Genomic DNA, 72,089 nt, shown 5'->3' on the forward strand with positions numbered 1-72,089 from the left:
GTGCTGCAATAAACATGGGTTTGCATTTATCTGTTTGTGTGAAGTCTCTTCTTTCTCTAGGATATATTCCAAGGAGTGGGATTGCTGGATTGTATGGTAGTTCTATTTCTAGCTTTTTAAGGAAGTGCCAAATAGATTTCCAAAATGGTTGTACCATTTTACGTTCCCACCAGCAGTGTACAAGTGTTCCGGTCTCTCCACAACCTCTCCAACATTTATTATTTTGCGTTTTTTGGATTCATGCTAGCCTTGTTGGGGTGAGATGGTATCTCATTGCAGTTTTGACTTGCATTTCTCTAATGGCTTGTGATTGTGAGCATTTCCTCATGTATCCGTAAACTGCCTGAATGTCTTCTTTGGTGAAGTGCCTATTCATATCCTTTGTCCTTTTTTTTAATTGGGTTGTCTTTTTGATGTTGAGGTTTTGCAGTGTCTTGTAGATTTTAGAGATTAGACGCTGTTCAGATTTGTCATAGCCAAAATTTTCTCCCCAGTCTGTAGGTTGTCTTTTTACTCTTTTTGTGAAGTCTTTTGATGAGCATAAGCGTTTGATTTTTAGGAGCTCCCAGCTATCTAGTTTCTCTTCTGGTGTTTGTGCATTGTTAGTAATGTTTTGTATAGTGTTTATGCTATGTATTAGGGCTCCTAGTGTTGTCCCTGTTTTCTTTCCATGATCTTTGTCATTGCAGATTTTATATTTAGGCCTTTGATCCACTTTGAGTCAGTTTTTGTGCACGGTGTGAGGTATGGGTCTTGTTTCATTTTTTTGCAGATGGATATCTAGTTTTGCCAGAATTTGTTAAAGAGATTGTTTTTCCCCCAATTAATGGACCTTGGGCCTTTGTTGAATATCAGCTGCTCATAAGTGGGTGAATTTATGTTTGGATTCTCAATTCTGTTCCATCATTCTATGTATCTGTTGTTCTACCAGTACCAGGCTATTTTCACTACCACGGTAGTATAATAGGTTCTAAAATTAGGTAGTGTGAGGCTTCCCACTTTGTTTTTTTTTCTTCAGTAACGCTTTACTTATCTGCGGCCTCTTCCCTTTTCATATGAAGATGGTGATTTGTTTCTCCATCTCATTAAAAAATGCCATTGGAATTTGTGTCGGGATTGCACTGTATCTATTGATCACTTTGGATAGAATAGACATTTTCACAATGTTGAGTCCTCCTATCCATGAGCAAGGCATGTTTTTCCACTTATTCAGGTCTCTTTTGGTTTCTTGCAGTAGTGTCCTGTAGTTTTGTTTGTATAGGTATTTTAAGTCTCTGGTTAGATTTATTCCTAAGTATGTTATCTTTTAGAGGGCTACAGTAAATGCTATGGGTTTGATGATTTCCTCTTTGACATTCTATTTGTTGATGTAGAGAAATCCAACTGGTTTTTGTATGTTTATCTTGTATCCTAATACTTTGCTGAACTCTTCTATTAGTTCCAGTAGTTGTCTTATAGATTCTTTAGAGTTTTCTGTGTATGCTTCCATATCTCTATTTGCAAATGGAAAATGCTATAATACCATTTGCAAATAGAGATACTTTTACTTCTTCTTTACATATTTGGATGCCCTTTATTTCTTTTTCTAGCCTAATTGTTCTGGTTGTCAGTTTTTTATAGATGGTCAAAACTGAAGAATGTCCCATGTGTTGTTCCTTGTTTACCCTAAGGTATTATGTTTACACAATCCAAAGAATCATATTATTTAAGAGCTGGAAGAGTCTTTAGAGATCATTTTTTGGTGCAGTAGAAATAACTCTGTCCCTGGAGTCAGGAGATAAGGATTCAAGTCCTGAATTTTCAGCAGACTAACCATTTGTCCCCTAGTATCTGTCCTACTCACCTCATTGAGTGGTTAAGCCTTTGTCAGGATGACTCAGATTCCTCAGGAGCATGCCTGAGGTTCAATAGGTGATTATTGCTTTAATCAACTGTTGTTTCTGTTTTGTTTAATAATTTTAGACTTTTGTCTTAATAATAAGGGTGAGGTTGTCAGTGTAAGAAGTGAGGAGGTATGTCCAGAAAAGCCAATGGGTTTGAGGGCGAAAGATGTAGAGAGCTACAGAGGCTGTGTAATTTAACCACTTCCCTCAGTCACCTCAAGAAAGCTTCAATGAACCTGCAAAACACTGCAGTAACTTTGGAACTTGACTCATGTACTTTCAGATGATGTGGGAGGCTGGCCTGCAGGACTGTCTCTGCTGAATCCAAGGCTGTTCCCCAAAATTTAATAACATGTGGATAACTTAAATGGCAAATTAAATAATACTTGTGAAAGCACCTCGGCAATGCAACAGGGTAATCAGATGTAAGTTGCTGTTCTTTACTTTAACACTTCGATTTTGCACATGAAAAACTTTCTGAAACTCAAAGGTTATGTGATTTGCATAAGGATATTTAACCTACTTTATAGAGATTTGGTGAGAACTCTGTAAGGTCCCTAGTTGGCATGAACAGTTTGCTCTTGACTACTGATTTAGGAAATAATATTGGAGTCATTATTCCCTGGCCTTGAGCATAGAGAATGTGACCCAGCTGGAGCTGGGCTCACATGGACACACAAAGACACAACTGGGCCCTGAGGTACAAAGACAATAGATAGGATAATCTTGGAAAATATCTTTTAGGGAACATTTCACATAAAAAGAAACACAAAAGACTTTCCATTCTTATATTTTTTCTATTAGCATTTAGTGAATAGAAAATCTGTTGAACCAATGAAGACCCTCCTGACTGTCGTTACTGAAACCTGTACCAATGATTGTTGTTGTTGTTGTTAGGTGCCCTAGAGTCGGTTCTGACTCATAGCGATCCCATGTACCACAGAACGAAACTCTGCCCGTCCTGCACCATCCTTAAAATCGTTGTTATGCTTAAGCCCATTGTTGCAGCCACTGTGTCAATCCATCTCGTCAGGGGTCTTCTTCTCTTCCGCTGACCGCTGTCCTTCTCCAGGGACTGATCCCTTCTGACAACATGTACAAAGATTTTAAGACACAGTCTCACTGTCCTCGCTCCTAAGGAACATTCTGGTTGTACTTGTTCCAAGGCAGATTGGTTCGTTCTTTTGGCAGTCCATGGTGTATTCAATATTCTTCATCAACACTGCAATTCAAAGGCATCAATTTTTTTTCGGTCTTCCTTATTCATTGTCCAGCTTTCACATGCATATGGTGCAATTGAAAATACCATGGCTTGGGTCAGGCACACCTTAGTCTTGCTTTTCAAGTGTTGCTTTTCAACACTTTAAAGAGGTCTTTCGCAGCAGATTTGCCCAACGCAATGAGTCTCTTGATTTCTTGACTGCTGCTTCCATGGCTGTTGATTGTGGATCCAAGTAAAATGAAATCCTTGACAACTTCAATCTTTTCTCCATTTATCATGATGTGGCTTATTGGTCCAGTTGTGAGGATTTTTGTTTTCTTTATGTTGAGGTGTAATCCATATTCAAGGCTGTGGTCTTTGATCTTCTTTAGTAGTGCTTCAAGTCCTCTTCACTTTCAGCAAGCAAGGTTGTGTCATCTACGTAATGTTAATGAGTCTTCCTCCAATCCTGATGCCCTGATCTTCTTCGTGTAGTCCAGCTTCTCAGATTATTTGCTCAGCATACAGATTGAATAGGTATGGTGAAACTATAGAACCCTGATGTACAGCTTTCCTGACTTTAAACCACTCAGTTACCCCCTGTTCTGTCCAAAAAACTGCCTCTTGATCTATGTACAGATTCCTCATGAGCACTATTTAGTGTTCTGGAATTCCCATTCTTCGCAATGTTACCTATAATTTGTTATGATCCACACAGTCAAATGTCTTTTCATAGTCCGTAAAACACAGGTAAACATCCTTCTGGTATTCTCTGCTTTCAGCCAGGATCCATTTGACGTGAGCAATGATTTCCCTGGTTCTACATCCTCGTCTGAATCCAGCCTGAATTTCTGGCAGTCCTCTGTTGATACACTGCTGCAGCAGCTTTTGAATGATCTTCAGCGAAATTTTACTTGCATATGATATTGTTCGATAATTCCCACTTTCAGTTGGATCACCTTTCTTGGGAACAGACATAAATGTGGATCTCTTCCAGTCGATTGGCCATGTAGCCATCTTCCATATTTCTTGGTATAGACGAGTGAGCACTTTCAGTGCTGCATCTATCTGTATGTTGAAACATCTCCATTGATATTCCGTTAATTCCTGGAGCCTTGTTTTTCATCAATGCCTTCAGAGCAGCTTGGACTTCTTCCTTCAATACCATCAGTTCCATCATATGCTACCTCTTGGAATGGTTGAACGTCAACTAATTCTTTTTGGTATAATGACTCTGTGTATTTCTTCCACCTTCTTTTGATGCTTCCTGCGTCGTTAAATATTTTCCCCGTAGAATCCTTTGCTATTGCAACTTGAGGCTTGAATTTTTTCTTCAGTTCTTTCAGCTTGAGAAATGCTGAGCATGTTCTTCCCTTTTGGTTTTCTATCTCCAGCTCTTTGCACATGTCATATAACACTTTACTTTGTCTTCTCGAGCCACCCTTTGAAATCTTCTGTTCAGTTCTTTTAGTTAATCATTTCTTCCTTTTGCTTTAGCTGCTTGACGTTCGAGAGCAACTTTCAGAGTCTCCTCTGACGTCCATCTTGGTCTTTTCTTTCTTTCCTGTCTTTTCAGTGACCTCTTGCTTTCTTCATGTATGATGTCCTTCCACAATTTGTCTGGTCTTCAGTCATTAGTGTTCAATGTGTCAAATCTATTTTTAAGCTGGTCTCTAAATTCAGGTGGGGTATACTCAAGGTTGTATTTTGGCTCTCGTGGACTTGCTCTGATTTTCTTCAATTTCAACTTGAACTTGCATATGAGCAATTGATGGTCTGTTCCACAGTCGGTCCCTGGCCTTGTTCTGGCTGATGATAATGTTTGTTAAGAAAGATGATTCGAAACATAGGATCACAGTTTCTAGCCAGTCTGTGAAAACGTGAAGCTTTCAATCGTTTTGCCCATTTTGTAGTGTTAATATATACGGAAGACTCTGTAATGTTCTTTGGACTTGGGCAGACGTGGCTGTGGCAGCATGCTTGTCCGTTTTCCTATTGTTGGCTATTCTGTAATATTCCCTGGACTCAAACAGACATGGCTCTGCAGAATATCTTTCAGGGAACTTTTCACATAAGCTAGAACACAAAAGACTTTCCACTCTTATCTTTTTCTATTAACATTTAGTGAATAGAAATTTGTTGGACCAGTGAAGACCCTCTTGACTGTCCATATTGAAACCTGTACCAATGATTATTGAGAGGGACAATTCAAAATATAAGATCACAGTTTCTAGCAATCTATGAAAGAGTGAAGCTTTCAGTGGTTTTGCCCCATTCGTAATGTTAATATATACTGATGACTCTGTAACATTCCTTGGATTGGGGGAGACATGGCTGTGGCAGCATGCTTGTCCGTTTTCCCATTCTTGCTTATTCTGTAATATTTCCTTGTACTCGGGCAGACGTGGCTCTAGCAACATACTTGTCTGCTTCCCACTTTTGTCTTTTTGAGTATATGCTGAATAAAACTTTCTTTTTGCTTTTACTAAACTTTGTGATTTTTTTTTTACCTTACAACACTGCTAACCTAAAGGTTGGCAGTTTGAACCCACCAACCCAGCAGCGCTGTGGAAGAGAGGCCTGGCAATTTGCTTTTGTAACAGTTATAGCCAAGAAAACTCTATGGAACAATTCTACTCTGTAACACATGGGTCGCCATGAGTCAGAATTGACTTGATGGCAACAGGTTTGTTTGTTTTGGTAAACAAGATATAAGGCACTTGGTTTAGGACCTGATACACATTAAGCACTCAATAAATTATACCAATTATTATTATCATCAATAGGTTGCTGCTGCTGTTGATAACGATGGTGATGGTTGGAGATCTGTGGAGGAGACTATTTCCTGACTCCTAGTCGAAGCTCTTTCAGTTACACTTTGCTTCTTTTGCAATTCTATCCAATTTTTATTTTTAAAGCAGTTGTTGATTTTATTATATTGTCGGTCATGAAAATATAAATTTGGTGGAATAGATTAGTGAAAATACAGGTCTGAAGGAAATTTATGTAATTTTAATAGGTTAAAATAATTGACACTCTCCATTTAACTAAAGTGCTTTATTATCTCAATAAAAGGAAGACTAGAATTTACAAATTAGATACTTCATTTAAATACCCATCAAACTCTGTTACTTTTAATGTTTAAACTAGTCCAGGCCCTAAATTAGTCATTTAGTCAGGATTTGTCCAGGTGGTATTCATGTTCATTCACTATTCACTCAGAAAACCTTTACTGAGTGCCTTTTATGGAAAGCCACAGTTTTACCTAACACTTTAATCGAGCACTTCTTTTGTTTAAAACTGTGTCATGAGGGGATGGGGAAGGTAAAACTCCTGGAAGAGGAAATACTCTGCTATTTACAAAATATATGTATGAAAGGACAGAAAACAATGACAAAAGATCTTATTAACAAGGGTAAATGAGTGATATTGGAGGGAGCCAGTGTATACAGGATTGTCTGGAGTTAATCCTCAAAATCTCCCTGGAGAAGGAAGAAATTATACGGTGACATCCTGAAGGCGATAAGAGGCGTGAAACAGGGAGGAAAGGATGTCCACTATTGTAGAACATGGTGGACTGGTGGCTGCTAGGCTACTTGTTTTCTTTGTTGCCTGCATTTCAGGGATTTTTCCTTAGACTTGTGGCCTCAGAAACTATCGTGCCCAGCTTTGCACATCTCCTGCCTCTACCCTAATTTCTTATGCTTCGGTGAAGAAATTGCCAAGGGTCTACTAAACAGAAGCTCCCTGCCTTCAGCTTTGGCTAGTTTTTACACTCACTAGTCATCAAGCATCCAAGACCTTAAGGAAAAATTGCTTACTAAGATAGTTCCCTTGGAGCTGGGCTCTGACCTCTCCTGTGCCCTCCTTCACGAGTCATGCAAATCCTAACTGCTGAGCTGGTTGGCTACACAGGGTGAAAAGATTCACACACAATCTGTATTCAAGTAGGCCATATAAAATAATGGTAGTTTTCCAGATAATAATTGTTATTAATATAAGGGAGTTGTAATGACACATGTCCCCGAGTGGTGCAAATGGTTAAGAGCTTGACTACTAGCCAAAAATTTGGCAGTTCAAGCTCACCCAGAGGTGCCTCAGAAGGCAGGCCTGGTGATCTACTTCTGAAAGGTCGCAAGCTTGAAAACTCTCTGGAGCAGTTTTACTCTGCACACACGGAGTAGCCATGAGTCAGAATCGACTTGCCAACAACTAATAAAAACAACAAAAACATAGTGACGTGCTGTGTTGTTGTATTAGATAAAAGGATGTGAAATCCCTGCTGAATTTCAAAATAAGGACCTTCTACATTTTTTCCATCTTTCTTTAGTGGTTTTCCTTAGTTCCCTTTCCCCCAGACTTACTATTCTTTTTTTTTTTTATACTTGATCCAAGCCTGTTTTTAGCTATGTAAATTTACATACTTCCTAAAATATTCTTATCTTCCATAATTTTCATCTGTGTCCTACTTTTTCTCAGCTACGACAATTATGTCAACTATGTTACTAAACTTTTTAACCATGGGTCGCCAGTTATCTCTTTTGGTAAATCCAGTGACAGTTTTTTAGTGCTCCTGCTATATGACATCTCTGCAATATTGGCATTAGTGCACCGTTACTTCTTGAATTTATTTTCCATTGGGTTGCATGAGAGAATTACTTCTCCCCTTACTTCTTTCTTTCTTCTCCTCTCCTCTCATCTTTTCTTTTCTCTTTGTTCTTTAATTTTTGTGTCAGACTGTTATCGACTCAGCATCATTCCCATCCCCATTCTCTTCCAAACTAGGGTAGGAGCTGAAAAGCTAAATTTTCCAAAACTCCCTTTCCAGTGGGGTGCTGGGTTAGGTTCTTCCAAAGAGAAGTGCTTCACAAAATTTGGAAGGTAGGAGAGAAGGGAGTCCACTTTAGTCTGGTGGCCCCTGTAGGCAGATATCTGGACATCAGAAGACACGAGACTTAAAGCAGTGTCTAGAGGAACTACTGCAAATTGCCTGTTTTGATGCCGTGATCAGGTGAGAGTGTCATGGTTTCTATGCAACCAAATTTGCTAAAGGCCGCATGTGGTTTTTCCTTCACCTTGGTACCTTAGCTCTTCAAATGTTTGTATAAATTCTTAATTATCTGTATTATATTGCATCCAGTTTGAAATAAGTCAGGCAGGCTAACTCTTATAATGAACAACCCCAAATCTTAGACCTTAACACAGTAAGTTTATTATTTTTTTTTATTGTGTTTCAGTCTAATGGAGGTAATGGTGGTAGGAGTGGAGAGTAGGGGGCTCTGCTTCAAAGTGTCATTCAGAGACTTGAGTTGATGGAGACTGCCTTCTTGTGGAGGTAGCCTTGGACTTTGGTATCCAGTCAGGAGACAAAGGGAGAGGGTCATACAAGATGGTTTCATGCATCAGGCCTAGAGTGGCACACATCACTTCCTTACATACTGCACTAGTCAGTCACAAGAGCCAATCTAATTGCAAGAGGGGCTTGAAAATTCAGAGTAGCCATTTACCATAGTTGCTTTTCCTTGGTTCAACCCTTAGAAGTTGGTGTTTCCCTGATTTCCAAAATCAGCTCTCTCTCTTTTTCTTACTCTGCCCATTCAACCCAAAGAGTTCTTATTTGCTTTCATTGCTTCAATTTCTATCTCTGATTCTATTTCCCCTCTACTTGAAATGCCTTTTCACCTTTTGTCCTTCTGGCGAATGCTCTTCAAGGCACATATGGTACCTCTTCTCTGAAATTGTCCCTGAGAAACTCTTGGTGCCTCCTAGCTCTTTTTTACAGGGCACTATAAAAAAAAAAATTTTTTTTTTTTTTTATAATAGCACTGGAAACCCTGGTGGCGTAGTGGTTAAGTGCTATGGCTGCTAACCAAAGGGTTGGCAATTTGAATCCACCAGCGCTCCTTGGAAACTCTGTGGGGCAGTTCTACCTGTCCTAAAGAGTCGCTGTGAGTCAGAATCGATTCTACGGCAGTGGGCTTTTTTTTTTTTTTTTTGGTTTATGTTAGCACTAAACTCATTATAGTAATATAATTATTTGTTTTATTTCCCCCCACTTGACTATAAGCTTTTAGAGGGCAAGGAAAACTAATGATGTATTTTTGAGTCCCCTGCACTGATTTCTCAAACTGTAGTAGGCGCTCATTAAATATTATTGAAATAATATATTTGGGTACCTAAATATTGACAAATTTAGGTAACTGCACCAACAATCCTAGGCATTATGTCAAACATATTACAATCCTTATTAATATACATTAAAATAAAACCTTCATGATGAGGTAATGGCATGCCCATGTTGTTATTTGTTGTTACCGAGTCGGCTCCAACTCATGGTGACCTTATGTATAACAGAACAAAACGTTGTCCAGGGCCAGGATTTAACACATATTTGCAAAATGAATTGATGTAAAAGAATTAACACTTTAAATAGGGAATTTGTATACACATGCTGATATAACTTCTCCATGATTTTTTCAACAGCTTGCAAGATTCTTGTAGGTATTTTTTGGGTAGTTGGCTTTCCTTACAATAGGTCATTGCCAAGGTATACATTCAAAGTAGGTCCTCCTGGATTATAGATTTCCTGCCGTACTCATCTCCTCTAACTTGGATTCTATCTCTTTACACTCTGTTCTTCTTTCTTCTCTTCCTTCCATCTCTCTAGCCATTCCTCTCCACTAATTTATCACCACCTTTATTGAATTTGCAAGGTTGTGAAAGCAAGAACAGAGAAAGAAATGGGAAATCCATGGAGGAGCAGACATTTACCTCCATAAATTTCAATTCTTGAGGTCTCCTTTCTACCCTAGGCAGTGATTTTAACAGATTTTTACAAGTATTGGGTTTATTTAGGCCAGACATCACCAAAAACTATAATTGTGACATAAACAATGCCATGCCTATAATTTGTCTAGGGGCTAATATCTTTTCTCTAAATTAGTGCTAGATCAATACCCTGGTAAGTTGTCAGGGGTATTGCACTGAAGGCATGTTTTGTAAACAAATAAACTAACATTTTATCCAGCTCATTAGACATTCTGCTTGACCCTGGGGGAGGGAGTATACAAAGAGACAAAAGCAAGTTCTTTGTCCTCAAATAATTTACAATTCCTATACAAATTTGAGATGTTGGTAATTTATGCTTATGGAAGAATCCATAGAATGTACTGTACAAAATTCTTTAAAACTCATCTTTATAGTCTATTTCAAATCAAATGCTTTCTTGTCCATCTTCATTACTTCTATGATTTTAATTGCATTCATCATCATATTTTTTATTCCTATGCTTATATTTGCACTAGTAGTTCACTCATTCTGCAGATGTTTAATGGGCATCTACAATGAGTGTGTCTGTTTTGGAGACACAGCACATGACAAAGGCTCTTCCTTTAAAGAACTTGCATTCTATTGGAAGAGAGACAATAAGACAAACAAGAATAATGTAGTCTAGTAAGTGCTATTAAGAAAAAAACAAAGCAAGTTAAGATGATAGAAAGTCCAGGGAGTGCTATTTTAGTGAGAATTGTCAGGGAGGTTCTCCCTGAGGAGGTGACATTTGGGTAGAGACATGATTGAAGTGGAAGCCATGAAGAGAACCAATAAACAGCATTCTGGGCAGAAGGAACAGCATATGCAAAGGGCCTGGGGCAGAAAAAAAACTTGACATATTTGTGGAACACATAGAAGACCCATGTGGCTAGAGCTGAGCTAACATATACTAACTTACATGTGCATAACTTTTTAGTTCATATAATCTTTTCACATCCATTATTTTATTTGCACCCACAACAGAGAATAATTATTAGTATTTGTGATTGTTAATGCTATGCGTCAACTTGGCTAGGCTGTGATTCTCAGTGGTTTGGCAGACACTATGTAATGACCTTTCATTTTGTAATCTGATGTGAGCAGCCAACCAGTTGGAAGAGGAGTTTCCTTGGGAGTGTGGCCTATATCCATGATGTAAACGGATATTCTGGCAAAGCTCTCTGTCTCTCTTGATCTTGCATTCATCTGGTTTCGTCTGACCTCTGGTTTTTAGGATGTGAGAAGGCTTCAGCCTGCTGCCTGACTTGCAGATTTTGGATTCTTCAGCTCTGCAACCCCATGAGCCAACAGCTTACTGCCTGACTTGCAGAGTTTGGGTTCGTCAGCCCCTGCAACCACTTGAATCAGGGAGAAGCTAGCCACCTGCTGCGTGACCCATAGATTTGGGACTTGATAGTTTCCACAGTTGTGTGAACTATTTCCTTGAAATAAACCTCTCTTTGTATTTATATATACGCTTCACTGGTTTTGCTCCTCTAGAGAACCCAGCCTAAGACATCATTTCTACTTTACAGATCAGGAAACTGAAGCTCAAAGAGGTTAAAAGAGATAGAGCTTGACTTTAAATCCTTGCCTTCACATTCCAAATCAAGTACTCTTCTCACACTTCAGATAATGCTACTGTGAATGCTTGTTTGGTTTTGGACTGATCTTAGGATACTGGAAATTCTGTAAAATCCCTTACAGGGAAAACAGGGTACAGAGGAATCGGTTGCTATCATGAGCTGTCATGCTTGAATCATGAGGTGGGATTTGGGGGCAGAGTATGGGTCTCTGCCTCCTTACTAGAGTTTCTTTGGGCAGTGGGAAATCTCTAGGGCATCATCCTGTCAAAGGAAGAAGTCTCCAGTGAGTTAAGACAAGTTTGTTTTTGTGTGACTTTAGGTTTTTTCTGACTCATAGTGACCCTATATGACAGGGTAAAACTGTCCCAAAGAGTTTCCTAGGCTCTAACCTTTATGGAAACAGATCACCAAGTCTTTTCTCCCATGGAGCCACTGGTGGGTTCAAACTGCTGATCTTTTGGTTAGCAGCTGAATACTTAACCACTGCATCACTAAGGCTCCTTTAGGACACATTTCCAAAGTATATTCAGGGAGCCGATCTCTAGTACTTGTATTGGTATTTTGTGTGCTTCTGGCCTGGAAAAGAAGCTCATGAAGATATCTTGATGAAGTTCCAGGCAGACCTTGATGCTCACACGATAGTCAGAAAACTTCAGGGCAAGGTGAGACTTTAGAAACCATCAGGATTCACACCCATCTCATTGCTTCTTTGTTAATTAATAAAGCCAAAATTTGGGTGATATGATTACATATCTAGATAGTGGCAGAGCTGGGATAATTGCATTCATTCCTTCATAAAGCATTTATTGAGCACTTACTATCTGCCACACACTGTGATGGTTGCTGGGGATGAACATAGACCCTCCATTCAGGAAGGTTGGACTCCAGAGGAAAACCAAACATATAAACATGTAATTATCACACAATAAAAGTGTCATGGTGGAGGCATCTAGAGAACACTACAGAAGAATAATGTGGAAGAAATTTTGCTCTCCATTCTGTGCTGCCTTATTGAAAAACAGTCTATTTCTGAGGGAGAAAGTACTTGATAGAAAATCCCTCTATTGGCCTTTCTCCTGAGGCTTATTAAGAGTTGAGTAATTTCTGGGAGTTCTTTGAATAGACATCGTTATGTCACAGTGTTCTACCATTAGTGAAATAGTACATTCATGGTGTAAGGACTTAATGTGATAAAATTCAGAAATGACCAAACAATAGTTAAGATTTTTCACTTTTAGTAATATTTAGGAATAACTTAGACATAAATCTGTGCAGAGTGTTTGGGAAACCAAGGTTGGACAGATGACTTTGAGATGTCTATTATAGTGGTGGAAACCCTGGTGGCGTAGTGGTTGAGTGCTATGGCTGCTAACCAAAGGGACAGCAGTTCGAATCTGCCAGGCGCTCCTTGGAAACTCTATGGGGCAGTTCTACTCTGTCCTATAGGGTTGCTATGAGTCAGAATCGAATCGACGGCACTGGGTTTGTTTTTTTTTGTTGTTTTATTACAGTGGCAGTTCAAAGGTAGAATTTTCCCCTCCCATGCGGGAGACCCAGGTTCAGTTCCTGGCCAATGCTCCTCACGCACAGCCGCCACTTGTCTGTCATTGGAGGCTTACATGTAGTTATGATGCTGGACAGGCTTCAGTGACTCTTCCAGACTCTTACGGATTGAACTGCGTCCCCCCAAAATATGTGTTAGAATTCTAACCTGGGGATGTAATCCCATTTGAGAATAGGGTTTTCTTTGTTATGTTTGTGAGACCATATCATGTCTGGTGTGTCCTAAACCTACTCACTTTTGAGATATAAAAAGAATAGATTAGAAACAGAGAAGCAAGTACAAACTGAGGGGAAGATAAATGCCGTATAGAGATCACCAAGGAATCAAGGAATGGCAGGTCTACAGAAACTGAAAGAGATCTTCCCCCAGAGATGACAGACAGCCTTCCCCTAGAGCTGGTGCCCTGAATTCAGACCTCTAACCTCATAAACTGTGAGAAAATAAGTTTCTATTTTTTTAAATCACCCACTTGTGGTATTTTTGTTACAGCAGCAACAGACACAGACTGATACAGACTAAGATGGACTAAGAAAAAAAGGACTGGTGATCTGCTTCTGAAAATCAGCCAGTGAAACCTCTATGGGTCACAATGGTCCAATCTGAAACTGATCACAAGGATGGCAAATAACTGGGAGGTGTTTTGTTCCACCGTGCATGAGGTCGCCACGAGTCAGGGACCGACTTGATGGCAACTAGCAACAGGATTCTAGCTATGTGATTTCATCATTGTCTGTGGTAAACTGTTACCTGGGAGACAATGTGTAAACTGTGTTTTATAAAATCACACTGTTGAGAATCTATCAGGTATGAGCAGTGTTTATTAAATATAATTTCTCTCTGGTTTTATATAATTATTTCTGAATAACTGCCTCTGGTATAAGAACCACAAACAAAATACCTCAGAGAATAGGTACTCTCTCACTGTTTGTGGTCTAAAGGCAGACACATGCCTCGGAAGCTCCTTGAAGGCCTGTCTTCCTGCTATATATCTTCTCAGCTCCAGCTTCATTCTCTCATTTTTCACTTTCTCTTTACTCTCCCAGCTTGACCCTCTCAGTGGTCATCTGGATGACTCCCTGGACTCTTCTGCACTAAGATGTGGGTTCTATGGTCCAGAACTCCCAAACCTGAATCTGCCTCTGCAGTGAATGGCAGGCAGTCCAGCCATCGGGTCAGACAGTTTCAAATCTTTTCAGAACATCAAATTCTCTTCTGAGGAGCCCACAGAACAAAGGGGAAAGGGTAAGGTAACTGTTATTATAAGACCATCTGAAGACTGTGGATATAGAATGGACACAACCATTGCCAATAAGGTCTCACAAAAACTGGGTGGACTTTCCTCATTGGCCTCAACTGGCTACTATTTTGAAATTGAAGGTTGTTTCCAAGCTGAGAGATGTCTCAGGTGACTACATATATACCTTTTAATAACACCTAAAAGGAGTCATTTATAAATCTATTCACTGTCACATTAAACACATTCTGGAGTAAAAAATTGTGGATTTTGTGCTATCTTCTCTAACAGTAAAAAAAACTATTTATGGGATAAAATAATTTCTTACATCCAATTAGAGACTATTTCCTTCAAAAAAATTTATTTTCTATAACTGCAAATAATGTTGAATTTCAGGCAAAGAAACAAAGGAAGGCTACCTCCTAGTCAGCTCTTGCATTTGTGGAGAATAAAGCTATTCTGCTTACTGCAGAGCTTTGTGAAACATTCATAATTCATATCAGGGGCCATCGAAAGCATTTCCCAGAATTGTCACAAAATTCTGTCAGCTCCTGTAGTGATGAAAAAGTACAGTCTTGTGAATATGATTAAGGTGTATTGGAATCTAAGAAAACCATCAGTAGCCACACCAGCTCTCTTCATGCTCTTGGAATATAGTCTCTAGAAAAAAGTCGGTCTGACAGATGATTTCATGGCATTTTACTCAGCGTGGGATGTATTTTAGAAGTAGTGTATCAAAACTTGACCTTTGCTTCGTTTTTTTCTTTATTGTTGATTTAGAAGATTAGAGGCATTCCAAAATCTTTTTCTAAATGCCTTCCCATATATGCAGCAAAAAGGGTTCAGAAAGGATTTGACACACGTTGTAGAAGCATAAATCAGCCAAGGGGAGGGCATTTGCGAATCGCTCTCCCCTTTATAATTTCATCTCATTAGGCAAGAAGGGATGGGTGGGTGGACCAGCAGTTACAGATCAGGAATTGCATTTTCTGCCTAGAGCAGTGAGGATCTTGTGGTATGAAATCTCCTCCTGAGAAAACTATCGCAGGTTTTTATTGTGCATAAAAATTCTTCTCTGGTAGATTTTTGTAGTTTAAAGAAAATGTATAAACCAAAATTAGAAACTGCTTAGCTTTTTATTTTATTGACTTCTTAGGTTTCGTGTAAAACAAAAAAGAAAAAAAAAAGGAATCATCCCGCGATACATTTTTATTTCTTTGGTGGGTTAAGATGAACATATGGTTTGAAGTAGGTTTATAAAATATACTCATTTAGTTACCGATGTCCAGTGTATTTGAGAGGCCAAGGAGTAAGACATGTAGTCTAGGAGCTGAGAACTAATGAGTAACATTTGTGGTCACATTTTCATAACACTGTTGTGAATAAAGCCTGTTTTCTAAAAGACATCTTGTGTTCTATCTCCAGGGTCTTCTGATAATTGTAGAGTATGTAATAATTATAAGTATTTTCAGTCATTTCATATGTCATGTTTTTTCATCATTATTGCAGCCCTGTGGAGACATCAATAAACAAGCATTTATTCAGTGCCTTCTTTGAATAATTAATTTTTGAGGAATTACTAATATTCCAGACACTATTCTAGACCTGAGAGTCTAGCTATTAAATGCTTGTATTTGCCTCTCCCCACACTCTGGAAGCACAATCATTTTATTCTGCCTCCTGGCTTCCAAGATCCATTACAGTGTCTCTTTTTCAAGCCCAGACTCTATACTCAATAATTACTGTTCTTTTGGCAATGTTATAAATATACAATTATTAATAAACCAAAAACCAAACCAGTTGCCATCGAGTCAATCCTGACTCAAGGCAATTCCATGTGTGTCAGAACAGAACTGTGATCCATAGGGTTTTAATGGCTGTGATCTTGTGGTAGTAGATTGCCAGGCCTTTCTTCTGAGATGCCTCTGGGTATATTCAAGCCACCAAACTTTTGGTTAGTAGCCAAACACTTAACCATTTGTTCAACCCACAGACTGCAATTATTAATAATCCATACTAATCACTAAAAATTAGCCCTCCAACCAATGTTATGAAGTCATAGCATCCTTAAGTAAATGTTTCCAAGGGGAGTGTTTAATGACATCAATAGGAAGTGCCATGCTACTACATAAAGGGGACAGCCACTTTTAATTTATACCCAAGTGAGATAGTGACTTTTGGTACTCGCTGGAACAAATTACACTTCTCTTTCTTTCCAGGCTGAGAGAGAATACCTAAGCAAACCAAAAAGGTTATTTCCAGGGTTAACAAATGAGACAGTCAACCAATATTTTTCAGAGTATATTAGAAGGAGGAGTATCCATGGAATCAAAGTAATAATAACTATATATTTGACCAAATTCATAAGCAGAAATTAAAGACTGAGGATCAGATGCAAGAATGAAACTATCCTTATACAAAATGTAACAGAAAGAAGATAACATGAGAGTAATTCTAGGTGACCAATGACTTTTTAGATACAACATTAAAAGTACAATCTGTAAAAGAAAGAAATAATTGATAAGTAGAACTTTATTAAAATTAGAAACTTCTGCTCTGTGAAAGATGTTAATAAAAGAATGAAAGAACAAGCCACAGACTGGATGAAAATATTTGCAAAACACTTATCTAATAAAGGACTTGTGTCAAAATATACAAAGAAGTAAAACTCAATAATAAGAAAACAAACAACCCAATTATAAAATGGGCAAAAGATATGAACAGACACCTCATGAAAGAAGATATGCATATGGCAAATAAGCATATGCAAAGATGCTCAATATTATATGTCATCAACCAAAAAAAGAAAGAAAGAAAAAACCCAAATCTATTGCCGTTGAGTCAATTCTGACTCATAGTGACCCTATAGGACAGAGTAGAACTGCTGCATGGGGTTTCCAAGGAGTGGCTGGTAGATTTGAACTGCTGACCTTTGGTTAGCAGCCAAGCTAAACGCAAATTAAAACAACGGTAAGATACTACTACACACCTATTAGAATGGCTAAAGCCCAAAAGCACTGACAACACCAAATGCTGACAGGGATGTGGAGCGACAGGAATTCTCATTCATTGCTGGTGGGAATGGAAGATGGTACAGCCACTTGGGAAGATACTCTGAGTTTCTTACAAAGCTAAACATACGTTTACCATATCACCCAGCAATCATGCGCCAAGGTATTTAGCCAAATGAGTTGAAAATGTATGCCCATGTAAAAACCTGCATAAAAATGTTTATATTAGCTTCATTCATAATTGTCAAAAATTGAAAGCAGCTGACCAGTGGGGCAAGATGTCAAAGTGAGTGGTTGCTCCCATTTATCCCCCAGCAACTAACCCACTGAACAATGAATAAAAATATACACAGACTGAGATCTCAGAACTCTGAACAGCTGCTTAGGCATTAGAGAGTTAAGTCCAGACACAGGGGAGAGGAGGAGCAGAGGTGGCACAGAAGCTGGGAGAACCTACCCACTAGTATCTGGAGCACTTGCTCACCACAGCCATTTTGGAATGGGGTCAGGCAATATGCTGAACTAAGAACACAGAATGGGAGGTAAACTGAGGAAGCTGTAGCTTGATTTTTAAGGCTGCACAGATTGGCCATGGTAGTTTGCAGGCTGCACACTCAGTAGGGGGCAAAAAGAGACCTTGGCACTGTAAGAGAGTGTTGTTGAATCTTGCCAAGACCTGAGAAGGACCTGGAAGTGCTGAAAAGGCATTGGGGAGAGGGGGATCCTTCAGACAGGCAACACAGAGGGAAATGACTGACTCCCTGCCCATAGTGGGACACCGTGGTAGAGCCTGTGTAGGGGCACTTGTGAGAGAAAGATATAGAGTGCTCCATACCTTCATCACGAGAAAGCCAAACACCACCGCTTATGTCAGCGTCTGTGCCCAGCTAAAATCCCCCATGCATGAGTATTGAACTCCTGAGGCCAAACACCCAGAACTCTTGAATCAGCACCAAACAAACAAACAAAAAAAACCAAACTTGTGACTATTGAGTCAATTCTGACTCATAATGACCCTACAGGACAGAGCAGTACTTCCCCATAGGGTTTCCAAGGAGCACCTGGTGGATTTGAACTGCCAACCTTTTGGTTAGCAGCTGAACCCTTAACTACTACGCCACTAGGTTTCTTAGGGAAATTAAAAAAAAAAAACTTGCCATTGAGTCAATTCCAACCCATAGCCACACTAAAGGACAGAGTAGAACTTCCCCATAGAGTTTCTAAGGCTGTAAATCTTTCTAAAAGCAGGCTGCCACATTTTTCTCCCATGGAGTGGCTGGTGGGTTCGACCCACTGACTTTTGGTTAGCAGCCAAGTACTTAATCATTATGCCACAAGTGGAGTGAAATCAAGTATAACCAGAATATTTTCCCATGAAAATCAGAAAACAGAATTTAAACTATTTTTTAAAAAGACATTAAAATGACCCAAGTTCAAGAAAAAATAGTAAAACACACAAAATCACAGGAGAAGAAGGAACAATCAAAAGGAAAATGGAGAAGAAGGAATTTCTCCTATGGAGGCCAGGTTAATGCAAAAAATACAAAATTTTCAGATAATGGTGCTCAACATGTTTAAAGACAGCAAAAAGCACACAGAAAACAAACTAATGGAGATCAGGCAACAATGGGAGGAACAAAATGAGAAACACAACAAGGAAATTGAAAACATCAAAAAACAAAACAAACATATCAAAAAAACAAAATCAAAAAGAACTCCTGGAACTGAAGAATAAAGCAACTGAATTAGAAAAATTAAGAAAAACACTCAACAAAAGAGTGAAACAGACATAAGCTAGAATAAGTGAACTAGAAGACAGAATACCTGAATTTATCAGATCTCTAGAAAACCAAAAGAAAGAACAAGAAAAGTGAACAAAGCTAGAAGTAAATATGGGACTTGATTAAGAAATCTATTAGAATTTTTGAAATTCCAGAGTACCATGACAAAAATAAAGTCATAGAAAGAATTTCCCAAAGGATAATCAGAGAGAATTCCCCAGATCTGAACAGAGAACCAAGACTGCAAATACAGGAAGTTGCCATTCAAAATTGAAGGGGAAATTAAGATATTTCTAAATAAACTGAAGTTCTGGGAATTTGCTACCACAAGACCAGATTTGCAAGTATTACTCAAGGGAGTTCTCCAAAGGGAAAGGCAAGAATATTAAGCAAATATTTGAATCTATACATAAGGAAGGAGCCCTGGTGTTGCAGTGGTTAAGAGCTCGCCAAAAGGTTGGCCGTTTGAATCCACCAGCTGCTCATTGAAAACCCTATAGGGCACTTCTACTCTGTCCTATATGGTTGCTATGAGTTGTAATTGACCCGATGGCAACAGGTTTGTTTGGTTGATACAAGGGGGAAGAAAAATAAGAAAGAGAGAGAGAAGGATTCCGCCCCCCAATGCCATAACATGAGCAATCATAAGTCCCAAGTATGTGATATTTTCAGGGAATAAACTCAATAATATAATCTTGCAAACAATACAACATTAAGTTTGTAAGATATAAGTACAAAAGCAAACCTATTGGATATAGGATGTACAGTGGTTTTAATGGAGACTCACCAACAGAAATGGGGGAGAGAAGAGCATATCAGAAATAGATGTAATATGTTAAGGTTGTATGTTGTTCATATGTTAAAGACTGTTACAATTGTAAGTTGTGTAATGTAATATGTGTGGTAACCACTAAGAAATCACTGAGAAAAATATATAGAAGAAAGCAAGCAAAAAGGCTCATCACAAGAAGGCAGCCAAATACAAAGAAAAACAGAAAAATCAGAATAAAAAAACAAAGAAGATACAAAACGCTCAAAAAATAAATAGCGAATTGAATGAGGTAGATGCTTCATTTTCAGTAATAACCTTAAAGATAAATGGTCTAAACTCCTAATGCAAAATGCAAAGAATGGCAGAATGGATTAAAAAAAAATCCTTTTTCATCATTTTGCTGTCTATAAGAAACACATCTCAGGCATGAGGAAAGAAATCAAACTGAAAATAAAAGAATGGAAAAAAATGTTCCATGCAACTAGTAAACAAAAACAGCAGAGGTGTCAATATTGATATCAGGTAAAATAGACCTTAAATCAAAATTTATTACAAGAGATAAAGAACGACCTTATATGATAATAATAAAATGGTCATTTCAGCAAGAAGACATAGCGATTATAAACACATATGCATCTAACAGCAGCACTCCAAAGTACATGAAGCCATAAGCCAATGTGACATGGTAGACATATGTAAAACACTCTACCCATCAACAGAGCAATACACGCTTTTCTCCAGTTCACATGGATCATTTTCCAGAATCGACCATATGCTAGGGCACAAAACAAGTCTCAACAAATTAAAAAAATATTGAAATCATACAAAGTATCTTCTTGGATCATAACAAAGTGAAGCTAGAAATCAACAGGAAAAATAAGGAAAAAAATACATGGAAACTAATACACTACTAAAAAAACCATTGGTTCATAGAAGACATCAAAAGTGAACTTAAAAAATTCTTAGAAGCAGATGAAAATGAAAACATAACATATCAAAACCCTTGGGACACAGCAAAAGCAGTACTTAGGGGGAAATCCGTAGTAATAAAGGCCCACATTAAAAAAGGAGATCCAAAATTGATAGCCCCAAAACTTGAACAAATAGAAAAGGAAGAGCAAAAGAGCCAAAATCTCTTATTTTGCCTCTGTTTTTCTTTTGTTTTGGTTAGTCTAGGAGTGATTTAACTATTTTATTGGTCCTTTCAAAAAACCAACTTTTAATTTTGTTGATTCTTTATATTGTTTTTCTATTGCATTTATTTGTGCCCTGCTCTTCATTATTCCCCCCCCCCCTTTTTTTTTTCTTATAGCTTTTGGCTCTTTTGCTCTTCCTTTTCTATTTGTTCAAGTTTTTGGTTTAAGTTATCAATTTTGGATCTTTCTTCTTTTTTGTCCATTATGTCATATTGGCTTACGGTTTTATTTAACTTCTCAGTGTCCTTAGTGATCTTCTTAGATGTTCTGTCTAGAATTGAAAGTGGTATGTTGAAGTCCCCTACTATTATTGTGCAGTTGTTTATTTCTCCTTTGATATTAGTCAGTATTTGTTTCATGTATTTTAGAGTGCTGCTGTTAGGTGCATATGTGTTTATAATTGTTATGTCTTCTTGCTGAAATGACCATTTTATTATTATGTAATGTCATTCTTTATCTCTTGTAATAAATTTTTATTTAAGGTCTATTTTATCTGATATCAGTATTTCCACCTCTGCTGTTTTTGTTTACTAGTTGCATGGAACATTTTTATTGAGCCCATTGTTGCAGCCATTGTGTCAATCCATCTCATTGAGGGTCTTCCTCTTTTTCACTGACCCTCTACTTTACCAAGCATAATGTACTCCAGGGACTGGTCCCTCCCAAGAACATGTCCAAATTATGTGAGATGTAGTCTCACCATCCTCGCTTATAACGTGCATTCTGGCTGTACTTCTTCCAAGATGGATTTGTTCGTTCTTCTGTCAGCCCATGGTGTGTTCAATATTCTTCATCAACACCATAATTTAGAGGCATCAGTTCTTCTTTGGTCTTCCTTACGTGTTGTGCAGATTTTGCATACATATGAGGTGATTGAAAATATCATGGCTTGGGTCAGGTGCTCCATAGTCCTCAAAGTGACATCTTTCCCTTCAACAATTTAAAAAGGTTTTTGTAGCAGATTTGTGCCTCCATGAACAAAACAAAACAAAAAGCACAAGAGACTACAAGAGACATACAAAAATGGAAGACAGCCTGCGCTTGTGGATTTGAAGATTTAATGTAGTGAAAGTGTCAATTCTACCTAAAGCAATCTACAGATATAATGCAATCCTGATACAAATCCCAACAACATTCTTTACTGAAATGAAAAAAAATAATGACCAACTTCATATGGAAAAGAAAGAAACCCTGAATAGCCAATGCAATATTGAAGAAAAAGAACAAAGCAGGAGGACTCACATTCCCTGATATCAAAATATACCATACAGGTACTGTAATCAAAACATAGTGGTGTTGGTTCAATGATAGACGCATAGACCACTGGGACAGAACTGAGAACTCATAATTAAACCCAGCCATCTGTGGACAACTGATTTTTAACAAGGGGTCAAAGTCCATTCAGTGGGGGAAAAACAGTCTCTTTAATAAATGGTGCTGGCAAAACTAGATGTTCCCTTTCAGAAGCTGAAACAGGACTCATACCTCACACCATACACAAAAACTAACTCAAAATGCATCAAAGACCTAAATGTTAAACCTAAAACTGTAAAATTCCTGGAAGAAAACATAGAGTGAAAACTATGGGACCATAACTTTTGTAAAAACAGAATAACAAACATAACAAATGCAAAAACAAGACAAAATGGGTAAATGAGACCTCAAAAATTAAATACTTATGCTCATTAAAAGATATTATCAAAAGAGTAAAAAGAGAACCTACAGACTAGGAAAAAATGTTCAAAAATGACATATCTGATAAGGGTCTAATCTCCAAAATTTTTAGAAAACTTCAAAAACTCAACAAAACACAACCCAATTATAAAATGGGCAAAGGTCAAGACCAGAACCTTAACAAAAGAAGACAGCCAAGCACCCAACAAACGCATGAAGAGATGCTCGTGATCATTGTTGTTGTTGTCTTTAGGTGCCTTGGAGTTGGTTCCAACTCATAGTGACTCTATGTACTGCAGGACGAAACACTGCCCGATCCTTTACCATGCTCACAATTCTTGTTATGCTTAAGCCCATTGTTCCAGCTGCTGTGTCAATCCATCTCATTGAGGGTCTTCCTCTTTTTTGCTGTATTCTACTAAGCCTGCTGTCCTTCTCCAGGGACTGATCCCTCTGGATAACATGTCCAAAGTATGTAAGATGCAGTCTCCCCATCCTTGCTTCTAAGGAGCATTCTGGTTGTACTTCTTCCAAGACAGATTTGTTCGTTCTTTTGGCAGTCCATGGTATATTCAATACTTTTTGCCAACACCATAATTCAAAGGCGTCAATTCTTCTTCAGTCTTCCTTATTCACTGTCCAGCTTTTGTGTGCATAAGATTCAATTGAAAATACCATGGCTTGGGTCAGGTACACCTTAGTCTTCAAGGTGACGTCTTTGCTCTTCAACACTTTAAAGTGGTCCCTTGCAGCAGATTTACCCAATGCAACGTGTCTTTTGATTTCTTGACTGCTGCTTCCATGGCTGTTGATTGTGGATCCAAGTAAAATGAAATCCTTGACAACTTCAATCTTTTCTCTGTTGACCATGATGTTGCTCATTGGTCCAGTTGTGAGAATTTTTGTTTTCTTTATGTTGAGGTGCAGTCCATACTGAAGGCTGTGATCTTTGATCTTCACTAGTAAGTGCTTCAAGTCCTTTTCACTTTCAGCAAGCAAGGTTGTGTCATCTGCATAACGCAGGTTGTTAATGAGTCTTCCTCCAATCCTGATGCCCTGTTCTTCTTCGTATAGTCCAGCTTCTCGGATTATTTGTTCAGCATACAGATTGAACAGGTGTGGTGAAAGAATACAACCCTGACACACATCTTTTCTGACTTTAAACCAATCAGTATCCTCTTGTTCTGTCCAAACAACTGCCTCTTGATCTAAGTAAGGGTTCCTCATGAGCACAATTAAGTGTTCTGAAATTCCCATTCTTCTCAATGTTATCCATAATTTGTTACGATCCACACAGTCGAATGCCTTTGCATAGTCAATAAAACACAGGTAAACATCTTTCTGGTATTCTCTGCTTTCAGCCAGGAACCATCTGACATCAGCAATGATATCCCTGGTTCCACGTCCTCTTCTGAAACCAGGCTGAATTTCTGGCAGTTCCCTGTCGATATACTGCTGTTAAAGCCATCCACTTGTGGTATTTCTGTTATAGCAGCACTAGATGACTAAGACAGATTCTGTCTTTACCATGGCTATCTAGGCTGTGTGCGATCCGGCCTCTGCCCATCTTTCCATCCTCCTTCTCCTCTCCCACTTGTTCTCTAAGCTCCAGTCACACTGACATCTTTTCAGCTCCTTCAGACATGCCAAAATTTCCTCCCTCAGGACTTTTGCACCTGGATGCCCTTTGCAGCATGACCTCTTCCCACTTATTCTTTGCTTCCTGGCTAGTTCTTTCTCTTCATTCAGTGGTCAACTTAAATATCGTTTCGGAGCCACCTTTCCTGACCATCACATTAAAATGTATCCCTCCTTTTATCCTGATTCTTGTTAGATGTTATTATTTTCCTTCTTCACTGTCTCCACAGTTTGCAATTTAAAACTTGTTTGTTTAGTTACTTTTTTACCATCATTAGATTCTAAGTTGCTTGAGAATGGGCTCATGTCTGTTTGTTTACCTCAGCATAGTGCCTGAGACATAGTAGGTGTTCTATTTGTTGACTCATAGAGGGAACAGGCGCAGATAAACTGTTACAGAGTGTGACTTTTATTCACAGGACTCGACTACGGCTCTTCAAGTAAGGACTCTGTCATTTAGGGCTTTGCTACTTTAATTAACGACACTCGGTGCCTTTGCTTCAAGTCTCAGCCATTCCATCTTTGATTGCTGCTCACAAGCTGAATCTTTTGGGGGCCTGATTCAGAATGGTTGGTGACTAAACCACAAGGCTTGATATGAGTGCTCCTCTTCTACTGCCCGCTATTTCAGAAGGCCCCCTGAGAAGGCTGCCCCAGAGCTGAAGAAATCAAATGCATCGATAGGACACAAAACAAAGATCCAAACCAAAAAATGAAACCCACTGCAATTTCAACTCATAGCAACCCTCTTGGATGGAGTAGAACTGCCCCACAGGATTTATTGCTACAAATCTTTATGGAAGCAGGCTGCCTGCAAAGCGGCTGCTAGGTTCAAACTGTTGACCTTTTGGTTAGCAGCCCAGTGCTTTAATCATTGCACCATCAGGGCTTCTTAAAATAAAGATCACCAGGTAGTTATTCCCTAGTACTGAGCGATAAAGCCAGGGCTGGCTTCACTGGTGTGTGACCTGTGCAGTTACACAGGTGCCATACCTAGAAGAATCCCAGCTTAGCTTAATGCTTTGCTATTGCCTTGTTGGAGCCCAACTACACCAATGGATTTTTTTTTTTTTTTAATTGCTGTCATGGAATTCTTAATAAATTGTGAGTAAGGGGCCCTGCATTTTCATTTGCACTGAGCACCACAAATTATATAGCTAGTTCTGTTATCTGCTTCCCCCCTACCCCCAATTCTGGTACCCTGAGCACTCGTGGGTTTTTCCTCTTGATAATATCCCACGTAATTCTTAGGCTTTCTTCATTTTTTTCAATTCCTTTTTTTGATTTTTCCTCAAATAAACAGGTGTCAAGGGATTTATCTTCAGTTCCACTAATTCTGACTTCCATTGTCTCAATTCTGCTCCTATGACCTTTTATTGATTTGTCTAATTCTGAAATGGCATTGTTAATCTTTTGAATTTCTAGTTGCTGTCTCTGTATGGTCGCTCCTGAGGTTCACCCTTCAGCCAAAGATTAGATAGGCCCATAAAATAAAAAGAGATTAAATGGGCACATTAGCCCAGGGGCAAGGACGAAAAGGCAGGAGGGGACAGGAAAGCTGGTAATGGAGAACCCAATGCTGTGAAGGGGAGAGTGTTGACACCTTGTGGGGTTGGCAACTTATGTCATAAAACAATATACGTATTAATTGTTTGATGAGAAACTAATTTGCTCTGTATACCTTCATCTAAGGCACAGTTAAAAAAAAAAAGAAGAATGTTCCAGTTTTTCCTGCTACCTGTGCGCTTCTGACTCAGAACAAGCGCACGATGGGAAAAGAAAATGTTCACAGAGGCTCTCTGTATGGCTTGTGCACTGTTATGACTGAATTGGGTCTCCTCAACATTTATGTTTAAGTCCTAACCCCTGTACCTATGAACATGACCTTGTTTGGAAATAGGATCTGTGAAAATGTTAAGATAAATTAAGCTGACTTTAGGTCATATTGGAGTGGGATAGATTCTAATTCAATCTGAGTGGTATCTTATAAAAGAGCAGAGACACAGAGAGACAGAGGGAAGATAGCCATGTGCTGACAGAGGCGTGATAAAGCGACAAGCCAAGGAATGCCTGGAGCTACCAGAAACTGAATGAGACAAAAATGGACCTTCTCCCAGAGCCTTTGGAGAGAACATGGCTCTGCTGACCCCTGAATTCAGATTAGTAGCCTCCAAGAGTATAAGACAATAAATTTCTGTTCTCATAAGCACCCAGGGTGTGGTACTTTTTAACAGTAGCCCTAGGAAACTAATACGTCCACCTATGGCATGTTGGCGATATGCACTAGGGCCCATGTCCCTGTGTTGCCATTGCTGCTTTGTACCAAGAGTCATAGAAACAGCTTCCAGGAGGTGAGAATGGGAGTACGTTGCTGTGCATTGAATGCAGAGGCCTTTATCCTGGCCAAGGGAAGTCTGTAAATGCCTAATGGTGGGAAAGATGTGCTTTAAACTATTTTAAAACAATAATTGTTCCTGAACCATGGTAAACCCAGAACTAAAAAAAAAAAAAAAAAAAGAAACTCATTGTGGCTGAGTCAATTCCAACTCAGTGGCCCTATAGGACAGAGTAGAACTGCCTCATACTCATAGGGTTTCCAAGGAGCAGCTGGTAGATTTGAACTGCTGACCTTTTGGTTAACAGCCTAACTCTTAAACACTGCACCACCTAGAACTGGGCCTTTTTAAATGAGACAAGAATGTAACATCTAGGATTCATTCCAGGTCAAACTTCTGTGGAGCATGAGTGAAGGTGAAAAGGGCTATTAGGTTAAGAATAACATCAAATGGATAGAACAATCTCTTATTTCCCTCTCTCGCTGGTGGTTCTGCTGAGTATAATAATTACTTGTTGTTGCTATGAATGTTATATGTTATTTCTCAACGTGTCTTTTTCTGTTAGCTTTGCCCCCATCTTTCAACTTCTAATAACTTCTCTGGATTATTGGAGATGAGGGTATTACCGACAGTCTCCAGAAGCCAAAGGAAAAGCAAGTGAGGAGGTGGGTGGAATTCTGAGAAGGAACCAGAACAACCACACTTAAAGAACTGTTGGGCCCCAAAGCAGATGCTTCTAGCTTCTGGCAAGCATCTTGTAACTTAACCTCTCTACACCATACTCCTACCCCCCACACACTTGCACTCCAAGTGTCAAAATAGTTAGTGCAGGTCGTTGCCTTTTTACAGTATGTTGATAATTTTTTAAAAAAGAAAACAAGGCAAAATATCCAAAATAAAGTAAAAACAAACATACACTCAAAAACAAAGCCAAAAGTCAATTTCAGTTTGGGCTCCTGATAAAACAATCATTACTGCAGACAAAGTTATGAGACGTGAAGGTCTGGTTTGCTATAAGTAAGCAAAGAAAAAAAAAACAAAAAAAAAAACGCAAAGAGCTACCATTAAATTCCTGTCTAGCATGTGCCAGCAGAGTTTTTTTTTACTTATCACAACAGCACTCTAAGACGGTGGTGGTCGTTGTTGTTCGAGCTGGCTCCCAACTCATGGTGACCCCATGCACAAAGGAACGAAACAGTGCCTGGTCCTGCACTCTCCCTGGGATCGGTTTTGGATCTCACGGTTATGATCCATAAGGTTTTTATTGGCTAATTTTTGGAAGCAGTTTGCCAGGCATTTCTTCCTAGTTCATCTTAGTCTGGAAGCTCCCCTGAAACCTGTTCAGCATCATAGCAACATGCAACCTCCACAGACAGATGAGTGGTGGCTATGCATGAGGCATTGGCCAGGAATCAAACCCAAGTCTCCTACATGGAACATGAGAATTCTACCACTGACCTACTGTTGCCTTCATGCCTGCTAAGGTAAATTCTATTATTCCATTTTACAGGGGAAAAAGCTTCGGTTCTGAAGGTCCAGCTAGAGCTCCTTGTGCTGACTACAAATGTGGCTTTTTGCCTGGGCAAGTGACACTGCACACTGAGCTACACAGGGCCAATCTGGGGACGTGACTGGATTCATAATTGACGCGCTTGGTTTTGACCCACTGGGTAGACCTATAGGATTCCAGGGAGAAATTAGGAATGAAAAGTGTAAAGATGATCATAAACCACAGCGGCAAAATTTATATACCTATTTATTTTTATTCTTACTTTTTCTTAAAAAGGATTTAGAGTTCCTTTCACAGATGCAAACAATAGAGCAAGATAAGTTAAAAAATAAGAAAGGTGAAACAAAGGGAGGAAAAATAATGATAGGAAGCAGCAGCAGCAATAAACTCCTAAGCCACCATGCCCTTCTTCTGCTTGCGCACTCCCAGCTGAGAAATCAGACCCTTTTGGTATCAGCGAGACATTTCAGGACGAGATAGTGCCAACTTTGATTTTTCTCTAATTTGTGTAAATTCAGTGAGAATTTCAGGCTGTTGCTTCAAGTAGCAATGAGCTCTAATTATCCTCCTGATTTTCAAATCATTTCCAATAAGTCAGTATTGTTAATGCAGTTGATCAGCCAGAAAGTGGGAAAAGAAATCTCCCTTGTTCTGCGCCCTCTGCATTCTTTTAAGTGTGGTTTTGAAATTCTTTAAACTCATTGTCTTTTGAGCATTTGTTTGTGCAGAGGAAAAAGAGAGGCTCTGGCATGGTTTAGCATACTGTTGTCTGTGATTTATCAAACCACGCATGCAGGCTTATTATCGGAGCATGGACAATGCCTTCTAAACCAGCATGGGAATTATTGTTTCATTTCATACTGAGCTTTTGCTGTGTTTATTGGTCATCTTTAGCCTCATATAAAATATTTATTCTGCTATGTCTAAGGGAGCAGCAATCTGAATAAATACTGGAAATATCGTTACAGGAAGCTTTTCTCTAGAATAACTCAGTAGTGCTCTGCTTGGGGCATCACCCGCTGAATAGATCCTGAAACCATCATCTGGGGACTGGCTATGTAAATCACCTTGTGTGAAGCTGTGCAGTAGAGATAGGAACCTGTGGCTTAAATCTTTAATCATATTTCAATTACTAAAAATATGTGTGCTTAAAAAAATGATATTTACATATCTCTATCTGTTCTTGGAAGAAAATGAACTCTTTATTTGGAGGCTATTTTAGAAGCCAAGGTCAAGGAAAATATTCTCTTCCTAGCTGACTGCCTGTTGCTCCTATAAGTGTACTTTGATAGCTAGGAACAACATAGTCGATGAATTACTGATTTATTTAGTTATTTTTTAAAAAGGAACCTCTTTGGGTTTAAAAACAGCTTTCCTGCAACAAGGAAATGTACCCCTCAAGGTTATTTAGTCTTTTATTCCTGATGTTGATTAAACAGTGACCTGGGCTTTTCACAGTTAGGGTAATTACTCTTAATGAAAAATTAACTATGGTCTTCTAGTAAAGATAGCACAAAAAACAAGACTTCCTGGGTGGAGACAACCTGGCGCAGGACGTTGCACTCGGTTGTGACAGCTCCTGTAGATGGCAGTGTGGCACTTCCACACAAGATCTGGCTGGGTGTTCCAGGGCTGTGGATAGGGGCATAAAGGATAAAAGCTGCAGCGAGAGCAGGCTTGCCCTCCAGCCACCAATTTAACTAAGTTGCTGGTTTGCAACTCGATTTCCTAGCCACCCTCTAAATGAGTCTTTTCTGAACTCAGGAAAAGTACAAACTGTTCCTTCATACACCCCAAATTGTCCTTTTGGTGAAGTGGGGTTTTTTTTTTATACCTTCTATTTTTTGAAATTTGGAGTTATTTTGAGGGGGAGATATGATTTAAACATTTTTCTTCTTGAATTGCAAAAGCAATTAGCCTAGCTGCTGAGCACTCTTTAAGAGAGTATGAAAATCTCCTAAGTTGAGATGTTCATAAACTAAATTTATGATACAAGTCAACACAGCACAATCCAAAATAAAGATCTGTCTTATTAACTGTATGGCCAGATTTCCATGATTTTTAACTTTTTCTCCTGTTTGGATTGTTTTCCTCGCTTCCTTTATTTTGCAAACCTTTTGTTTAAAAATTGTCATCCACTATTAAACTCAGGGAAACCCTGGTGGCATAGTGGTTAAGTGCTGTGACTGCTAACCAAAGAGTTGGCAATTTAAATCCTCCAGGTGCTCCTTGGAAACTCTATGGGGGCAGTTCTATTCTGTCCTATAGGGTCGCTATGAGTCAGAATCGACTTGATGGCAATGGGTTTGGTTTTTTTTTCTTTTTTTTTGGTTTATCGAATTCAGAGGGCCAGGACAACTGAAAACTGAAAAACAATCTAGCGATCACATATTTAGGTAAATTATAATGAAATGAAGGTAGGATGTCAATTATTTTCCTAATTGTTTTGACATTAGAAACTGAATCAGGGCTATATTCTACTACAGAGTAATGGCTCTGAAAGAATTTGTGTGGTCATACCAGTCATATAAGGCTGAATTTTTCCTTTCTTACCTCAGCACACATTCCTCATTTATTTAGCAAACTGCTGAGTACACAGTGTTAACTTTACACATTCATGATATACGTGTTACGTTTACAGAGCTATGCTCCAACTAATTGAAATACCCTATTGTAACTGTAAGGCCTTTCCTCCTACAACTTTTCTATATATCCACAAAATGTATGTATATCAAGAAATGACAAGTTTTGATATGAATGACGCATAGAATCTGTTTTTGATATAATTAGTATGAGCATTTTGCAGGCAGAATTCTGCACATAATAAACAATCAGTACATGTTATTGAATAAGTGAAAGCAAAATTGAAGTAAAAATGGTGAAAAAACTAGAGGAAGAAACATTTACTAGCTCCCTAAAAATCAGAAAGATTTAAGAGAAGGAAGCCAAAGTCGGTAGAAAAGGGGATAAAAATGGTCCTGAGCATCTGCTCTCAGGTAAAGTGGACATCAGAGAACCAGGAGCGATGACAGGAAGAGCATGGCAATGCACATCAGAGGAGACTAACAAAGAGCTGATGGCCCATGGCCCTTGCCCACTGAGTGGTGAAAGATTAGGAAATCTGAAAATTAAGAAGACCACCAACAGGAGGCAATTACCCAGCAGAAAAATGGGGCCCAGAGTAGAGAAGGGTTGAGGGTTATAATGCTGTGGGTGGGGGCACCATGTGTAACTCCCCAATCAGGTTTCTTAACAGGTCTTTTATGGCAAAGTCCATGCTTTCAAGACTTCATATGAGAGTGCATTTGTGGGAAGTAAGAGCCCATAAAGGGAACAGTGTATTATTTTTTTCTTCTTTTTTTTAATATATAATTTATTTTATTTTTGTTGTCGTTAAGAATATACACAGCGGAATATACACAAATTCAACAATTTCTACGTGTACAATTAAGTGATATTGATTACATTCTTCAAGCTGTGCAACTATTCTCAGCCTCCTTTTCTGAGTTGTTCTTCCCCCATTAACATAAACCCACTGCCCCTAAATTTCCTATCTAATCTTCCAAGCTGCTATTGTCAATTTGATCCTATATAGATAGCGCTTTAAAAAGCACAATGCTCAAGACAGATCATGTTGCAACAGTGAGTGAATTAGTCGTTTTTGTTGGACGTTGGCAATGAAAGCATTACCCTAACGGAAAACAAGATCCCCTTGATAGTGGGTACATGACATTTGAATGTAACGAATTTAATGCTATCATTTTGAAGGGGGAACATTTTGTTGAGAGGAGAGTTGAAGTTTTTATTTTATTTTTCAAAAACATTCTTTAACATTTATATCTTTTAAACTACTGAGCAATGGGGTCAATAGACATTCTCACCTGATTGACCACTGTCTTGGTTGCTTAGTGCTGCTATAACAGTTGTTATTGTTAGGTGCTGTCGAGTCAGTTCTGACTCATAGCGACCCTATGCACAACAGAACGAAACACTGCCCGGTCCTACACCATCCTCAAAATCGTTGTTATGCTTGCTCATTGTTGCAGCCACTGTGTCAATCCACCTCGCTGAGGGCCTTCCTCTTTTCTGCTGACCCTGTACTCTGCCAATCACGATGTCCTTCTCCAGGGACTCATCCCTCCTGACAACATGTCCAAAGTATGTAAGATGCAGTCTCACCATCCTTGGCTCTAATGAGCATTCTGGCTGCACTTCTTCCAAGACAGACTTGTTCGTTCTTTTGGCAGTCCATGGTATATTCAATATTCTTCGCCAACACCACAATTCAAAGGCGTCAACTCTTCTTCAGTCTTCCTTATTCATGAGATTGAAAATACCATGGCTTGGGTCAGGTGCACCTTAGTCTTCAGGATGACATCTTTGCTCTTCAACATTTTGAAGAGGTCCTTTGCAGCAGATTTGCCCAATGCAATGCATCTTTTGATTTCTTGACTGCTGCTTCCATGGCTGTTGATTGTGGATCCAAGTAAAATGAAATTCTTGACAACCTCAGTCTTTTCTCTGTTGATCATGATGTTGCTTATTGGTCCAGTTGTGAGGATTTTTGTTTTCTTTATGTTGAGGTGCAATCCATACTGAAGGCTGTGGTCTTTGATCTTCATTAGTAAGTGCTTCAAGTCCCCTTCGCTTTCAGCAAGCTACAACGGAAATACCACAAATGGGTAGCTTTAAATAAATCTATTTTCTCAGAGTTCTGGGGGATGAAAGTTCAAGTTGAGATCTCAACTGTGTTCCTTCCTGGCTGGTAGCCTCAGGTGTTCTTTGGTTCCTTGGAGTTTCTTGGCTTGTAGACAATTCTCATATGGACCTGTATTCACCTGTGTGTATGTGTGTATATCTGTATGTATTCTGATCGTCTTATAACTCAGAAATGATTAGGTTTAGAATCCACCCTTCACTGGTATGGCCTCATTAACATAACAAGGGAAAAACGTTATTTCCAAATAGGATCACATCCACAGGTACCTATAAACCTGTTGTTGTTGAGCTGACTCCGACTTATAGCGAATCTATAGGACAGAGTAGAACTGCCGCATAGGGCTTCCAAGGCTGTAAACCTTCATAGAAGCAGACTGTCACATCTTTCTCCTGTGAAGTAGCTGGTGGATTTGAACCACTCACCTTTCGATTAGCAGCTGAGCCCTTAACCATTGTACTGCGAGGGCTCCCTTCCATAGGTAGAAGGGCCAGGAACTGAACACATAATTTTGAGGGGCACAATTCAATCCATAACAACCATCGCACTCAATGTTTACCTAAAGCCCAGAGACAAAGTGAGGCTTCCAAATGAATAAGCTCAGGCATTGAGTGAGGCCTAGTATAAGGCGAGAGGTAGAGCAAGGAGGGAGCTAGGGCTGGGGTGAGAGAAACAGATTGATGGAAGCCGAGGGATGGAATAAGTATAAAGAATGTTCATTGAACTCACAGATGGAGGTGTGTGAAAATGGCCGATTCAAAACAGCCATGTTCAAATGTCCTGTTTTTATTCTAACCATTGCCAACTAGTCAGTTTCAACTCTTAGCAACCCTATAGGACAGAGAAGAACTGTCCCATAGGGTTTCCAAGGAGTGGCTGGTGATTTCAAACTGCTGACCGTTTAGTTAGCAGCTGAGTTTAAATTGATCACAGCGGAAGAAGTTATGTTATATTAGGTGATTTTATAGCTGAATTCAAACTAACTTTCTTGATTGATACCTCAAGGCTGTATTTCTTTAACATTCTATGTGATATGAGTCTTTTTTCTCCCTCCCTCCCTCTTTCCTTTCCTGTTTTCTTCCTTTTTTCCTTGTTCCCTCTCTCTCTTCTTTCCTCTCTGTCTTCTTCTTTCCTTATTCCCTACTTCCCCCTTTTATTCTTTTTTCTTTCTTTCTCCCATTCTTTCCCTCCCTCCCTATTTTCTTTCCTATCTCTTTTCTTCCTTTTATTCTTTCTCCTTCCCTTCCTTCCTTTTTTCTTTTTCCTTTCCTTCCTTTTATTTCTTCCTTCTTTCCTTTACTCCTTCCTCCTTCCTTCCCTCTTTCTCCTCCTCTGTTCTTTTCTTTCATTCAAAACTTATTAATCATGTGCTGTGTGTTAGTCTAACCACACAAGAAAAATTTGAATCCTCTGAGAAATACCAAAAGGTGCAGAAAGGGATGGATGGAATTTTTCAGATAAGCCAAAGAATTCCTTTCCAGCCCGCTATGCCCAGTTTATTTCACACATTTAGGAAAAAGTCATTTAAAAGTTAATTATCATTGAGTATCTCCACAAACTATTTTTTCACTTAGAGTAATGGAACCATGCTATTTATACCTAGAGCTACAATTACACATGAGGATTGAACTTATTTTCTTGTGATCTCTCATCTGTGTATTCCCAAGTTTTCAGTGGAGGTGGGAAAGACAAAAACAGTAAAAAGGTCACAAGGTAAAGAATCCATCCTTGGTGTGTCTTTGTGCTTAACTGGGTGGCTTAAGGCAGGATGATAGGTTTTTAGGAGTGCAGATTTTCTCAAATGTTAGTGCCAAAGGGGGAAAAAAAGTTAATTGCGTTGCAGTTCTGGAAGCCTATCAACCATGCAGTATGAAAATCACAAAGCTCAAACATTGCAGTTAATTCTCAGACATTCCCTGGCTCTTTACAATATTTACAGACAGATATCTGGTTAGTTCTGACTTTTTTATTCAGTGGTCCTTCTATTATTTTTACCTAAATCCTGGTTGTCTGTTTTTCAGTAAAGTGTTAGCGTGGGTTACAACATTCCTTTTCTGTCTTGTCACCAACTCAACCAAACTGGCCTTAGGTCATGTCTATGCCTCAGTGATAATAACCACCCTTCATATTATGGTCTGTAAAGCCTTTTCATGTATATTAATTCACTTAATAGTCACAGCAGTCCTGTAAGGTGGGTGTTATCACAGATGATTTTACAGATTAGTTAACTAACCCAAACTCAACGGAGGTAAATAGTGGTGCTGGGGCTTGACCACAAATTTACTCTACATCACGGTGGTATTTTCAAATGGGATTCCTACCCTTTGCCAGCTTGATTTTCTCAACTCCAGGATGATTGTTACTGTGCCATGCCAGTCCATTAAACACATTATAAACACACCCATGGGTTTGTGTGGGTACCCTCTTTACTCCTGTGCTATTTCTTGGCCCATCCTGGGAACTATCATAAAACTTGAGTCTTAGACTTCCCGATTACGCTGTGGGCCTGGACCTTGGCTGTCGTTTGAGTTTCTGCCTCTGTATTCCAGCATCACTTTATTACTTGTCTTGAAATATATATAAATATGATGCCATCATCATCATTTATACATCCTTAAGATGATCCACAGGGATGGAAACTAAATCTAAGAGATCAGTGTTCTGTCAGGGGGCAAGAGTCAAAACTTGCAGAGTAGATATTGGAAATGTTCTGACTTCTTATCCTGGTGACCAATTTAGTGATCAATTTCTAAGTAATCACTTTCCAGAAATACTGGCAAGAGACCTAGGCCAAGGAACTATTTCAGCTACTTCCACAGCATGCTAATTAACCGTTTTGACTGGAAAAATTCCCTATTCTAACACATAGCCATAAAATAGCCTTTAAGCAAAATTTAATGAAAGCTTTTGTCTGTAGGCTTTTGAACGCATGGGTACCCATATCTAACAAGGATCAGTTTATTCTTGAATATAATAGTGAATGAATATTAAAATTAATTTCTTCCTAATATGACAAGTTTTATATCTTTAGAGAGATATGGGACAGCAGATACATCTGCTGTCTGCTCCATGGACAGTTATCATCTCTATAATCCAAGCTGCTCATTATATAAACATTCTTGAAAAGATAATCTGTAACAACAATAAAGTAAACTTTGCTGTGTGGCCTCAATTATTTGCTCAGTTATTAAACATCTATCATGCACTTGCTAGATGCAGAGTCCTAGACTATGCCCTGGAGATATGAAGATAAACCACACCATCTCTTCCTTCTAGGAGCTCACAGTCTAGTTGGGAAGAGGTGGATAGTTAAAGTATAAACAGGTATGTGCTCTCATTCTCTAATACATGAACTAGAACAAACTTTGATGGGGTGCTTCCTAATAACCTTCATGTTGGAAGACAATTCTCCAAGGGTCTCTCTGCATGCCTTATGAGCAGAGGCACTGACAGGCTGTTGTTCCAGATTATCTTTTCAAGGATAGTTATATAATGAACAGCTTGGATTGTAGAGATAATATTTGTCTATGGAGCAAAGGGCAGATATATTTACTGTACAATGTAAGAAAGACCATGTCTTCCTCTGGAGTAAAGGTTGGGGTTAGACTTGCTTGTAGCCCGTTATAAAATATTTGTGTTCCATAAGCTCAGGATTCCTCTGTTGTGATGCAAACCCACTTCAAACATAGCATCCACTTGTGCTGTTTCGCATCACACCCATGGAACGTGAGGGCAAGGAGGACTGACGTGAATATGAAACTCATGCCGCTTGCTGTACTGAGAGTTACAAAGTCTTTTGTCTCTGACTCAGAAGTCCCTTGTCTTCTGCTAGCATCTATGAGACTGGCAGTCTCTTTAGCTTACAAGTAGGAAAAAATCTCAGATTTCTCACAGTCTTAACACTTCAGTCCATGAATTTGGAATGCATTTGAATAGCATTCTTTTTCAAAAGAGAACGTTCTGGAGAAATATATCTTCCAAACCTTCCATTTATTCTTCATTTCTGGTCTTGAGTGATTGTATCTTCATCACTGCCCATATGTAATAAAAGTCTGGGCAGCTGAACTTACCCAAATGGCTGGTATGCCCTTTTCTTTAAAGAGCCGGGCTGTGAAACAAACATTTGGACAGGGAAATTGAATTACATTATGATAAAATAAATGCAATGTTCTCATTTGCTAATGTTCCTATTCATCTGTAATTTAGTCTACAGTACCATGAGAAATATCTGCATTCATTCCACTCAGAGGTGAATGATGACAAATAAATAATGTGTGAATTTGTTAAAACAAACAAACAAACAAAACAAAGCGTCTCTTTCACCCCCTTGTAAGGTATAATTCAGGAAAATAAAATTGACTTAAAAGAAAAATAAGATTAATAGTCTAATACCAAACCAAACCCACTGCTGTCAAGTCGATTCTGACCCATAGCGACCCTATAGGACAGAGTAGAACTGCCCCATAGAGTTTCCAAGGAGCGCCTGGAGGATTCGAACTGCTAACCTTTTGGTTAGCAGCCCTAGCACTTAATCACTACGCCACCGGGGTTTCCAGTCTAATACCAGGGTCTAGAAATCAGTGGTCACTGACCTTTGAGCTTTTGTTCTTAATTTGCAACATTTTACTAGAATATTCCACTGGAACATTGGTCCTTGTGTCTTTTTTTTCCAGCCAACGTCAGTATGTAGAGTTTTAGATATTCTGGTGTAGAATTGGAAACCCTGGTGGCATAGTGGCTAAGTGCTAGGGCTGCAAACCAAGAGATCAGCAGCTCGAATCCACCAGGCACTCCTTGGAAACTCTATGGGGCAGTTCTACTCTGTCCTATAGGGTCGCTATGAGTTGGAATCGACTCCATGGCAGTGGGTTTGGTTTTTTTGGGTGTAGAATTTAAAGAACGCAATGGTGAATCTTGCATTTTAATGAGAATTACTATAGGACAGAGTAGAACTGCCCCATAGAGTTTCCAAGGAGCACCTGGTGGATTTGAACTGCTGACTTTTTGGTTAGCAGCCATAGCTCTTAAACACTATGCCACCAGCGTTTCCAAATAAGAATTACAGGGTGTCTTTAGGTATTTTAAGTAGAAGATGTAGCTCAAACCAGTGCCCAGATAATATAAATTGACCCCGATAGGCAGACCTGTCATATCATTTATTTACTTTATCAATAAGAGCAATATAATGCATGCAACTTAGTAAGCCAAATGACTCCAAATGAGCAAGGAGAGGAATCAAGGAAATGATGGTGAAAGCAGAGGGCACCAACTTTAATTGTTAATTGCTGAGTGTCTTATGGAGAAAACTAGAGATGGCCAGGATATCAATCTCTGGATTTTCAACTAAACCAAAATCCAAACCAAACCCATTGCCATCAAGTCGATTCTGACTCATAGTGACCCTATAGGACAGAATAAAACTGTCCCATAGGGTTTCCAAGGAGTGCCTGGTGGATTCCAACTGCCGACCTTTTGGTGAGCAGCCATAGCTCTTAACAACTGCGCCACCAGGGTTTTCAACTAGTACTACTGAAATTATGGTTTCTGAATGAAGTTCTATAATCACTTCAGCTGAGAATTTGGCTCTATCACTTGTCTGGTTTCCTACGATGGGTATATTGCTTCCAAACACATTGAAGAGTAATAGACCAAATGGGAGCCTCTAGGGCTCCTTTTGTGCCATTAGCCTATGACCCTTCCCCTCGACAAGTAGGCCAAAGGACTCGGTTAGTTTCTTTCTCCAGGGCCATACTTTCATCCCAACTGGAGTTTTATCACTGTGGTGGTGAAAATAGGCCCAAAAGATAAGGTCAAGGGAAAGACAGTTTTTATTATAGCTATAACAAAGCAGTCTTAAACCACCTGTTCTAAGCTTCCTTTCTGTTGTTCAATTCTTTGAGAATTGAAAGGGAGCATTCTTTTTCTTCTTGAGAATCTGTACAATTGGCTCTTATCCCACCAGTTCCAAAGGAGGATGCAAAAGAGAGATAAGCAACATAAAGCAAAACAAAAGGAAAGAGAAAGAATCTAAGATAGAGAAAGGTGGAGCCAGAGAGAGAGAAAGAAAGGGAGAGAGAGGTCTCTTAAAAGAGGTAGATAATTCTGCTCCTTTCACTAAAATTTCACTCCCTAGGACCATGACCAAATGGGTGTCCTTGACCTCTATCAGACTCTAGACTCCATGTGTACCATATGTGAGTCATGAGCTCTTCCTATAGGAAATTACTTAACCCAATGACTTACCTAAGAGGTTGCCATCACCTTGAATGAGAAGGTAATCACAGTTTGAGAACTACTGCTCCAACCTTCATCACTGCCTGTATATATCCATTTAGACCAAGGAAGTGAATAGTTCATATTTCCCAAGGCACCTTATAAATATCTTTTTTTATTGTATCCAGAAGCCTCTGAAATATATCAGGATATTATTTAATTAAATTTACCCATGGACAATATGTTACCCTTATTATATTTAACTAGCCGAACTCCCCAGCTCCCGATGCTCCATTATTCAGTCAATCTTTTGTTCCTATGGAGAATTAAAACACTTCTGACTTCAGTGAGTCTCTTCTGCCTTGTACCCCTAAGAAGATTAGAGACCCAAGGTATATACAAAATAATTTCCTCATCCATTTTCTTTTTCTCATTCTTCTCAATATAGCCAAAGGGGTCTTTCTCAGCAGCCTGGTTAGAATCTAATTTTCAAACCTTTGACAGCTTCTGCCTGGGGCATCCATGGGAGTTTATGCAGTTTCTTCTGAATCTCCAAAAGTGGAGTAATTTTACCCAAAGTGTTTTATGTGCTCCACTTTTCCAAAGTTCCATAGAGGCAATGGGATACAGGAACACACCAATGTAAGGTCTATAACCACATTTGGGAAACTCAGGTACATTCCCTAAAAACATGTGACCACAGAAATAGTTTATAAGCATCAATTTCCATAAAGCATGGCATTTTCCCAAGCAAAGCTAGTTTTTCTGGGATCCATTACATGTTACATTCTGGACTGTGATTCTCAACACTTTTCCATTCCAATTGCTGATGAGTTGGCTCCTGCTCATGGCAACCCCATGTGCATCAGAGTAAAACTGTGCTCCATAGGATTTTTTTGGAAGTAGATTGCTTGGCTTTTTTCCTAAGGTGGCTCTGGGTGGACTTGAACATCTAATCTTTCAGTTAGTTCCCAAGGGTGTTAACTGTTTGCACCATCTTAAAATTACCTGGGGAGATTTTAAAAAATATTGCTTCTCAGGCCCCACCCCAAATAAACTAAACATCTAAGGAGGAGACACAGATATTAGCAGTTTTCTATTAAGGGTTGAAAAAAATCACTGATGGAGATGCAATTTATGTCTATTTCCAGCTGTAAATTATAACATGGATTAAATTATCTAAGGGGAGAAGACAGACTGAGAAAGGAAAGTGAGAAGCAGATAGAGGATTCATGATTTCAACTCTACTAGGTCCCATAAGGAAACCCTGGGGGCGTAGTGACAGAGCTACAGCTGCTAATCAAAAGGTCCTGTAAGAGGTTCATGGGTGGCACAAACAGTTTGTGCTGGACTATTAACCTAAAGGTTGGCAGTTAGAGCTCACCCAGTGGCACCATGGAAGAAAGGTTTGATGATCTACTCCCATAAAGATAACAGTTCTACTCTGTAACACATGGTATTGTCATGAGCCTGAATCAACTTGACAACAGCAAGTCTGGTTTTGGTTTGTTGTTGTATGGTGTCATTGAGTTGGTAGCAACTTATAGGAACCCTGTGGAAAATAGAATGAAACACTGTGCGATCGTGCATCATCCTCATAACCGATGCTATGTTTGAACCCATTGTTGCAGCCACTGTGTCAATCCATCTCGTTGAGGTTTTGGCTTAGGTTCCATAAATCCATGCTTGTTACCCAGAATCTACCACCTGCTAACTTAGAAGTTAGGGCTTACTTGGGATCAGTTTCCTATGAAGAGGTTCATTGTGCACTAGCCTTTCATATGCCAGAAAGCTGGGTTTGTAGGGGGGATGGGGCTGGAAGAACTCTGTGTTGCTAGGAAGTCAAGTACAGTGAAGCCCAGGTCTCTCTGACAGTCAAGTTACCAGGCTTTTTCTCTTATCATATCCTCACCCAGAGAGGTAGAAAGAAAAAAAAAAGGGTAGCATTCAGAATAAATGCAATGCGCTAATGAGGGATGTTCATTGAGGAAAATATTAGACTCCTTCCCTACACAAATGTTTATATTTAAAGTTAAAATGGCTCCCATGCTTGATGAAAACTGTCTGGTCATCCTACACATCAAAATATGCGTACACAAACATACAAAGATACTCACCTTGGAAAACCATACCTTCCCCACGCAGAGGGGGAAATATCACCAATTCTTTTATGTTGTTTCAGAAACGGGACCTGGCACTCTTTCTTGCCAGCAGAGGGATGCGCTGGTGGGGCTCATTTCCCTGATGTGCTGGGAGAAGAAAAGTGTGAGGCCCTGCTCAGCATTCCTCAGTTTCTCTGTGCCAGGGCCATATCCCTCACAGAATTTACACATGGATTTCAAGTGTCTCGCTGTGTCTGTCAACATAACCCTTTCATAAGTTGGAAACTTCTATGCTTGCAGAAAAGAGGTGAAACAATCATTTCTCTCCCTCCCTTTTTAAAAGAAAGGGTACAGCAGCTGCCAAATTCATCCCTGCCCCACTGCAGGCCTGTGATACTCCTGATTGGTTCGATAAATTTATCGGCTGACAGATTGTAATTGAGGAAAACATTGATTAATTGATCTGTCCTATGTGGCAATGAGGAATATGTGGTACCCGGCTCAGCCTTTAATTATTTTTATTTAGGTTTGCCTCAGATGAATAAGAGACTGGGCAGTATCATCATTGATCTGTGGCACGGAAAGAAACAGTTCACTTTACATGCTGTGGATTTAGAAATAGCTTAAAATGTCCATCTAGGAATTTAGAACGGATCTTTGCCCAGTAGGGTTTTGACTTCCTAGGTACAAAGCAAATGATAATAATGTCTTGCATTTGTGCAAACTTTGCAGTTTGCAAATCATTTTCCCATGCATTATCCCATTTGACCCTCACAACAGATCTGAGAGGTAGACTGGGCAGGCAGGTGTTATAATTCCCCTTTTACAAGCAAAGAGACTAAAGGTGCAGAAATATTTTTTTCTTTCTTTGTTTTTGCCCCAGGTAATTTGCCCAATTTTAGCCTGCAGAGAATGAGGAGCAAGGGAGCATATGAAATTACTCTGGCTGGTCAAGCATATTTACAGCATTCATCATTCCCCCAAGCAATGCCATACTTATCAACACTGTTTCTTACCATTAAATGTGCTGAAACAGAACCTGCCATTGTAATGTGAAATATTATTACATGGATTTGAATGTGCTAAAAGGCACTATCTCCTCCAATCTGATACTATGTACAAGAGAAGCCTAAGATAATAACCCATTAGCCAGAGGTTTTAAGGTTTTCCCACTGCATTTACAAAAGTCATAGGAAAAAATATTAAGTATGAAATTAGTGTGAATTCTTGACTGGGAAACAGAGGGTGAATACAAATATTAATATTGAACGACATATGCACTATACTATCAAACAAGAATCACTGAGCACTTTCCATGTGCCCAGAAGAATGCTGAGTGCTGAGGGAGTTTAAAACACGTTCTCTACCCACAGTTTACTATCTAGTTAGGTGTTTACCATCGAATAATCTATGCGGATTCCATTCCTTAGCGAGAAGCTAAGAGCTGGAAGCATATGGAACAATAAAAGTTCTGATAATATTAAAGATGCTAACAAGTAGAAATACGTCTCTTTCCTGCTCCCTTTTCCTCTGCTAATTTGTCAGAGCATCATAGCCTAAACAAAAGTGGTGACAATAGGAATCTGCACTAAGGAAGCAATATTTTCATCCTTTTTAATGTTGGTCGGCAAGCCAAAGTGACAACTGACAACCGTTCAATGAAAGGTCAGAAAACAAGCATGCCGCTGGATTTGTTTAGGGCTTACCTTATCTCTCTTTGATGAACGAAACAATCCACCTAAGTCATATAACCTGAGGCTCTTCACGTCTGACTAAATTGCAGTGATAGAGTCGAGGATGATTATAATTTTTTTTCTTCATGCCCTTGCCCCTGAAATGGTTATGTCATTTTCAAAGACAAGCAGTTTCCAAAGATCAGTTTCCTTTTCATTAGAAAATATGTACTTCTGCTTTTTGCAGTAACTGAAAAAGACTAATAATGGGGATGATGCAGAAATAAGAATTACTGCCTTTGAAGGGAAAAGAGACAAAAAAAAAAAAAAAAATGCTCCATGGTAGGGGAAAGGGGGGTTGACAGGACTGTGATGTCCAGGTTGCCCAGGCAGTCAAGGGTATCTAGAAGGGTAATTATGGTTTTGAATCCCTTGGGAATAATTAAAGGATAAGTGGTCCCAGTGAGGACAAAGAAAGTGCCAATAGAGTAATAAAACTCTTCGATATCAACAGACATTGACAAATAGCTCCCACTATGAGTCAGAATTGACTGGACAGCAATGCGCTTGGTTTTTGGTTGGTAAGAAACAAGATTTTGTTCTAAATTCTAGTATCCCTGGGCCCAGTATCTCCTCTCTACCCACCCATTCACCTTTAGGTGTGGCTGACATTCATGCTTTTCTTTCCCAACCTTCAGGGTCCTCCATCTTTCCTCAGGGTGTTTACAGGTTTTTTTCCTGAGCCCTGCTGGCACAATGGTTAAGCACTCAGCTGCTAACCGTAAGGTCAGCAGTTTGAAACCGCCCAACTGCTCGGTAGAAGAAAGCCTTGGTGATCTGCTCCTCTAAAGATTACAAGGTAGAAAGCCTACAGGGCAGTTCTACAGTGTCCTATCAGGTTGCTATAAGTCAAAAATCAACTTGACAGCACACAACAACAACCTGCTCTTTGCGTCCGGCCTCATTTACCTTGAGTGAAACTTGGGGCAATGCGCAGACGGGAACTAGATGGCCAACTAGAAGCACAATAGTCTGGTGGTGTAGTCAGGTGCTTCAGGGCTGAGGAGACCCTGCCTCAGTCAGAGGCACCAAGAAAATGAAAAGCTGCAGGGACAATAGAGGATGGTTTCTAGGTCGCCCATCTGATTGAAATCACCTGGTAAGGCTGATGGGAGCTACCAGTGCAGACCTGAAGTTCTGTGTTGAAAGCCAGTGGACAGGTTAATGCTCTTAAATAATGGCCTGCTAACAACGGTTATAGGCACTGGACAAAAAAAATACCTACAGGTGTGTGTGTGCGTGCACACACACACACATATACACATAGTCCCTGGGTGGGGCAAATGGTTAAGTGATCAGCTACTATTCAAAAGGTTGGGGTTCAAACCCACCCAGAGATGCCTCAGAAAAAGACCTAGAAATCTGCTGCTGAAAGGTCACAGCCATGAAAACCCTATGGAGTTCTACTCTTCTCTGCAGTACATGGGGTTGCCATGAGTTGGAATGGACTTGATGGCAACTAGTTTGGTTTTTTATTGGTTTTATGCACACACACACACACACACACACACACACACACACACACACACACACACACACACACACACATACTTATTGTCCTTTGGAAACCCTGGTGGAGTAGTAGTTAAGAGCTACGGCTGCTAACCTAAAGGTCGGCAGTTCAAATATACCAGGTGCTCTTTGGAAGCTCTATGGTGCAGTTCTAATCTGTTCTATAGGGTCACTATGAGTCAGAATTGACTCAAAGGTAATGGGTTTTTTTTTTTTTTTTTCCCTTGGTGGCGTTGTTAGGTGCTGTCTCGTCAGTTCTGACTCATAGTGACCCTACGTAAAATAGAACAGAATGGTGCTCAGTCCAGTGTCATCCTCACAATAGTAGGTATATTTAGCCCAGTGTTGTAGCCACTGTGTCAACCCATCTTGTTGAGGGTTTTCCTCTTTTTCACTGACCCTCTACTTTACCAAGCGTGGTGTCCTTCTCCAGGGATTGACCTCTCCTGATAACATGTTCAAATTAGATGAAGTCTCCCCATCCTCACTTCTAAGGAGCATTCTGGCTGTACTTCTTTCAAGACAGATTTATTCATTCTTTTGGCTGTCCGTGATATGTTTAATATCTTTCTCAAACAACATAATTCAAATGGCTCAATTGTTCTTTGGTCTTCCTTATTCATTGTCCAGCTTTTGAATGTATATGAGGCGATTGAAAACACTATGGCTTGGGTCAAGCACCCCTTAGTCCTCAAAGTGACATCCTTACTTTTTAACAGTTTAAAGAGGTCTTTTGCAGGAGATTTGCCCAATGCAATGTATTGTTGATTTCCTTGACTGCTGCTTCTAGGGCATTGATTGTAGATCCAAGTAAAACGAAATCCTTGACAACTTCAAAGTTTTCTCTGTTTATAGTTATTTACTTATTGTTCCAGATGTGAGGATTTTTATTTTATGTTGAGGTGTAATCCATACTGAAGGCTGTCGCGTTTGATCTTCATCAATAAGTGCTTCAATATCTCTTCACTTTCAGCAAGCAAGGTTGTGTCATCTGCATAATGCAGGTTGTTAATCAGCCTTCCTCCAATCCTGATGCCATGTTCTCCATATAGTCCAGTTTCTTGGATTATTTGCTCAGTGTACAGATTGAATAAGTATTATGAAAGGATACAACCCTGGTTTGCACTTTTTCTGATTCAAAACCATGCAGTATCCTCTTGTTCTGTTCAAATGATTGCCTCTCATAATATTTGACACACACACACGCAAAGAGAGAACAAAATCTGGCAAAGACTGGAAGAGATTCAACTCATGAAATAATAAAACCACACTAGGTGAAATTCACAACCACAAAACTCTTCCTCTGAAGGCGGTTCTCCTACTCCTCATGAGGCTTAGGAAAAAGACACAATCTGATTGACCTGAGGAGTTAGAGGGCCAAGTTTGGGATGCCAAGTTTGCTGGAAATTGAGAAGAATATTCCTGAAAGGAAGAAGCCAAAACAATCTTGAAAACTTACCCTGTGTGATTTCAGGACTTCCTATAAAACTATGATGAAGACAGGGTAGAATTGGCATAATGAGAGAATAAGAAAGAAATAGAACAGAAAGGACAGTTCAGAATTAAACCAACATATATATAAAAAAAAAAAAAATTTTTTTATATATGGTCAATTTACTTTTTACCAAAGACCAGAGTAATTCAAAGAGAAGAAAATAATCTTTTTTTCAATAAATATGCTAGAACAACTGGATAAACATATGAAAATAAATGAACATAGTCCTTTACTTCATATTATACACAGAAACAAATTTGAAATGGATTGTAGATCTAAATGTAAATTCTAAAAATATAAAACTTCTAGGAGAAAACCTGGAGCCCCTAGGTGGCACAAACAGTTAAGCGTTTGGCTACTAACCAAAAGGTTCGCAGTTTGAATCCACCCAGAGGTGCCTCAGAAGAAAACCTATCTATTTCTGCAAGGTCAGTCATTAAAAGCCCTATGCATAGTTATCCTCTGAAACACATGGGGTTAACATGAGTTAGAATCAACTCAGTGGCAACCGGTGGTATAGGAGAAAACATATGGGAATATCTTTATGATGTTGGACTAGGCAAAGACTCATTTATTTATTAATACAGACTCATAAATCCTTATTTTATTCAGTGATTTATAATTCATTAATGCCAACATTCAATTTGATGCTCAATTATCAAATTTGGCCAATGGGAGCCTCTCAAGCTGGATCTTATGTCCCTTTGATATGTTCACATTATTCTTTGAGTACTTCTTTATTTTCTGGCTAGATGCTCCAGACTTATTTTGTATTTTCTCTTCACTAGCTCTGGAATCAGCTAGTGTGGAATGGTATAGAAACAAGATGCAGACTTTTCCTTTGGCCAGATAAACAGATATCATATTTAATTTCATGATCAGTGGGACAATGGAGATACTTGCCCTTTTTACAGAGTATCATTTCTAAGTTCATTCAAGCTATTAACTTCTCCCTTGAAGGTGCTCATAGTATTGCTAGAAAGACAAAACAAACACATTTGAATAAGAGAAAATAATAAAAGAAATATATTTTAGTGTTCAATCTTCAGCCTTTGGTTACCATAGAATTTTAGAAGACAGAGATATTGTAAGGTTTACAATAGTCAAGGAATGACAACTATGAGAATGGAAGGATTAAGGAAAATTTATTGTGGGTGGGGGTGTGGTGAGAGCAAAGGCTGGAAGGAATGGAGTGCTCTCTGGAGACAGTGAGGAGACTAGACTTGTGGATGATGAAGCAGGTTGGACAGGTGATGTGAATAGGTTTCTTTCAATAGAAAGATGTGAGATTTTCCTGTTAGGCAGCCAGATCATTTCACCCAAACATTCTCTGCTCCACTCAGATAGAAGGCTGATCAGAGATGAGGCTGTAGACTGCTCATTCATTTTTAGCAGAATGACTTGCTTACCTGGATCTCTGAGGCATGCTGAGAAGAAAATATGGTAATCCCCTCCTTGGTGTTCTTCCAAATACAGTTACTTGGCTTCTGGGATAGGAATTGAATAGAAAAACTTGAAGAACTCACAGAACCTAATCTTACAATGATGGTTTATTACAAGGAAATGATACAGTTTGAAATCAGCAAAGGAAAAAGTTGCACAGGGAGAAGTCTAGGAGAAACCATGTGCAAACCACTAGAAGTTCCTTCCTGGTGGAGTTGTATGAGGATATGCTTAGTTTTCCCAGCAACACATGCAAGTATTGCAAACCAAGGAAGCTCACCTGGACCTTGATTTCCGGGGTTTTTATTGGTGGGTCAGTCATGTGGTCAAGCAGTGCCTGCATAACTGACCTCAACTACTCAGACGTCAGCTCCTCCTCTCTCATCCCCCAAAAGCAAAACAAATGTTCCCCAAAAAATCACATTGATAGGATAAACTCATCTGGTAAAGTGGCACAGTGCGGCCCAGAGCCTGAAACATACCAAAACACTCATATTCCAAAGGCTCAGACATTACCTGAAGATACGGCTTTCTTTGTGATGTGAGGGCTTTAAGCAACTTATATGTGCTGAGTTAACTCTTTCTCGTCCATGAGGTCAATAACAGATCCCCAAATTCTATTTTATAGTCATGGAATATGGCACTTAAATCAAGTTAGAAAATCACTTCTCTATCAGGCCTAGGTCTGATAATTTTCCCTCATTTCTTTCATGACCTTAGTGATTTCTTTTTTTGCCATTCACAAAGAGAAGGGCCACAGACACCACAAATTTCTTGCAGAGGTTTGAAGTTGAAACTAGAAGGCCTAGGCTTGAAGATGAAATAGAATAGGAGAAAGGGTGGGGGAAGTAGAGAAGGCAGCTCCGTACTAAAACACTAAGTTTAGGAGATACTGAAGGACAGGATTTCAAGGTTTTAGTGATAGTGATGTTGCTGGTGACATGCAAACCAAGATTTAACCCATAAAGGGGCCACAGAAGAAGAGCATTTATTGAACATTGTATGGGGTAGGGATGATGCTAAATGTCGTACTTATATTTTTTTACTTAATCCTCACAACAACCCTATAAGGTAGGTGTTGCTGTATGAGTTTTGCAGATGCAGAAACCATGGCTTATGATGTTGTCTTAGGTTGGATTCCCCTGGAAAAAGATTCTGAGATTTGTGTACAGATTTGTTGAGGAGTACTATTGGGAACTGCACCTATAAAGGAATGAGGGAAACAGGGCTGGGCAGAGAAAAAAGTGGAATTGGGATGATGTTGTAACCCATACCTCAGCCTGGGAGCTCTGGCTGGGATGACCTTTCAAGGTGGAGAGTCTACCTATCCCTTCTCAGTCAAGATAGTGAAAGTCATGGTAGGAGGAAGGATGATGGAGGTAATGGGGCTGGGCCTTTGAGCCCCCATATGGACCAGTCATTAGACAACAGCTGACCCCAAGGAAAGGAATTGGATAACAGCAATTCTTAAATTCCCAGAATCTAAGGGAATGAGTGCCTCAGTCTTGAAGGGGGTGGGCGGGGGGGGGGTCTGAGTGGTACATCACACCATCCACTAGAGTCTACTCCCTTTTCTGATAGTAAGTTTACTCCATCTGGGAACAACTCCTCCAAGATTCTGATTGATCTCATGTCCCTAAGAAACATAAAGATTAGTGGGATAAACTCAGTCCTTGTAGCTATCTGGAGGCCACTGCTGATACTCTTTCTCTCCTTCCTCTGCTACCCATTTTAGATTCCCCTCACCTTCAGTTAACACCTCTGCTAATTTATGTGGCTTATCTGGCAGAGTGACCAGATCCTCATCCCCTACTGTTCTGAGCCCCTGGTCACCTGTCTTTCTCAGACTGTGGCTACTTCTCCATTTTTCATCAAAATTGGACAGGTGAGTACCAAGAGATGCCCAGTGCATCACCTGATGCCAACTATATTCTTCCTTGCTTCCATTGTGTAAAAGCAGCTTAACCTCCTCCTTAGGATCAATTATCATTGCCAATTTAATGAGTCTTTTTCTTGCCTACTGGTCTCTTGGCACAAAGAACTGAAAGAAACGGTGGCAACTATAGCTTAAAATTAAATAGAACTCTAACCATGTCTCCTGATGAAAGCATTCCCATTCTGGGAACTAGAAATCTCTAGATACACAGAGTCTAAAGATGTAGGGTTAGGAAGAACAACTTCTCCAAGTGGGCCACTGGGGAAAATGATAAGAGGAATGTCTCCCACTCCCGCCCCTTCCTTCCTGGACCTATATATTTTACCCATTGGAACAGAGCACCATAGAACTGACAGTGATTTAGGGTATATAGTGCATCCTAGATGATGCTTACCTTTCTCACAGGATATTATCTCCAAGGTGGTGCCTCAGCAGCACCTTCAAAAGGCTGTTCCATTGCTCTATCAGGTCTACAGCTACTGAGGGGTGCATGTATGATGGGATCAGTGGACCCAAATGTTATGTGCCCACTGCTCCATCTCTTTTGCTATAAATTGGGTTCCTTATTCTGAAACCATGTTATGCAATATCCCATGTCAGCAGAATAAACATTCTATAAGCCCTTGGATAGTAGTGCTAGGCAAGGTCCTATGAGCAGAAAAAAGCGAACTCATACCCTTGTATTTGGGCATGCTGTTTGGGAGCATAAACCAAAAAAAAAAGAAAAAGAAACTCAGATCAATTGCTGTTGAGTTGATTTTGACTCATGGTGACCACATGTGTTACAGAGAAGCATTGCTCTATAGGTTTTTCTTGACTGCAATCTTTTTAGAAGCAGATCTCTAGGCCTTTCTTCCTTGATGCAGCTGGGTGGGTTTAAACAGTCAACTTTAAGATTAGTTTGTTTTTGGTTGCCAGTGAGTTGATTCTGACTCATGGTGACCCTATGTATACAGGGTAGAACTGCACTCTATAGGGCTTTCAAAGCTGTGACCTTTTGGAAACATATCATATCACCAGGCCTTACTTTTGAGGTACCTTTCTGCCAACCCTTCTGCTAGTAGTTGAGCACTTACCCATTTGTGCCACTCAGGGACTTATTTGGGGGCATAAAAGGGAATTTTAACAATGGTGGACAGTCCACCTATCCCTTCTCAGTCAAGATAGTGAAAGTCATGGTAGGAGGAAGGATGATGGAGGTAATGGCAAGGCTGAGTTCCAACAGCAGCAATACTATGCCTTGAGAAGGAATCTGGGGTAGACTCAGCAGATGCAGGGCAACCCCAGATGGCATCGTGACTTCACTTAAGCCATTAGGTGGCAGACAGTAAGACCTGCTGCAGCAAGTGATGTTTTGTTGTTGTCATCAAGTCAATTCTTTGTTAGAGTACAACTGCTGCATAGGGTTTTCAAGACTGTGACCTTTCAAAAGCAGATCGCCAGGTCTGTCTTCTGAGGCATCTCTGGGGAGGTTTGAACTGCCAACCTTTCAGTTAGTTGTCTAGTGCTTAATGATTTGCACCACCCAGGGACATTCAAGGGTTCCAAAACAACATATGGTTTGAACGAGGAATTTGAGTTTCCCTGACAGGGAAAAAGAGGGAACCCAGTCATTGCCCTCCAGTCAGAGACAAAGCTATTTTTGTTAGCACTGTTATTGTTAGTCACACCCTTTCATTGTTCGGCTTTGGTTTCCAATGGCTTAGGAAACATGGGTGACACAAGGTTATATTATCACTCAAGCACAGCCTTGATGGTATTGGTGGTGGGAGTGGAGTTGCTGGAAGAGGGGGATCCTTGGTGTGGCTTTGAGTCTGGGCTGTGGATTCAGAGAAACCACCCATTTTACTTGCACTTCAGTCTCCTGAGTTTGAACATTCACATGGAAATCCATCAGATGCTATTTGGTGATGTTGAAAGGTCTGATTCTAACACAAATATTTTCAGAGGGAACATGGGAAATGTCAAAAATTGTCAGCTCAGAGAATCTTTTGGTGATAATGCTTTCCAGCGGTAAATTTCCACTGGTTCTATCTCTTACTGACAGTTGAGTCAAGCACTTGCATGCTTTGCTGGTTTCTAACTAATAAGTAGGCTTTGCTCTTTTAAAACAGTAATATATGATAGAGAGTATCTATTGAGTCAATAATCCTTTAATCAGAAGTGTCTTAATGATAAACAATACAGCATCATATAAAATAGGGTTAAAGGTTCTTAAATAGAATCATATTTCTGGCTTAGAATTTCTTCACAGGCATACAATAATGATAAAAGTGATCATGTCATATATTTCGTGCCTGAGGAAGTATAAGAATACTTGCTGCACATTGCTCTTTCATTAGAAATTTAATGCAAGTGATCTAAAATAATTTTTTAAAGAAAGGTATTTAATTGTGCAATTTTCAATATTGGAAATGGTGGGGTCAAAGTACAACTCTTTTTGTGTGTGTGTATTTTTAACTCTTACCATTAAATTAATTCCTGGCTACTTTTTTTTTTTTTGCCTATTTTAATATTTTATAACAAGCACAGTGATATCTTGTCTAAGATAGACTTTTACTTTGTACATGAATAGATATCTATTTTCTCAAATATTTAATATTTGTTAGGCAAATAACCTGTCTTCTCTGGTCTGTCTTCATTCCATGGGAATAGGAGGGTTTTAAAAGTGTCTTGGATCCAATGATACTGTACAACTTTGTATGCTGCTTAGCTTAGACATCAATATCAAACTGTATTGTCATCTCCTCCCCCTGCCACTATTGGCCCTCTGCTCAGCCTCTTTCAGAGAAATGTTTCTCTAATTGTTGTTGTTGGTTGCTATTGAGTCAACTCCATACATGTCAACCCCATGTGTTACAAAGTAGAACTATTTCATAGGGTTTGTTTGGTTGTAATCTTAACAGAAGCAGATCACCAGGCCTTTTCTTCTGCAGTACCACTAGATGGGTTTGAACCACCAACCTTTAGGTTAGCAGTTGAGTGCAAACTGTTTGTGCCACCCATTCTAATAGTCTGTATGCATTTAAACCAGCCCAAGGACATGTTTCATTGAAATGTGAGAAAGTCAGCCAAGTCACAGTAGCATATCAGTTAAACTGAACAGAGGTCTCATGATTTCTTCCTCATCTCTAGTCCTCCCCTGCTACACAAAATCTCTTGTAATCTCACAATACCCTCCTGGCCTGTCTTTTCCCAGTCCGTCTTCTGTCCTTTATTTCCTGTACTTGCTGCTACCAGAGCTACCTTTCTAAAGCACAGTTTTAACCCAAAACCTTCAATGAGTCTGAGAAAAATATTTTGATATTGCTGAGTTTTCAAATTCTTTCCCAGGAGAAGGATAATTGAATGCCAGAAATGAGCAGGGGATGCTGCCTGAGTATTCCTTAGCTCAGCTTATTCCAGTTTCTCTCTGTTCTTTTAGTGAAGTAAAATCCCAGAAAGTCCAGGGCGTGTTCAACAGTTCATAAGCTTTCAAAAGAGAATTTATGCCAAGCTTTGATAAACCAGTTAGAGAAGGTCTGCAATAGGAGGCCTCAATAGAAATTAGGCCCTGGTGTTCTCCTAGAGAAGCATGCGAAGAGGCTGAACGTCTTGGGAGGGTGAAAGCTGTTTTAGAATTTCTGTAGTGATTATTTCTCAAATAAATGAAACTAATAAAAAGAAATTGTTCGAGGTGTAGAGTCCCACTTCCCTGGGCTAAGATCAGAGAAATTTCTAGTACCTGTAAAGGACAAATCCAGAAGGTTAGTGTAGAGTAATCTGATGGCAAAGAACTGTTCTTGGAGCAAGAATATAAGTGCTATACCCAGAGGATGAGAGACAGGAGGATGTCAGTGAACTAGGGTAGCTGTTATAGAGCTGAAATATAGCTCAGTTTTGGATTTTAGGGTAAAACCAGAAAGGAGTTGGGGTAGGCCCTGGCAGGGACTGAGATCTCCGTGAGAACAAGAAGCATGGTTTTTGTTAGCTGCTAGGTCCCCAACTGATGGTGACCTCATGCACAACAGAACGAAATGCTACCTGGTCCCTGTACCATCCCCACGATCAGTAGCAGATTAGACATTGTGATCCACAGGGTTTTCAGGAGTAGATCACCCACCAGGCCTTTCTTCCTAGTCTGTTTTAGTCTGGAAGCTCTGCTAAAATCTGTTCAGCATCATGACAACACGCAAGCCTCTACTGACAGATGGGTGGGTGACTGACTGTGCAGGAGATGCACTGGCTGGTAAATGAACCTGGGTCTCCCATATGGAAGGCGAGTATTCTATCACTGAATCACCACTGTCCCTGCAGCATGGTTAGCCCAAAATTAACTCAGGACCGTGTGAACAATTTGAGCTAAACTCCAAGCAAAAGACATTGGCCAAATAAATTGAGTTCTATATTCCCGCTAAGTTGTGCCAATCAATATATGCATGGGCCTTCCTTCCACATATTGAAATAAATATTTGTGCTTTACAGTATTATTATTTCTCTGCTGTTATATTTGCTTATTTGGGTTGACATGATTTTTCCTTTGTTTTTTAGCTCGAGTCCTGAGCTTTTCCCAGGCAAAGTAAGGGAAGAGATATCATCTCATCTAAGTCACCTAGTTGGGGAAATCAGTTTTTTTGTGGCTTGGTATGATGGTGGCCATTTACCAAAATTAACTATGAATCCTCAGGGGATCTGTTGGGTCTGAAGCAGTTATTGAGGTAAACTCTTAAAAAAAAACATAGAACAAGAAAATTGGGAATATCTGTGAGAGATGCTTTCTTCTTATAGGGATGGAGAGGAAGTGAGGGGTCATTCAGTAATAGATTACCACTGACACACGATAAAGTCCACTAAGTATACAGAGTCCCTGGGTGGTGTAAACGATAAATAGGATTGGCTGCTAACTGAAAGGTTGCAAATTTGAGCCATCCAGGGGCACCTTTTTTTTTTTTTTTACTGATAAGGGGTGTATTCATTGTTTTTTTTTTTTTTATTGTGCTTTTAGATGAAGGCTTAAAGGACAAATTAGTTTCTCATCATCTTAGTCATTTAGTGCTGTTATAACAGAAATACCACAAGTGGATGGCTTTAACAAAGTGAAATTTATTCTCTCACTGTCTAGTAGGCTACAAGTCCAGCTCCAGGCAAAGGCTTTCTCTCTTTGTTGGCTCTGGAAGAAGGTCCTTGTCATCAATCTTCCCTTGGTCTGGAAACATCTCAGTGCAGGAACCTCAGATCCAAAGGACACGCTTTGCTTCCGGTGCTGCTTTCTTGGTGGTATGAGTTCCCCATGTCTCTCTGCTCACTTCTCTCTTTTATATCTCAAAATAGATTGGTTTAAGACACTAATCTTGTAGATCTTATCAATATAACTGCCACTAATCCATCTTAATACATCATAGTGATTGGATTTACAACACATAGGGAAATCACATCAGATGATAAAATGGTAGACAATGGTATAATCATTCAAGGGAATCATAACCTAGTGAAGTTGACAGATGTTTTGGGGGGACACAATTCAATCATGACACTCATTAAATGATTAATATACATATTGTTTTGTGACATTGGTTGCCAAACCTGCAACATGTTAACACCCTCCCCTTGACCTTGGTATCCCTATTTCCACTCGTCCAGCTTTCCTGTTCCCTGACTTCTCGTCCTTACCCCTGGGCTGGTGTGCCCATTTAGTCTTGTATATGTGGTTGAGCTACATTTATTATTGTTTGTTTTCTGGGCCTGTGTAATCTTTGGCTGAAGGGTGAACCTCAGAAGTGACTTCAGTACTAAGTTAAAAGGGAATCCTAGGGCCATACTCTTGGGGTTTCTTCAGTCTCTGTCAGACCAGTAAGGCTGGTCTTTTTTTGTGAGTTAGAATTTTGTTCTACATTTTTCTCCAGCTCTGCCCGGGGCCCTCTTTTGTGATCTCTGTCAGAGCAGTCAGTGGAGGTAGCCAGTGTGCCATCTAGTTCTGCTGGACTCAATATGGCGGAAGCTGTGGTAGTTGTGGTCCGTTAGTCCTTTGGACTAATCTTTCCCTTGAGTCTTTGGTTTTCTTCCTTCTCCCTTGCTCCAGACAGGGCCAGAAGCACTTTGAAAGAAAGGCCTAGTAATCTACTTCTGAAAAATCAGCCTTTGGAAACTATGGAGCCTAGTTCTACTCTGACAACGCATGGGGTAGCTACGAGTTGGGATCAATTCCGTGGCAACTGGATGTTAACTAACCATGCATTCAAACTTACATTGCCCCCAGCATATGTTTCCAAGTTTCTCTCTTACTACCTGCTTCACATACCCTGTGCTAATTCCAGCCTGAACAATCTGTGTACTTTTTTTTCCCTCATACTTTCCTATCTGAACTGTCCTCTTCTACCTTCTGTCTGCCTGTCAAACTTTATCCATTCTCCTAGAGATAGAGTCAATGTCACCTTCTGAAATCTCCTGTTCAGTCAACTACTGGCTATGTGTTTTTTTCCTGAGATTTTAACCTTTTGCTGCAGTTATCATAATTTTCTTAATAGAAATCCTTAGAAAAAGCATTAACTTTGTTTTTAATGAAGCTTCTTAAAGTAACCTGACATACCTATTGATGGTCAGATTAGCTAATCCACTCTTCTAAGGTGGGTAAAGTGCTACATTTCTAAAAATACATAACTGAGATTATACAATTGTGAGATGCCTGAAAGAAAACCAAGAAGATATAGGGCTTATACATCTTATGAAGAAGTATGCTAACCAACAGTTTCTCTCTCTCTCTCTCTCTCAATATCTCTCTCACACATACCCACACGCACCCAAAATAATGCATACATACATACATACATATCACCTAAAATTCCTTGCTTGGTTTAGTGGAAAGACTATAGGACTTAGAAGTTTTGTCTAATGCTCACTCTACCACCTACACTTATAAAATGGTCTTAAGTAGGTTATTTCACTTTTCTAAACCTCTGCTTGGACTTCTTTGGCAGTACAAACGATTAACACACTCGGCTGCTAACTGAAAGTTTGGAGATACAAGTCCACCCAGAGGTGTCTTGGAAGAAAGGCCTGGTGATCTATTTCTGAAAAGCTAGCCATTGAAACCCCATATGAGGTAAAACCAGAGATCAAGAGAATTGGGAATATCTGTAAGAGATGCTCTCTTCTTCCACAGTTGGGGAGGAGGTGAGGGTTATTCAGAAATAGATCACTACAGGACACAATAAAGCCTACTAACTAAGCATGTAGAGTCCCTGGGTGGTACACAGTCTATTCTGATACACATGGGGTCATCATGAACAGGAGTTGACTCAACAGCAACTTTTTTTTTTTTTTTAAACCTCTGCTCTGTTAACTATTCTGCTCAATCTCAATGGATTATTAAAGGTGAGAGAGATCTTGAATTTGAAAGTGCTTTAAACTATAATTTTTTTTTCCAGTTAAACTCTGGGTTCTTGGTAGGCTTACTCTCCTCCACATCTCTAGTGTCTCTCCCACAAGGCTTGGAGCCATGCCAGTTACCTTCAGCATTATTGCCCTTCTGCATAGAATCACCTTTCCTGTGGTCCTAGAACCTTAATATGCACTGAGATCTTTTATCATTCCAGGGTACCCAGGTTACTTTTGTTCCATGAGCTCTGTTGATCATGAAGCTGGCTTTTCTCATCTGAGATGATAGCAGATAATTGACCATTGCCCCCACCCCTCACTTGTTCCGTACCGCTGGACTGTGAAATATTGTCTATTTACAGGGCACCATTAGAAGCAGCCTAGCAGTCTAGAAAGAAGCACTTACTCTTGAATCACAACAAGGTGAGAGTGCTCAGGGACAGCTGGTGGGAAAGTGAAAAAGAACCATAGTTATTTTTTGTTGATCACGCTGAAGTTACCTGAATTAGCTGTGTGAGTGAATATTTAATGTCACCACCATCACATATGTAATTTGTACTGTCTGCTTTTAATCTTTACCTCAGTTTTATAATCATAATAAAATTTTAATTAAAAATAAATGAACTGACTATTCCAACAGAACATTTTAAATGCAAACTATGAGGCTGGAAGCCCAAACTCAGCTGGAGATACAAACAAAACTAAAATGTTCTAAAAATATTGTTCCCCTTCCACTTGGAAAGTGTAGGCTTTCAGTGACTAAGACATCCTAAAACTACTACAGGCAGGTTCCAGCTCACAAGCAGGTTGGGATCCAGATCTTCCTTTGTAGGTTGGTTTGGGGCCATGTTTCTTGAACTTTCAAGAGTAGGATACTGGCAGCTCTCTTTGGGCATCACTATCCCAGGGCTTACTGGCTTTTAGCACTTTCTTTCTATCCTAAGCACCCTGGTACTTGGATTCATACTTTTCCCTGATAATCTGCTTAGGGCCAAAATTATATGCCCCTATTTGACCTAATTCATAATAATATATCAATGAGTAATGCCCCATGCCTTTTGAAGGAGTTAGCACACACAAAACAATGCTGGTGGTTTCAAAAGCATTTCTAATGGAATTTTAAACAGTATTAGAAAGCAGAGTACATAATTCAAAAAGTGTAGGTATAAGTGTAGTGTATTCATGGCCAAATATTCCAGATTTTAGGGGGCAGTTCTGGTTTCAAATAGGTCATGCCATTGTTCATACAATGTTTTAATATTTGAAATACTGACCATTCAGCCACAGCTTATATGCCATTGTCTTTAATTGTTGCATTTTTAAATCACACTATTGTAAGTTTTAATTTTATACATTTTTGGCCACTTGGAGAAAACAACTTAAAAGCTTGCTATCTCACTGATAATAGCTTTGAGATTTATTGTTTACTTCACCATTATATCTCTTGATTCTATTAAAATTGCTTAGTAGGAAGACATAAAGACCACCAAATCAAGGTCTGAAACAAAGCTGAATTTATTGCTTGCCTGGCAAGGGAAAGCCCTACTGGTCAGTCACGAGTTCAGTAGTTCTCATCAATCAAAAATTAAAAGGATACAAAAGGAGAAATCACATCAAATCTATCGGGCAGGATTCTGAATTCAGGGCTCCGAATGCCTCACGTGGCAGAAACACCACTTCTTTATGAGTTGTCATTTTCAGGTTTTACATGGCAGATGATTGGATACCTGATTTCAAACCAGTTCAGGTGAATTATGTAAGATTCTATTGGGTCTAGGGTCCTTCATCAGGCATGTTCATATGTTCATGTTTGAAGCCTACCAAGTTTTATTTTGCTTTTTCTTCTTAACAAAATAGATTATACTGAAATAAAAAGTCATTATGATAGTGTACATAAAACAAACAAAACCCAGAGTTTTCAGGCTTTGAGTAAAATATTAGGGTGGTGTTCTCATTTACTCATTCATATGTTTAATTACTCATTCCTTTAATCAAAATTGTTTGTTGAGCCTCTACAATTGTAAAAACAACATGCGGGTGGAGCCTCACCTCCTCCAACTTCATGAGGGGAAAGGAGAATCAAGATCAACAGCCCAAGGCTGATTCCTATGAGACAAGGATCACACATGCCCTCCTCTCTCTGCCAGCTTTGCCAATTCTGCTACCAACTGTCTCTCCCACAGCACTCCCTGGTGCATTCCATAATTCATTCCAAAGGCCACACAGGACTCACAGACCATACTCCCAATTGTGGGGTTCATTAGGGAAGTAACAGTTACAATTCAGGCTTAGGAATACTCAACATACAGTTCTTCCATCAGGACAGCCTCTTCCCAGCCATGCCCCGGGCATGCCTCTCCCTGGTCCTCAGTCCCAGCCCAAAGGCACTCAACTTTTTCCATGGGCCAAGAAACCCAGTGTGCTGTCTCCTGCTGCTGTGTCTGTCCTGCTGGTCTCTTCTTCCTTGGTGGTGGTGGGCTCGGCCTCTTTGCCCTGAAATCAGCTCTCTTTTAAGGCAAAACCGACCAATCTCCTTGGTAGGCCACAATTACCCTATCACACAGGTGATTGGATGGGAGTTACAAGACCATGGCTAGAAAGGCCACACACAAAAATTGTACCACAACTATGTATCTGATACTGCTGGATGCTAGGGATAACAAATAGAACCCCGTTGTCACATGGGGTCAAATTTTTTATCTCATAAACTCTGAGAAACCTAATGCCCTCTAAGGATTTATATTTGCAAGAAATGAGGCCTGAAAACTGTAGCTTTACTGTCTACATTAACATGCTTTACTCTTTAATACTGACTTATTTTCCCAGGAAATTCTCGCCCAGGAGGATGTCTGTTTCACGAACTTCCTGATATCCGTGTATTCCAACAGTAGATGTGCTGTGGGGATTTTATTTTAAAATAAGTAGAGAAATTCTTAGGTTTGTCATTTAGTTTATTAAAAGGTAGTCATGACACAGAGCCCTGGTGGTGCAGTGGTTAAGAGCTCAGCTGCCAACCAAAAGGTCAGCAGTTTGAACCCACCAGCTGCTCCTTGGAAACCCTACGGGCAGTTCTACTCCATCCTGTAGGGCTGCCATGAGTCGGAATCAACTTGAGGGCAGTGGGTCTTATAAAATTAGAAGTCATTTATGCCAGAGAAGACGTTTGTCAATTTTAGGTTGTTTACAACTTAGCTTAGATGTTTAAGTCACACATTACATGTTTTACACATTACTACATTATACGCATACATCACGATAGACTACCCAGCTAGCTTTCATCAGGTTAAATAGCCCCCTTCTCAGAACAAGAGATTGTTGAACCGGATTTATCAAAGGACTGTTTACTCTTCAACTTCCTTTCAAAGCCCTTTTCTCACTGTGTCTACCAATCCTAAATTATATTATACAATCTGTACATTTCTAATCAGGCCCTTACACTGAAAGACCCTTATAAAGCCAGAACCCTATAAATATGCTCATAAGTAGCCTTCCTTTGAACTCTTTCTTTTGAGATGCTACTTTATCAAGTAGTGATCTCTCTTATTGCCATAATCTATGAACTTGGCTCTGCTTAATCTATGGATCTTCTGGTCTTTGGGAGAGACAGCAATCAACTGAGATTGCATCCTCAAGGCCACTCTAACTTCAATTTCTTAATTTCGTTGAGCTTCGTGTATCACCACCTACTCCGGTTTTCTTGTCTCCGCTCTATGCTGATCAAGACAAAAGACTGTCTCCCTTTCTTGTTTGCAAAAATGGCTACCACCAACAACCAAAATAAAATCCATTCTTACTAAGCATTTGTGTGTGGACCACAACTTTAACAATTTGGTGAGAAAAACTTGTTTTTTAAGAGGTCTTCAACCTCCTTGACAGGCTTGTGAGCCATCCAGTTTCTCTCTCCAGATCAATGCTACTCAAAATGTGCACCATGAGGTAAATATAAAAGTTGACAGTAAGCACTTACAAACAATTGACCAGAGATGATTGGAAATTAAAGAAAAAAAAAAAAGCCCACAAAAAACAATAACCACAGCAACAACAACAAAGCTGGTCCTTTACCACAGATACTTTGAAAGCCATTTTCTAGAAACCCTGGTTTTCAGTTTAGGTGATCCTACCGTCAAGCACTCCAAGGAAATGGAATTCTCCTCACTGTATTATGCAGAGCAATTTATTTCCCACCTCTTTTTCTGGGTCCACTTTTACATATGTGGAGATTCATTTAAGGCTATCCATTAAACAATGGGATGTGCATGCTAGTTGTCACCTGTAACAACAAAAAAGAATTGGGGGAGGTCTTGCAATTTCAGTCTTTTCATTTTCTCTCCTGCAAAATTTTCTGGGAAAAGAAAGAAACACTGCAAGAAAGTTCTTTTGCTCTAATAGAATTTATGGCATTCTTTCTACTGGGAAGAAGTTGGCACAGTCAGAGTAGTCTTCAAATAATATTTTTGTCCCATTACTTTATAATGAATTGGATATTGTTTATCCCCGATTTTAAAGAACTCGTTTTGTGAAGAAGCAGTCATGTAAATAAATCATTGCAACACTGCCAGATGAGTGCAAACAGAAGCCCTGGTTGCCAGAGGAACATGAAGGATGGAGGACTAAGTGTGCCCAGGGAACCAGGGACCCATGGCACAGGAGCAGGGCTGCATATGACTTTCATGGGTCCCAGGCACTTTTGCTTTCTTGGCCTCTTCCTCCATAAACAAATATTAAAGATTATCTTTTGCAAATGTATTGGTATAAAGACAAAGATATTAATATTACATATCAAAGAACTTTCTTCGACCTGAAAGTTCATTTTTATCTTATAATTTTAAAATTCTCATGGGCCCCTTGGCACCCTGCCTATGGCTCCTAATGTAGAAATCAGCCCTGCAGAGGCAATGATGTTTCGGCACAGGCTTGAAGAGCTGTAGGAGTTTGTCAGGTGGCTCAAGGAAGGAGTGAATTTGAGCTTGAACTTGAAAATGGTAGAAGGAGCCTTTTCAAAGGCTCGGTGTGTTTGAGGAATTTTAAGTCTTTAAGAATGACCCCAAGGACACGTTGGAGGTGCATAAGTCTAGAAATAATGTTTCTTCCTCTCGAGTTTTATACCACTTTTATCTCTATCTATCTTTGATATTTCTTTTTTTCTACCTTATTGTTCATGTACTTGTTTTAATTCATCTATTATCTTGTAATCTTTCAAGGCCAGGGTTAATGTCTAATTTTGGTTTCCATCTCCAAAGCGCCCAGGACAATGCTTCTTATGTAGTAGGAAATCACTGAATAAATGTTGAATAAATGAAATATAGTGTGTGAAAGTTAGAGTATAAATCTGTTATGGCATCTATAATAGGATGAATGCTATTTCCCATCTTTAAAAAAAAAAATCTTTAGATATTGTAATTTACCATCCTATGGCAATAATATGGTGTAGAGATAATACTGAGAATGGAGGGATTGTAGAAGGTTTGTGCTTGCAGAAACTAAACAGCATTTAATTGAATTTCTAACAGATGAAGAATAATTAAATCATTTATTATCTTTTCACCATGAGTTAACTAACTCATAGGTAAACCTCGAATGATCAAATGGTTTTATCCAGCCTCCCGCTAAAGATTTAATATTTTCATCTGCATCAACTCTGTTATTTCCTGGCTCAATTTAATGATTAACATGGCATAAAAGTAAAAATTTCTTGATTATTAAAATCCTATTTGCTGCAGATTACAAATAGAATCTATTTTAAAGCCATTACGAAATAAATAAACTGTGATAATAAACTAACATTGAACGATCCACAGAAATAAACACAGTTACCAATTCTTTCTCATTAAAGCAACTTTTAGATATTGAATAATACATCAAGAACTCACTGTACCAACAACAGTCTGTGGCATTTTCTCTTAAACTCCATAAGCAAAGCAAAACGCTTGTGAAAAGAATAGCTAAGAAACTCAACCATGGTGGTCCTGAAAGTTCAGACTCTGAATGGCTTAGCCAGGAGCTCAGTTAAAACTATCAACATCTCCAACCGCAGGAATGTCCAACGGCAGGAATAATGCTTACCTTGTGCTTCTGACCAGTAGCACTCACTTACGGGGGTAAGTGGAAAATATTAGCCATCTTCAAACCGTTCCTATGGAATTGGCCCTTGAAAGAAACATGGGGCTGATATTCTGATGACATCAATATTTATCAATATTTTGGTTTATATCCTTCCTGATCTATCTATATCAATCTATTTATAACTTATATGTAAATAGCAAGAAGGGAACGCTAATATCTAATATACTGTTCTGTAATGTGCTTTTTTCCATTTGGCAAAATATCATTAACCTATTTGGAGGCAGAGGTTTGAAAATTTTACATTATTACTATATGTAGCTTAACTGTATAGTCAAAAGGAATTCCTACTAATTTTCTTCCTCAGAATTAAATTTCTTCAAGGTCACTTATCACATGGAAGAGAACAAACAACTTACCATGACCTTGCCTTTTAATCAAAATGCCTTGACGTCACATTTTTTTTTTTTTTTTGAAGGGATACATTTCCCTTTTTGCAAATGAGCTGGAGACTTCCTTTATGTAGGTATGGGCCGTTTAATTTTTTCTTCTATGACACATTTGTCCATATGTTTTTCCTACTAGATTGTATTTTCTTATTGATTCAGAATTCTTTATTTGTTAAGTATACTAATTCTTTATCAGTTAAATGTACACAAGTACCTTTTTCCAACTGGTACTTTGTCTTTTTCTTTATGTTGCCTTTGATGAGAAGAGCTCTTGATTTTGATTAGTATATTTACTAATCTTTTCCTTTATGGTTTATCCGTTTAATATCTATACTTTGGAAAGCAATTTAATGTTACCTAGTCAAATTGAAAATGCACGTATCTACAACAACACTTCTACTGCTAAGCGTAAACTCCAGAGAAATTCTCGAATTCATGTAACTGGAGATAGGTATATTGATATTCATAAGTGGCATTTTTCTTAATAGCAATAAACTGGTAACAAATCAAAAAGAAAAAAAGAAAGAGTAGTTGCTGAGGCTGCTTATGTGCAACCAAAGATCTCCTGGGATTTAGTTCCATGATTTGGAGGTATAGGGTCAAGGTTTCATGAGACATCTCAGTTAGTTGGCTTAATGACATGTTTAATGCTTCTGTTCTACCTCTTATTTCATTGCGTAGTTCCTAGGGTCTTAACAGCTTTCAAGAAGCCAGCCAAGGGGAAACAATTGCTTTCCATTCACCTGGAGCAACAGAGGAATAAGGAGACTCAGGAATTGAAAGAAAAAAACCCAAATCCATTGCTGCAGAGCCGATTCCAACTCATAGAGACCCTATACGGCAGAGTGGAACTTCCCCCAAGGAGCACCAGGTAGATTTGAACTGCTGACTTTTTGGTTAGCAGCTATAGCTCTTAACCACTATGCCATCATGGCTTCAGAGTCAGGAACAGGAGGAGGAAATGGAATGTGTGGTTAATTTCCCTCCATGAACAAATGCCTCCTTTGCCATGAAACCAGAAAAACTGGATGCTGAATGGTGATTATTACTGAATATTTTGACCAAAGAGTCTATAAAAGAACCCTGATCAAAAGGGGGAAAATACAGAACAGAATCTCAACTTCTCATATACTCCAGACTTTCTGTAGCCATGGAGGCTAGATGAATCCCTGAAACTATTGTCCTGAGATAATCTTTAAACCTTAAGCCAAAAATAACCCCTGAATACTTTTTTTTAAATTGTGCTTTAAGTGAAAGTTTACAGCTCAAGTTAGTTTCTCATACAAAAATTCATACACACATTGTTATGTGACCCTAGATGCTCTCTCTATAATGTGACTGCACACTCCTCCTTTCCATCCAAATTTCCTTTGTCTATTCAACCAGCTCCTGACCCTTTCTGCCTTCTCGTCTTGCCTCCAGACAGGAGCTGCGCATTTAGTCTCATTTTTTTTTTATCTACTTGAACTAAGAAGCACACTCTTCATGAGTATCATTTTATGTCTTTTAGTCCAGTCTAATCTTTGTCTGAAGAGTTGGCTTTGGGAATAGTTTTAGTTCTGGGTTAACAGAGAGTCTGGGGGCAATGTCTTCTAGGGGTCATCCAGTTTCAGTTAGACCGTTAAGTCTGGTCTTTTTACTGGAATTTGAGTTCTGCACCCCACTTTTCTGCTACTCGGTTAAGGACTCTCTGTTGTGTTCCCTATCAGGGTGGTCATTGATGGTAGCCAGGCATCATCTAGTTCTTCTGGTCTCAGGCTGATGGAGTCTCTGGTTTATGTGGCCGTTTCTGTCTCTTGGGCTAATATTTTCCTTGTGTCTTTGGTGTTCTTCATTCTCCTTTGCTCCAAGTGGATGGGGACAAATTGATGCATTTTAGATGGCCACTCCCTGGCTTTTAAGATCCCAAACACCCCTCACCAAAGTGGGATGCAGAACATTTTCTTAATAAACTTTGTTATGCCAATTGACCCAGATGCTGCCTGAAACCATGGTCCCCAGAACCCTGCCCCTGCTACTGTGTCCCTCGAAATGTTCAGTTGTATTCGGGAAACTTCTTAGCTTTTGGTTTAGTCCATTTGTGCTGACTTCACCTATATCATGTGTTTTCCTTCCCTTCACTTAAGACAATTCTTGTCTACTATCTAGTTATTGAATTCCTTTCTCCCTCTTTGCCCACCCTCGTAACCATCAAAGAATGTTTTCTTCTGTGTGTAAACCTTTTCTTGAGTTCTTATAATAGTGGTCTCATACAATATTTGTCTTTTTGCAGTTGAGTAATTTCACTCAGCATAATGCCTTCTAGTCATCCATATTATGATATGTTTCGAGGATTCATCATCGTCCTTTATCATTGTGTAGTATTCTGTTGTGTGACTATACCATAATTTGTTTATCCTTTCGTCCATTGATGGGCAGCTAGGTTGTTTCCATCTTTTTGCTGTTGTGAACAATGATACAATGAACATGGGTGTGCGTGTATCTATTTATATGACAGCTTTTATTTCTCTAGGATATATTCCAAGGAGTGGGATTGTTAAATCGTATGGCACTTCTATTTCTAGCTTTTTAAGACAGTGCCAAATCAGCTTCCAAAGTGGTTGTACCATTTTACATTCTGATCAAAGTGTTTAAGTGTTCCAGTGTCCCCTCAACCTCTCCAACATTTATTATTTTGTATTTTTTGGATTAATGCTACCCTTGTTGGGGTGAGATGGTACCCCTTGTAGTTTTGATATGCATTTCTCTAACAGCTAATGGTCGTGAGCATTTCGTCATGTATCTGTTAGCTGCCTGAGTGTCTTCTTTGCCCATTTTTTAATTGGGTTGTCTTTTTGTTGTGGAGGGTTTGTGGTATCTCGTAGATTTTAGAGATTAGACCCTGATTGGATATGTTGTAGCCGAAAATTTTTTCCAGTCTGTAGGTTGTCTTTTTACTCTTTTCATGAAGTCTTTTGATGAGCGTAAGTGTTTGACTTTTAGGAGCTCCCAGTTATCTATGTTCTCTTTTGGTGTTTGTGCATTGTTAGAAATGTTTCGTATACTGTTTATGCCATGTATTAGGGCTCCTAGCCTTTGGCCTAATTTTTCTTCCATGATCTTTATTGTTTTACATTTTATATTTAGATCTTTGATCCATTTTGAGTTAGTTTTTGTGCATGGTGTGAGGTATGGATCTTGTTTCTTTTTTCTTTTTGCAGATGGAAGTACAGTTATGCCAGCACCATTTGTTATAGAGGCTGTCTTTTTCCCATTTAATGGACTAATAGGTGTATGGATTTATGCCTGAATTCTCAATTCTGTTCCACTGGTCTATGTATCTCTTTTTGTACCAGTACCAGGCTGCTCTGACTACCATGGCAGTATAATAGGTTTTAAAATCAGGTAGTGTGAAACCTCCCACTTTGTTCTTTTTCAGTAATGCTTTACTTATCCGGGGACTCTTCCATTTCTATAGGAAGTTGGTGATTTTTTTCTCCATCTCATTAAAAACTGTTGTTGGAATCTGGATTGGGATTGCATTGTATCTATAGATGGCTTTGGGTAAAAGTGACATTTTCACAATGTTGAATCTTCCTAGCCACGAGCAAAGTATGTTTTTTCACTTATGTAGGTCTCTTTTGGTTACCTGCAGCAGTGTCTCATAGTTTTCTTTGTATAGGTCTTTCTCTGGTTAGATTTATTCCTAAGTATTTTACGTTTTGAGGGGCTATTGTAAATGATATTGATTTGGTGATTGCCTCTTCAATGTTCTTTTTGTTGGTGTAGAGAAATTCAACTGATTTTTGTATGTTTATCTTGTATGCTGATACTTTGCCGAAATCTTGCATGAGTTCCAGTAGTTTTCTTGTGACTTCTTGGAGGTTTTCTGTGGATAAGATCACATCATCTGCAAATGGAGATACTTTTACTACTTCCTTATCAATTTGGATGCCCTTTATTTCTTTTTCTAGCCTAATTTCTCTGGCCAGGACCTCCAGCACAGTGTTGAATAAGAGTGGTAATAAAGGGTATCCTTGTCTGGTTCCCATTCTCAAGGGGAATGCTTTCAGACTCTCTCCATTTAGAATGATGTTGGCTGTTGGCTTTGTACAGATGCCCTTTATTATGTTGAGAAATTTCCCTCCTATTTCTATTTTGCTGAGAGTTTTTTTTTTTTTTATCATGAATGGGTGTTAAAATGGGTGTTGGACTTTGTTAATTGTCTTGTCTGCATCAATTGATAAGATCATGTGGTTCTTGTCTTTTGTTTTATTTATGTGATGAATACACTGATTGTTTTTCTAGTGTTGAACCATCCCTGCATACCTGGTATGAATTCCACTTGGTCATGGGGAATTATTTTTTTGACATGTTGTTGAATTTTATTGACTAGAATTTTGTTGAGGATTTTTGAGTCTGTGTTCATGAGGCATATGGGTCTGTCATTTTATTTTTCTGTGGTGTCTTTACCAGGTTTTGGTATCAGGGTTAGGCTGGCTTCCCAGAATGAGTTTGGGAGTGTTCCATCTTTTTCTGTGGTCTGAAATACCTTTACTAGTAGTGGTGTTAACTCTTCTCTGAAAGTTTGGCAGAATTTTCCAGTGAAGCCGTCAGGGCCAGGGCTTTTTTTGTTGGGAGTTTTTAATTACCTTTACAATCTCTTCTTTTGTTATGGGTTTATTTAATTGTTCTACCTGTGTTTGTTGTAGTTTAGGTAGGTAGTGTGTTTCTAGAAATTCATCCATTTCTTCTACATTTTCAAATTTGTTACAGTACAATTTTGCATAGTAATCTGATATGATTCTTTTAATTTCAGTTGGGTCTGTTGTGATATTGCCCATCTCATTTCTTATTCAGGTTATTTGCTTTCTCTCCTGTTTTTCTTTTGTCAGTTTGGCCAACAGTTTATCAATTTTGTTAATTTTTTTAAAGAACCACCTTTTGGTCTTGTTAACTTTTACAATTGTTTTTCTGTTCTCTATTTCATTTAATTCTGCTCTAATTTTTATTATTTTCTTTCGTCTGGTGCCTGAGGGCTTCTTTTCCTGCTCTTTTGTGTTCAAGGTGTGGGGATAGTTCTTTGATTTTGGCCCTTTCTTCTTTCTGGATGTGTGGGTTTATTGCTATAAACTGACCTCTGAGCACTGCTTTTGCTGTCTTCCAAAGGTTCCAGTAGAATGTGTTTTCATTCTCATTTGATTCTGGAAATTTCTTTATTCTGTCATTAATTTCTTCTATAACCCAGTAGTTTCTGAGCAAGCTGTTGTTCATGTTCCATGTGTTTGATTTTTTTTCCCTTGCTTTTTCTGTTATTGATTTCTACTTTTATGGCTTTATGTTCAGAAAAGATGCTTTGTAATATTTCGATGCTTTGGATTCTGTTAAGCCTTTCTTTATGGCCTAATCAAATACCCTTGTGGCCTAGTGGTTAAGAGCTATGGCTGCTAGCCAATAGGTCGGCAGTTTGAATTCACCAGGCATTCCTGGGAAACCCTATGGGGCAATTCTACTCTGTCCAGAATCAATAGGACTGCAATGTTTTTGTTCTTTTTAATATAGTCTATTCTGGAGAATATTCCATGTTCATTGGAAAATAAAGTATACTTGACTGCTGTTGGGTGAGTGTTCTGTATATGTCTAGGAGATCAAGTTAGTTGATTATGGCATTTAGGTCTTCCATGTCTTTATTGAGCTTCTTACTGGATGTTCTGTCCTTCACCTAAAGTGGTATGAAGTCTACTACTATTATCGTAGAGCTATCTATTTCTCTTTTCAATGCCATAAGACTTAGTTTATGTATTTTGGAGCCTGGTCATTGGGTGCATAAATATTTATTATGGTTATGTCTTTCTGGTGTATTGACCCTTTAATCTTTATATAGGGTCCTTCCTTATCCTTTGTGGTGGATTTTGCTTTAAAGTCTATTTTGTCAGAGAATATTGCCATCCTTTGAGTTTTAGTTTGTTTGTGTCTTTAAGGTGTGTCTCTTGTAGGAATTATAAGATCATGCTTTTTTAATCCATTCTGCCACTTTCTGTCTCTTTAAAGGTACATTTAGTCCATTTGCATTGAGCTTGATTATTGATAGGTATGAGTTTAGTGCTGTCATTTTGATGTCTTTTGTGTGTGTGTGTGTGTGCAGTTGACAGTTTCTTTGTTCCACTTAATTTTCTGTGCTGAATCCTTTTTCCTACGTATTTTCTTTTCATTGTTGTTGATATTGTATTTCCTGAGTCTTTATGTTTTTCTTGTTTTTTATTTTGATGTGTAGTATTATTAGTTTTCTTTGTGGTAACACTAACATTTACTTCAATTTTTCTAAGTTTAAACCAATCTTTTCTTCCTTTATATCACTTTGACTTCCTCTCCATATGAAAGATCTATGGCTACATTATTTTTTGTTTTAATGTTGTCATCTTTTACATATTGACATCTCTGTTTCCCTATTTTCAGCGTTTTAGCTTTGATTTACTAGTTGATATCTGGTTGTCCTGTCCTGTGTTCTAGTCTTGGGTTGTTATCTGCAGTTATTGATTTTCTAACCAGAGTATTCCCTTCAGTATTTTTTGTATTTTTGGTTTGGTTTTTACAAACTTCTGTTTATCTGGAAATGCCCTAACTTCTCCATCATATTTGAGAGACAATTTTGCTGAATATGTAATTCTTGGCTTGCAATTTTTTTCCTTCAAGGGTTTATATATGTCATACCATTGCCGTCTTGCCTGCGTGGTTTCTTCTGAGTAGTCCAAGCTTAGTCTTATTGACTTTCCTTAGTAGATGACTTTTCGTTTATCCCTAGCTGCTCTCAAGAGTCTATCTTTATCTTTGATTTTTGGCAAATTTGATTATAATATGTTTTGGTGACTTTCTTTTGGGATCTACCTTTTGTGGGGTTTTATGAGCTTCTTGGATAGATATCTTCTCATCTTTCATGATATCAGGGAAGTTTTCTGCCAACCAATCTTCAACAATTTTCTCTGTATTTTCTGTTATCCCCCCGTTCTAGTATTCCAATCACTCATAGGCTATTCCCCTTAGTACGGTCCCACATAATTCTTAGGGTTTCTGCATTTTTCAAAATTCATTTATCTGATTTTTCAGTTGATGTCAAGTGCTTTGTCTTCAATCTCACTAGTTCTGACTTCCATTGCCTCAGTTCTGCTCCTATGACTTTCTATTGAGTTGTCTAACTCTGAAATTTTATTGTCAATCTTCTGAATTTCTGTTTGCTGTTTCTCTAAGGATTCTTGCTGCTTGTTAAATATGTCATTATGCAGTTGTATAACCTTCTTATGTTCCTCTCTTGCTTTGTCTGCGTGTTCTTTGGCTTGTTCTGTGTTTTGTCCAATGTTCTTCCTGATCTCTTGCAGAGCTCTGTATATTAATCTTTTGAATTCTACCTCTGATAATTTCAAGAAATTATCTTCCTCTAGAAAGTTTCTTGATTCTTTGTTTTGGGCTCTTGCTGAAGCCATCATGGTCTCACTTTTTATGTGATTTGATGTTGACCATTGTCTCCAAACCATCAGTAAGTTATTTTATTTAGTTATTTTATGTTTGCTTACTGTGTCCTAGCTTCTTGTTTTGTTCTGTTTTGAAAAGCCCTAATAGGCTGGTTGTGTGAGCTAGTTTGATTATTGGTACCTTTGAAGCTCTCATGTCCAGTCACTTGGTGGCTAGAGCTGTACTAGGTATGTGAGCCCAGGAGTCCATTTACTTTTTTTGTATGGATTCAACTCAGGTGTTCAGGTAGTCAGTCATCAAGTGTGTGGGATAGGCTCTCATCTACAGTCCTAGATGGACAGGGGTAAGTGGAGTAGACACAGGCATCAGGGTGTAGTAAGGGGTCATGTGCTGAGTAAGGCAGGGGGCTGATGGCTGCCCCTGAGTGTCCTCATTCTGTAGGGGGAGTAGGTGGATGGGCTTTGCAGCCAGGCTATGGACATCCAGTGCTGTTGGCTATAAGGACTGGGAGGCAGCAATTATTCTTGGACCCCTGTCACGAGTGGCTAGATGGCATGGGTGGAACTATGAGTCCTCAGACCCCTGATGTAGGTAGGTGAGGTCCCTGCTTATTGGTCAGAGCAGTGTCAAATGTCATGAATCTTTTACTCCACCTTATAGCTGATACAGTTGAAAATAGGCCTCAGGTACATATCCTGTTGTACTGTGTGACTGAGGACATATGCGGTTGAAATGGGCCCACACAGGTCTTTTCAGGGGTGAAAGTCACTCCAAGTCCGTGGACCCCTTATGTCTGTGCCTAGGCAAAGGGACTGTGTTTGGCCTGATTTCCTGGCTTAGGGGAGCTTGGAGATTATTTTTTCCTGTTTGTTAGTTTGTTCCCTTTCCAAAGCTGGGAGGATAGCTCAGAGTATGTGATGGGTCCTACTTCCAGCCCAGGGGACGTGGCAATCACTGAAGCCAGCCCGGGACCTAGTGCAGAGTGGTGACGGGACAGGTAAATGGGAGGGGGGTTCTTCCTAAAGGGGAAATTTTTTGATCAAAGTGGTAGGTTAGACGCATGTGCTTTTCTTTTGCCAATTGAGCGCCGCTTTTCACTGGTCCTGGAGGCTTTAGTAGTCTACAGGCTTGGTCTCTCCCAATGTGGAAAATGCATCCTGAGTGCCACTGCTTGCCTCACCTTGCATGCCAGCCAATCCAGCCTGCAGGGTGCTGGTTCCTGCTGGGTCAGGTCTGGCAACTTCTCGCTACTTCTGAACTGCCTTTCCATCCCCCTGCCACTCAGCCCAGTTCCTCAACTTTGCCTTCGTTGTTCAGGGTTCCTAGATTGTCATATATAATTGATTCACTTGCTTTTTTGGGTCTTTGTGGTAAGAAGGACCACAGAAAACATCTGACTATGGCCCCATCTTGGACCTGCCTCTCTGAAGTCTT

The sequence above is a fragment of the Elephas maximus genome, chromosome 4 (assembly GCF_024166365.1).
Source record: "Elephas maximus indicus isolate mEleMax1 chromosome 4, mEleMax1 primary haplotype, whole genome shotgun sequence".
Lineage (NCBI taxonomy): Eukaryota > Metazoa > Chordata > Mammalia > Proboscidea > Elephantidae > Elephas > Elephas maximus.